The sequence below is a fragment of the Ammodytes marinus genome (assembly GCF_949987685.1).
Source record: "Ammodytes marinus genome assembly, chromosome: 10".
NCBI lineage: Eukaryota > Metazoa > Chordata > Actinopteri > Uranoscopiformes > Ammodytidae > Ammodytes > Ammodytes marinus.
In genome coordinates this window covers 6,912,941-6,985,029 of record NC_137214.1, presented here as the reverse complement: position 1 = coordinate 6,985,029, position 72,089 = coordinate 6,912,941, and the positions used below count along the sequence as shown (strand labels likewise).

The 72,089-nt window shown below is 40.7% G+C and overlaps 1 protein-coding gene across 1 annotated transcript; it reads right to left on the bottom strand.

The window, feature by feature from the left end:
• Positions 1 to 34,656: 34,656 nt before the first annotated feature.
• Positions 34,657 to 65,589, bottom strand: LOC307256882 (uncharacterized protein; the record flags this gene model as incomplete). The annotated part of the gene is made up of 8 exons (XM_080035998.1): positions 34,657 to 34,769; positions 43,275 to 43,451; positions 45,720 to 45,724; positions 51,258 to 51,457; positions 51,899 to 51,985; positions 53,228 to 53,350; positions 53,530 to 53,676; positions 65,485 to 65,589. 8 exons carry the CDS (start codon positions 65,587 to 65,589, stop codon positions 34,657 to 34,659), a joined length of 957 nt encoding a protein of 318 aa, XP_079892124.1.
• Positions 65,590 to 72,089: the final 6,500 nt, after the last annotated feature.

The following is a 72,089-nucleotide window of genomic DNA, read 5'->3' as shown; positions in this document are numbered from 1 at the left end:
CTGAGGCTTTTAAAAACTCCCAGCCTGGTTCATTAATCAAAACCGCAATCATGGGTAAGACTGCCGAATAGGCTGTTCCCAGAGTGCTGTATCAAGGCACCTCAGTAGGAAGTCTGTGGGAAGGAAAAAGTGTGGCAGAAAACGCTGCACAACCAGAAGAGGTGACCGGACCCTGAGGAGGATTGTGGAGAAGGGCCGATTCCAGACCTTGGGGGACCTGCGGAAGCAGTGGACTGAGTCTGGAGTAGAAACATCCAGAGCCACCGTGCACAGGCGTGTGCAGGAAATGGGCTACAGGTGCCGCATTCCCCAGGTCAAGCCACTTTTGAACCAGAAACAGCGGCAGAAGCGCCTGACCTGGGCTACAGAGAAGCAGCACTGGACTGTTGCTCAGTGGTCCAAAGTACTTTTTTCGGATGAAAGCAAATTTTGCATGTCATTCGGAAATCAAGGTGCCAGAGTCTGGAGGAAGACTGGGGAGAAGGAAATGCCAAAATGCCTGAAGTCCAGTGTCAAGTACCCACAGTCAGTGATGGTCTGGGGTGCCATGTCAGCTGCTGGTGTTGGTCCACTGTGTTTTATCAAAGGCAGGGTCAATGCAGCTAGCTATCAGGAGATTTTGGAGCACTTCATGCTTCCATCTGCTGAAAAGCTTTATGGAGATGAAGATTTAATTTTTCAACAAGACCTGGCACCTGCTCACAGTGCCAAAACCACTGGTAAATGGTTTACTGACCATGGTATTACTGTGCTCAATTGGCCTGCCAACTCTCCTGACCTGAACCCCATAGAGAATCTGTTGGATATTGTGAAGAGGAAGTTGAGAGACACCAGACCCAACACTGTGGATGAGCTTAAGGCCGCTATCGAAGCATCCTGGGCCTCCAAAACACCTCAGCAGTGCCACAGGCTGATTGCCTCCATGCCACGCCGCATTGAAGCAGTCATTTCTGCGAAAGGATTCCCGACCAAGTATTGAGTGCATAACTGAACATAATTATTTGAAGGTTGACTTTTTTGTATTAAAAACACTTTTCTTTTATTGGTCGGATGAAATATGCAAATTTTTTGAGATAGGGATTTTTGGTTTTTCTTTACTTTTTTGCCAAAATCATCAATATTAAAACAATAAAAGGCTTGAACTACTTCAGTTGTGTGTAATGAATCTAAAATATATGAAAGTCTAATGTTTATCAGTACATTACAGAAAATATTGAACTTTATCACAATATGCTAATTATATGAGAAGGACCTGTATTTTCATTACTGACTAAACTAACATTCCTCAGAAAAAAAATTGGATCCCTGAAACACTGTTTGAAGTTACAAAGCAACCTTAAAAGTTACTCTCTCACAGCAGGGCCACACAGATTTGTTAAAGCATGTTTGTTTTAAGTATTATAGGTTTGGTTCGAGGTGTCTCAAAATAATTCTGATTTATGATTATATTACATGTAGAGTAAATACATTTTGTGAACTTACTGCAGGCTCTGCAAATGTAAACAAATCCCCCTTCCCTGAAACTGTATAGTGCACCTTTAACTTGTAAATGTTTCCATGTCTCTCTATGTGTTCAGAGCCAACCCTTCCTCCAAACCAGTACAGAGTGACAGTGAAGAGCACAGAGGCATCCAGGAGCTGCCAGCTGTCTGGACAGTATGTGATCTCCCACGAGAAGGAGGCTGTGAAGCTGCTGGCCATCAATACCAGTCACGTCATCTATTGCTGGCCATACAAGCTCTTACGCAAATTTGGTCAGGTTGAGGTAAGTATGCTACAATTAATTCAACCAAGCAACCATAATCATGATAAACCTGACATTCAGCTCGGATCCTCCATACTGTACGTCTTAAAAGGTTGGCTACTGTTGGTGGATTTATGTAACTTTTGGTCAGAGCCAGGCTAGCCACTTGCTCCTGTTTCTAACAGCATTGCATTGTTGAGTTTTTCCAGAAAGTTTTTCAGACATTTTTAAACACTGATTAACATTTGAATAAACATTTTGACTGATCTTGGTTTTGATCATTTGTCTGACAGTTATTGGTATACAGTAGTTGGCACAACTGTTATTGTTAGAAAACTCTTTGTAGGTATAACTCAAAGTGTTTGAAAGATACATTTTTAATGACATAAATTAAGTTTTACTCGTTTGCTCAAATGCAGGTGCAGTGCAGTTATTCTTAAAATTTCTGAATTTTCGATGTTTTGAAAACTAAAGAACTAGTGAAGACAGCTGCCTTGGAAATATGAGTTTCACTAACTTTTTTCATTTTCACAGTGAGTCCTATGCTAAAATAAGCTAAGTAAACAGCCTCTGGTAGTAGCTCATATTCAGCTACCTCCCAGACATAAACGTGATATCTATCTTCTCATGTAACTCTCCTCAAGAAAGTGAATTAGCATATTTCCCAACATGTCCAAACTCTTAAGATGTGTGTTGATGGATGTGATTGCAGGGCGGGTTCAGCATCGAGGCGGGCCGTCGCTGTGAGTCGGGCGAGGGACTCTTCATCTTCCTGTCCCAGCACGGTCCCCAGATCTTCCAGGCCATTCTGAAGCAGTGCTGTGCAGACAGGAGCTCCACCTCCCCCTCCACGCAGTCACTCAGCAGACACAGAAGATCCCTGTCTGACCAGTCTCTCCCCACCACAACCACCTCTCCACCTGTCCACTTACCTGCTGCTGACACGGAGGACCAATCTGCAGACCACTACTCTACTATTAACCACATCCCTAAACTGAACAAAAAGCGACTTTCTCTCATCCAACCGTATCTCTGTAACAGACAGGATGAGCTGGACGAAGATGAACGTTGTCATTCCCTGGACGCTTTAGACCTGGATAGAATCACGGGGGACGAGGACATTTATTACAACGTAAAGAGAGCCACGCCTCCCACCATTAAAAAAGATCAGTTCAAAGTCGATTCGGACGATTCAGAGAGCATCTACTCGGATGTGAACAAAATAATGGATTCCCCCTTGAATCCCTGGCTGCAGCCCTACTCTCCTTCCATCCCCCCGCCTCCTCCCTGCCCTAACCCTCTTCCTCAATATGTCCCCCCCTCTGCATGCCCCACCAAGGCACCACGGTACCACCAGCGTCAGCCCCCTGCGAATAGCCCCATCCAGCCAGGCTACAATGCCCAGGCCCGGGCCCAGGCAGTGGATGACATGAAAGAGACTGAGGAGGCCAGCAGCAGCAGCTCTTCTGCCCGCGTGGCCCCCTCCCAGGCCCTTGGCAGTTTTAAACAGAGGCTGGCAGAAATCATTTCCAAGGACCTGGCAAAGCTCCAGCAGCCGCCCGCCCTTCCCCCCGCAGCGGGCAGCCCCACGTTTTTTTCTCAGTAGGCCTATTATACTTCACATGCAGGGCTAGACTAGAAAGAGAGGCCATTTTTGAACCATGATGGACTGTCATAAAAAACATTAAGTAGCTTCTGTATTTTCTACGCCGACCACCGGGAACAGATTTTTGAGATCTAGGCTTGCAGGTGTGTGTACTGTCTGTATGTATGACTGCAGTGGTGGAATGTTACTAAGAAGTACTATTGTGTGGTTTTGACTCAAAATATGAACAACTAATGAAAAAGGTGTTTCTGTATGCTCTAAGCTATCCATCGCAAGTATACAGCAGTTTAAAATTAGCCCCATCTGTAAGCTGCAACATTAGTGATGATTCCATATTATACTCTGGAATGGGTTATTCTGCATAATAAGCATTTTTACGATACAATATGATATAACTTTATTGTCAGAGCAAGGACCCAAAAAAATACACACACTGACCCGACACAACATTACAACGACAGAAGAAAACATTTAAGGCCCATCCAGGAAATTTCTCTGGAAATGAACATTGATAAAACGAAGGAGCTTTGCTGTCGGAGCAGGGGAACACTGAGCTCACAGGAAAGGTTTCAACCACTCAGAATCAACGGTCAGCCAGTTGAGCACATCTCTGTCCTGCTCACAGCATACTGACTCTGTCTACAAGAAGGCCCAGTAGCGTCTCCACCTGCTGAGGAAGCTCAGAGCTTTTAATGTCAGCAGGGACATTTTAACTAGTGGTTTACTGTTCACTCATTGAATCCATACTCACTTTCAATATCTCAGCCTGGTACAACACCCTCACCATCAAGCACAAAACAGAACTTGAACGTATAGTTAATCAGGCCGGCAAAATAATTGGCTCTCCCCAAACCCCCCTACCACAACTGTACGCCCGGTCAGTACTCAGGAAAGCCAATATAATCACACGGGACCCCACCCACCCCCTCCACCAATCCTTTGACTTACTGCCATCAGGTCGACGCTACAGGGTCCCGTTGGCACGAAAAAACACCTACGAAAAATCTTTCATCCCCACTGCCATCACCACACTGAACAGTCACAAATAGGCAACATATCTAACTCCACTCAGTCACCCCTTTGCACTGCTTGCATTTGTTGGCATTCATTTATTGTCATTGTTTGGGACTGTCTCTGTTTTGTATGTATTTATTTATTTTGTGTAAATTGAACCTGCCCTGTCAAAGATGAATTTCTGTCACTTGTGACAGACAATAACGTTTTTCTTATCTTCTTATCTTATCTTATCAGAATTCATTTGATCTAGTTGATCTAGTTGATCAGTTGTAAGGATTATCTGGTGAACTAAAGAGTGCTGCAGTTTAACCGTATTCAATATTGGGAACCCTATATCTCTGATTTGAGGGTATGAAATTGTACTCACTCTTCAGAACGTGATTGGGGTCAGGAGAAATGGTGTTTGCCATCCTCAGTATGTTTTTATGGTAGGTCGAGTGGTGGACCTATAACGTCAGATTTGTAATTGGTGCACCAGTTTTGACTGCACACAAACTGTTGTAGCATGTATCGTTACAGTGCTGTAAAACACTCATGAGCACAGCAGTAAAATTTAATAAAAGCATTTGTGTACTTGCTCCTAACTAGTGGATACACCTTATCTATGTGGTCATCCCATGATAACTGAAGGTCTATCGTTAGCCCCAAGACTTAAGATGAAAATACCTGCTTGACTTTTTTCATAATAGATAACGAGAGAAACTGTAAGAGTCGGATGGTGAGCCAAAAATAATCTCTCCTGTTTCCGAATATCAAGAGCATTTTTATCAGTCCACTCCACCAGTTCGTTTGGTACTTTAAGTACATTTCAATGCTAATACTTTTCTACTTCTTTAAAATGCAGGACGTTGACTCATAACGCCAGAATTTCCACACTGTGTTTTTGCTACTTTTTCTTACGTAAAATATATACAGTACTCATGCACCACTGTATTTCTCTTGATTGAACATATTGGCAATACATTTTATTCTGTGTGAATTCAATCAAGTTATTTCAAATGCAACTTGTCATCTGTTTGTAAGATGAATGAACAGCTGTCTGTTGGACATATCATTGCTGGTGTTCGCTTCTAGCATATGTTTTAGCATCAATCAGTTTTGCAGCACTTTTAAAAAGACCAATAAGTTATGTATTGGTGTAAATACTGCATTCTCTGCCTCATTAGGTATATTAAAATGTAACTTCACTTCACTCAGTATACCACAATGCATTGCTGACTGAAAAATGAAATACACAGAGCAATTTAGAATGCACAGTCATGACAGTTTTGTAAAAAAGAAAAAAGATAGAATGCACAAAGTCATGTTTTAAGTATATATTTATTGTTGTAGCAAAACAATCCTCATAAAATAGCTATACATAAATATCAAAATAGTTGTTTTTAATTTAGACAAATGTCCCTATAAGGACACTGGGAATGTATTGTATTGTTCAGGCCATAAAGTGCATTAAAAAGAAAAGGCCTCTGGTCTGTTGAGTTCATCGTGGCCTTATAGAAAAAACACATTCAAAACATTCATGATCTCAGATGGTGTTTTCTAGCTTCCACTTTTGTGAGAGCTTTTTTCCATGTGGCAGTGCAACATCTAAGCTATGTTAAAAACGACAGTGGAATATGTAGCACCATCCATATCATGTGATCAACATTTCTACCGGCTGCAATATTTGGTTCTCTGGTTCAGTAAGAAGAAGTAAATGTTTTTTTTTTAAGTTAGGCTAGTGCCTTCCATTGTGTCTTTCCTCTGTGTCACTGAGTTGCAACGATTCCCCATCACTACAACTGCTGTTGGAAGAGCTCGTTGATTGGCTTGACCCCATCAAGTCAGATGAAGACGGTCCGAGTATTATGATGTGGCTGAGCGAGGCGCAGGTGTCCCTTTGATCTCCGGTCAGCTGCATAGTCGGGTCTTGCGCACTTAGAGAGTGAATCAAACTTATCCTGCTGCTGGAAGTCTTATTAGTATTACTGTCAGCTGATCCTGGACGGGGACTGACGCACTCCTCGTGGACCACCCCTGTGAGCAGCCCCGACAGCTCGTTGATGTAGATCTGCGCCATCTGTAACGTGTCATACTTGGATAACTTTCTCTCGTTCTCCATGCATGGGATGACACTCCTGAGCTCGTCGAAGGCTTTGTTCAGGCCGTGCATCCGTCTCCTCTCCCGGGCGTTGGCTGCCGTGCGCCGGGGTTTGTGCGGGCCTCCGACACCGAAGACGTGGCTCAGCATCTTGCCGCCGCCTCCTCCGCTTCCCTCAGATGACGACTTATCAGAGTCAGTGTCTGTGAGGATGCCCACGCAGTCTGGAAGTTGAGGCCTACTACTACTCAGTGGGCCAAGTTTGTCCAGGGAGAGACCTACCGCGTCCCTAGAGTACGCATGAGATGAAATCCACGTCTTGGAGGAGTTGATGTGGTGGTGGGCCAGATTGCGCTCCTGCAAAAGGCTGACATCCTCCGGGTAGTCGTCCGTCCAGCCCCCTGAGAACTCTGCAGCCTTCGCAGTCATCGCTGTTATAGAATAGGCTCTGTGTGGTAGGTAGTGCGTGAGGAAAAAAAGGTCACACGGTAGAAAGATCGTGACTGGTGCCCTATTCGTCCCTGGAGTGGTGTGCGTAATGTGCGCCAGTGTTTTATAGGGCTCCAGTTCAGCCTCCCCAGTCTCAGTCACCTTGGTGTCACTCCCCTCTGCCCCACCACACGCTCTGACAGCCCCGCACTACTGAAGGAGGCAGCAGCAGCCAATCGCACCGTCCCCTCTGACCCCCCTGTCAAAGAACAATTAGACAAAGCTCCACTTTTTTCTCTCCTATTGTGCATTGTAACTCAATCACGACCTTGTTATGATCCTCCTCACACAGAGGGGGAGCCCGGTGTAGCCTATTAATCATTTAAGAGCGTGGCTCCTGTGTTTGAGAAGCGTTAGGAACATTTGATCTAATAAACTTGTTTGTAAAAAAAGCCCCGTGCCGCGCGTCTGTTGGCTATCCAGCAAACAAATGCGCATGCCAAAACCTCTGTCTTGTAGGCTACATGTATTAGGAAACTAAACAGTGTCTATGTGAAGTGTGTGGATTCAAATAGCTTTCTGATGTTGTTTTTTATCCCCCATGAATTCACCTTTTACACACGTTCTGTGAGACTTATGTCATAATAGGCCTTTAAGATTTTAACTCTGGATTTACCCAACATGTTTGGCCTTTAAAGAGATGCAGATACGCATACTTAGTAAGGCCCAGATATTGCCATAGGTGCATATTGATTCCATCGTTTCTGAAAAAATTGTTATACAAAAAAAAGAATTGTTAAGTTTCATGATGAAATCTATAAGTTAAAAGGGTTACACTATTGACCTGCAGTGTCTCACTTTAAAAGGAAGTTGATTTGATATTGTGTTGGTTCGTTGTGCAGTTAACCATTGAAAATTCAGAGGGTGTATCATAATCATAATCATTCTCATAATTCATGGGCCGCCGCTCTCACACATCTCATGGAAAATGAACGTGGACGTGTTTCTCATGAGCGAGAGCAACCGACTCCTTAATTGGCTCTGACCCTAGAAGGATCTGGCAGCACTGAGGTTTGTTCTCAAACAAACAGTAAAACGATGGACAATCTTACGCGGATTATTTGCGGAAGAATAATAAAACGAACAGGTGGAAGGCCCGGGCCTGAGACACACCTGTCTACAGCAGAGCCATGATAACTGATAAGTTGTCTGAAGGCGATTCATGAATCATTTAGCGAGAAGCGAGGGATCAAAACGGGCAAAAATAACAGCAGAAAAAAAGTTACATTATTATTATGACTTTTATTAGGCTATAGTATTAGGCCTGTGATAGTAGCCATAGGATTTAATTTCCTAAGAGAGACCAAATCAAGTCTGATAGGCTTAATGAGGCTTATTTTGATTGGTCACGTGGCCGCTGTGCCTATCAGCTGTTGTCCCCTGGCACCATGCACAAGCCGCGCACCTCTGTCACAACCGGTAGCACTGCACGTCTCCCATATGCCGCGCGCAGTAGCAGCAGCACAACTCGGCTTTCACACTCAACACACTGAACTGCTCCGACACAAGCGCTAATCACTCATTAGGCCATCAATTACAGCAGCTAGGGACGGCTTCACTACCGGCGTAAAACCTGTCTGTCCTACGGGAGACCTGAGATATACATTGGGACAACTTGGACAAATTTGGCATTCAGTGTCCTTCTCTCTGTCAGTCTGTGTGTGTGTGCGCGCGCGCGCGCGTGTGTGTGTGTGTGTGTGTGTGTGTGTGTGTGTGTGTGTGTGTGTGTGTGTGTGTGTGTGTGTGTGTGTGTGTGTGTGTGTGTGTGTGTGTGTGTGTGTGTGTGTGTGTGTGTGTGACAGTGTGTGACAGTGCACTGGTAAAGGAAAATCACCGTGACCTGCCTCGCCGCCAGCAGTGTAATGAGGCCTGGTCTCTTAGTTGAATAAATCGGCACGCTCTCCGTCCCGGGGCGTCCATTCATTTTTTTGGTGGTGGGGGGGTGACATGAATATTTCATTCCTTCAGCCCCACCGCCAGGCCAGCGCAACAGCCTGCAGACCTGCGTGGCATGGCTCTAAAAAACGCCGGCTACACTTCCCATCTGGTGCGGGGCGTGAGCGGGGGAGTGGCAGCGGAGGCCGCGGAGGTGTGAGGAACATTTCTGGAGGTCAACTTTAGTGACCTGATCCTGCAAAGAAAGAGACTGATGCGTCCCACCAGGCGGCCAGACAAGCCGACTGTCAAACCGGCGAGTTATGGCGACTTTCTGCTGGTTCCAAGCAAGGTTGGGGGGCATATAGGCTATGGGCTATGTCTATGCAACACACACACACACACGCACACACACACACACACACACACACACACACACACACACACACACACACACACACACACACACACACACACACACACACACACACACACACACACACACACACACACACACACACACTCCCTCCAACAAGTGAAAGTTAAATGTAAGAGGCAATATAAGTATTGCAGTGATGGGAGAACTAAACAAAATAGATACAAAATAGGTTCAAAACAATACTAATAAAAAAATTCATCAAAAGTAAAAGTCTGCATTTAACAAGTTCATTAAAAAATACTGTATCATCATCAACAACCATCTGAGCATTATAATAGGCCTATATTGGTGCATATAGCTGAGTGCATTTCATTTGTTACAATGTATAACATTTGACATTATCTTATTCACTTTGGTGGCCTATGTTAAAGGTAGAGTCAGCAATTCTGGAGAATTCTTGTGTACAGGTATACAGAAAGGGTATGTAAACCATTGTTGTTGATTTTGACAACAAGCATTCTCCAGAATCCCTGACTCCACCTTTAAAATGAAATCATCAAATGAATGAATGTAGGCTATTGGACCTCAAATAGATCACTCTTGTTAGTACTAGTAAGTCAGTATTTCCCTCAGGAATGTGATGCAGTAGATTATTTAGTGGCATAAAACAGGAAATACTTAAGTTAAATACAAGTATAAAATTGTGCTCAAGTACAGCTCATAGGTACTTGACTAAATGTACCTAGTTACTTTCAATTGCTTTGAAATAAGTGTTATGGGCTGTTAAAACAGTAGTGGCTGAAAACAAGTGATCCAATCAGTAATAACAATTAGTGGCAGAAGGTTAAAAGCCGATGTGTTGCAAGTGGTTTCCATTCCATGGACGTAGGTGCTCTTTTCAAAATGACTTTAACATTGAGATTGATGTTAAGAATAATTGTGGAAAATGTTGTTGATTTTCCAGTGTATTGAAAAAAACAATGTTGAGATAATGGCCGATGAAGTTGGTTGTATAGGAGAAATATTCAGACTCAAACAGTTTAGTCAAATAAACGCCTTTAATGCACATTTGGGACCTTTTGTTTTAAACTAGTGTGAAAGACGACATGTAATTGAAGCAAAATAACCAAACATCTCCAACTGGACCAGTGTTTCTAGCCTTAAGTAATAAACAAGATGCAGCATAGCTTTGGTAGTTGTCACACGCCACATAGTCGGCTATTTATGTGCTTCAGTAATGGACTGAAGTCAGGTATTCAGCATCTTCAAATACAACATCACATAATGCACAAACAATACACTATCTTGATGGTGTATAGCTGGCTTGAAATACCTCAGCTACCTCACATCTGAGTTTATAGCCAATAATTGTTTAAGGATGTGTGGCCAACTTGGCAACCCTGGGTAGGCCTTCTATTGACAACTGCAGCTGGCAGATGACGGTCAGTGATGGGACCTGGCAACCGGCCCAACAGTTTATCCTCACCCCTTAACTACTCAAACCCTAAACCCAACCAGCCAACACCCACTTGTGTCAACACAATGCTCCATGGCTCCTATTTGACTGTTAACAACAATCTAGCACTCCCTAACATGGCATAGGATTGGTGCACGCCTCTCGACCAATCACGTCAACATTGTAAAAATACAAGTCAAGTCAACTTTATTGTCCATTTTTGCAATATCTGCCAGACATACAGAGGAATCCAAAACACATTTTGTCCGACCCATTGGTGCAATAAAGTACAAATACTTAAAAAAATATATAAGTACCTATACAAAATAAATCCATTCTAAATAATGCAAAACCAAATGGTAATATCTGCAATATTAAGAACATGTTTTGCATTGTGTGCAAAAAACTAAAGAAATTTCAAATGTACAATAGAAAGGCTATTTAGTATCTTGCCTACCTTGCATTTTGCAGCAGGGTTTCTCACTGTTTTTCCTTTTCTTAATAGGCTGATAATGGAGACAGGGAGTGGTGAGTTAGTTTCAAATAATTATAATGCATTGCCTCATTGTTCTAATTTCTAGTAAATGAAGCGAGGCCTAATGGTGAAATTAAAGCAGACCTCGTTTCACTTGAAACGCTTTATTAAATCCTCGTCAATTATCCCCAGGGAACCACCGTTGGGGGGAGAAAATATGGTCTCAAGTAATCTATAATTTATCACTTTTATCTTGGTTTGAAGTGTCATGTATCCTTCTATCCACCTGTTCAAGACATTACAGCGCATATTAAGAACTAAAATAACATCCAATCCATCAGAAATAACATTCATTTAATCAATTCCCAGCAAGTTCCCTTGAAAAAAAAAAAAGATAATTTGGTTCTCATTATACAGGAAATAGGATTTTTTTTAAAGATCTGTTCCATTTAAAACCAACTAACCATTCATTTCCCTTTCATTTATTCTTTATATGTTGAGCTGGATCACATTCTTTTTGTCTTTTTGAGTGCACCTGACCTGAACAATCTTTTCATTCATTATTAATGCAATAATTGAAAGTGTGACCATTTTCCTCTTAATTAGGACCCTATTATGAAGGATCCATTTGTATTATGGAGCCATAGAGCATGACCCAAATGACCAAAGGTTTAATAAATAGTCTAAGAAAATTAATACTTTGGTGATATTCAATCAGGCAGTTTGACTTTGGATGTGAATTTCAATATCATATAGCCTACAGTACATGAAATAATTTAAAATATTTTTTTCAATTGTTCATTTAATTGTGTTGACTTCTTGAAACCTATCCATCCCAACCTTAGTATACTTTAAGACTATAGCCTAGTTTTATCATAGGCTATGTAAAAATATAAAAACCATTAGTGTCACTCTTCAATGACACACTGAGTGGGAGTTCCTTGATCCCCATTGGCAGTGACTGGTCTATAGGCTACAGTGAGCCACCGTTCAGCCTTGTGTGTCGCTTGTGTTTTAATTAAAGACTCCATCACTCCGCAACAATAGAACGTTTCCATTTTCTTCAAACAGAAGTCGTTCACAGAGAACAGTGAAGCTCTTGATGTCGGCAGCAACAGCAGCAGTGTGGGCCTACACTCTGTAATTACCCGCGCACACCCGGAGCTACGGAGGTGGTTCTAGTGAAGGCAAAGGGAGAATTCTTAATGCCGGGGTTCCGCACGCAAATTAGGACAATTAGCGGCCTCATTAATCCAGGAAAAGGGTAATATTGTGGCCAAAGAATCGCTTCATTAAGTTAACGCTATCTGTGGTAGAAGAGGGCTAATTGATGAACTCTAAAGGGAAGGGCATGGAATAGGCTACTAAGTGGACTGTGCTGAGTTTGCAGACCTGAAATGACTTTTATATTGCGGCTAAAGTTCTGCATTTCTGCTGGGGATCTCCTATCGCGAGAACACCCGCGCTGTGTGAAAGGGGCTGGGCTGAAGGTGGAAGGAAATGTCGCGATGATTGAGATCGAGTCTCTGCAGGGTGCCGTCTTTTTTTTCTTTTGAACACATGAGACAGGAGATAGACGGTCCCCGCGGGGTCAGCGCTTAACTCAGCATGAAGATGAACAACAACAAAGCGGGTCTTAAAAGTCAGACCTGCACCATTGATCACAGGAGACACCAGATCCCTTTATGTGAGACACGCGTCTGACCAAGACGACCGTTCAAGTTATGTTAAGTCAGCATGCTATTCGTGAATGTAGTGTAGGTCTAGCCTATAACAGCAATCCTTACCTTCCTTACCTTACCTTACGCTTCTTTGAAGTGTACTAAATCGTAAATAATTGTAAATAGGAAGACCTTGTTAACACTTTTATCACTTAAATATAGGCTACTAAAAGTACATTTTTTACATTCATGTGGGTTTGTTTACCATTCAAATTCCACATTTCCATCTCAAGAAAGAAGACTGAAGTACACAGCCTGCAATTCTAAGATAGCTGCAGTTTTATAAGCCCTTATGCTTAAAATGATTTACCTCAATACAATTCAGAGGCAAACATACTTTTTTACAACACTACATTTGTCTGAAAGCTAGTTACAATGAACACAAATAACATAAATCTTAAATGTGACGCAAACCAAACTGCCCAACAATAAGTCAAACAATTGACCAAGCTTTATTTATATAGGCTTTTCATACACAAAAAGTTTGCTTTACATAATCCGAAATAGGAAATGCCCCACCCACCGATCCACACACATAGTACTTATTGACTGAGTTATTAATAAAACACTTAAAACACAATAATAGGATTCAATAAAACAGGAATTAAGGAATATATGAAGCAGTATGAAACACTGCTTACATGTTGATTGATCTGTAAAAAATATCCAATAATGTTATACTATTATATACTATCTACAGTATGTGTAATGTGTAATACACGTATATTAAATGTGGCCAGTCTGCTGCCTGCCTGCCGATTGGCTACTTTTACTTTGGATACTTTTAAGTAAATGATCTTTCTTACATCCCCTGTACTTTTCCCATTTTGAATGCAGTCATTTTGCTTGCAGAGTGATTGTGCACTGTGCTAATGACACTTTTACTTAAGTAACGGATGTGAAGAGGTTTGTTTTCCTTCATGGGTGACTACAAATGGAGTTTCAAGTAAGCTCTTTTTTTTTCTTTGTTTTCTTGCAGCAGCACAGCATATGGCAGATAGGCCGACATGCAGTAGACTACACAGACGCAGTCCATCAAAAGGAGAAGAAAGGCTTCCAGACACTTGAGCATCAGGGACTCTCTGAGAGCCTGTCAGCGGCTGGTAAACACTTACAATGTGTAATAATGGATGCTCAGGCTATTGTTGCTCTTAATAACATCTCTTCATGATGTTTTGATGCACCGATAAGTACATAAGTGAACTGTATAAAAGCAACATACCGATTAATTTTTATCATAACAGGCTATGGTGGTCTACCAACGCTTACTTATATGCTGCTTATGGAAGCTGTATATTTCACACTACATTGCAATAACTAACCAGGGTGAAATAATTTGTACTGTGGAACAATAAAATAGACATCTCTTTATGCATTGTCTTGGAACTCATTGATACAGTCCTGTAATTAACAGAGGTGGATATTTGCATCTGGAGATTGAAACGTGCTCCATCATATTGATTCTAATAGCTTTGCTCTGCCATATATGCAAATCAGGTACACTTTATAAACACGTTGATGTTCAATGCATGCATTAAAAAAAACTTTTTAAAACTGTATTTGTTTTGTTGTAGTGGCTCTCGTATTGCGTTACATCACATCATACCGAGGTTTGTATACTTTTCAGGACAGCCACAGACTTGAATTTTTCATAATTCATACATTGAAACATTTCAATTATATTTAATCCAACTGTGCAGATGAAAGGAGAATAACCATGATCACTGGTGTCTCTGCTGCCTGTTTTTATTGGTTCATATTGGGAATTCAGTGAATTTTTGTTTTTGGATTTACTGAGCACTGGTTGCTAACACGAACAACAGAATGCTATATATGACATCTAAAGAACTGAATTGATTCAATCTATAGTCAACACAAATCAGATCACGTCATTCCACCAGGCGCCACCAGATGGAGACAACGCCACACGCTCTCCACATACGGTCAGGGTGTTTCTACAATAACATAATAGCTTTTTTTTCATTTGAATCAAAACAAGAAGTCATACATAATGATTATAGTTTACATAAATAGCATAACACATTAATTCAATCAATCAATCAATCAATCAATCAATCAATCAATCAATCAATCAATCAATCAATCAATCAATCAATCAATAACCTGTATTTTCACTCGAAAGACACTGAGGTTTCTGTTAAATGATCCTTTGAGAGCTGACGGTGTTATTTACCATCCAACTATACCAGCCATAAATCCTGCTGGAGATAGACAGCTGTCATGATAAAGGCAATATCTCCTGAGGCTATAGCAATGGTCAGCAATCAGAAAACTATTTTCTGTGGGGATAAAGATGAATATCTTATCATAATAAGGTCTAGCGGTTCACCAGGGATTACATCACATCCCTCATGATACGGGACAACGAAAGACATGCGATTGTGTCCCCAGGACAGCAGGTGCTACTCTAAACCATCTCTCTTGTAAATAAATAAAGATTATACTCCTAAAACTTCCCCTAGATCTATCTATCCATCCATCCGTCCGCCCGTCCCTCTATCTATCTATCTATCTATCTATCTATCTATCTATCTATCTATCTATCTATCTATCTATCTATCTATCTATCTATCTATCTATCTATCTATCTATCTATCTATCTATCTATCTATCTATCTATCTATCTATCTATCTATCTATCTATCTATCTATCTATCTATCTATCTATTCAATTCAATGAGGCTTTATTGGCATGGAAAAACAGAAGTTGATATTGCCAAAGCTTTTGAGACAACATATCTGTCTGTCTGTCTGGCCGTCCATCCATCCATCCATCCATCTATCATTGAATGAATCGAACCTTGGTTAGAGAGCCCCATTCATTGTGCCAGCATCAGACAACTGTCAGTAGAGAGCAGTAGTGCTCTGTGTATATGGAGGCTGTAGCTTCACACAGTGCAGCAGCATACGTGTGTGTGTGTGTGTGTGTGTGTGTGTGTGTGTGTGTGTGTTAGTCAGTTAATACAAGCACTTTGTCCACTGACCCCTTTGACCTTGCGGAAGCCAAATTAAACGTGCTGCACAAAGTACGAAGTCATGTGGACAAACCGGCGAATCATGCAAAGGCTGTTTTCAATAGGTGATGTTTTAGAAAACATGGGTGACCTTCACTGTCTGTGCAGTCAGTGAACTGCTCTGGGAAAGTGCTATAGTGAACTGCTCACATCTTCTTGTCACACTAATTTACTTGATCACCCCCCCGCCCCCCCCCACACACACATCCCCTGTCTATTATACGCAGAGATATTTTCAGACTTAGTGAGTTTTATCACATTTAACAGACAGATCTTCACACTGAGAAGAATAGGGGCGTCATGTATAGGGAGAAAAAGCACAATATCTACAAGAAATAAAATATTGATAATTATCCCATGATCACAGTTTGAGGGGGGGGGTTAGCTCAACAAAATAATTTCATTAGACGGCGGAGTGACAGCCACTACCAACCTCAATTAAATTTGCGCAATCCTTGTAATTTGGCAATAAAGATTGCTCATCAACCTTCAGTATGGATTTCCTATGGTAGATTAATGTAATTGGATCGAGAAAATCACTGATGTCTCAGTCTGATGTGACGTCTGAGCGGATGTCAGATTTGGCAGCAATAGGCTGTGCTTCATATGGTTTCATTATGAATTATGATTTGTGCGAAAAGAGGAAAGAAAAAACATTTGGAGAGAGAGAGTGCCGTGTCCGACTCTACTAGGGGGTATATGTATAAATAACCTTTGGTAATATGAAAAAGAACATTTCTTTCGCACCTGCTTTCTAATTGTTCCCATTGCTGACACTTTGAATTGGTGTGATCACTCCTTTTGAAGCACCAATTTCAGATGGAGGGGAGGGGGGGTGCGGGGGGGGGGGGTGAGAAGAGAAAAAAAAATAAAGGGAGGTAGAGTAAGGGTGAGACGGATGTGGTTGATTGGCGTCTTAAACTTGCCGTGAGAATACTTTCGTCTGTAATGTGGGGTGGCAGATGGATTAGTGAAGGTTGTCATGGTTCCTGCATAGCACTGCATGTCCATCCCCGCTGTGACCTACTCAGTCATCCCGCACTGGAAGATAAAATGTTGATTTCATAGATCTTAGCATTTATCCAGGATGTTTATTTGCCAGCAGCCCGGAGGTTAATGGAAATCATTAGCAACTTGTTCCTCATTGCAGTACAGTACCTTTATCTAAGCCAGTGTATATTTTGGCTTGTGTGACATCCCCACTTACACTTATGTCATATAAGGGGCAAAAATCAAAGCTATAGTGCGTAACTTTTTCATACCAGTGAATGTATTTTCTGACTTTTTGTCCATTTTGTTGTTTGTCAATTGTACACTCTGTTGACTGACTTTGTGAGCTACAAACTCTCTATGCCCTCACGAGCCTCCCGACCCCCATTTGGCCCTATGTTTCTTCATATGGAGAGTGTGTGGACGCCACTGCTTCATTGTGAGCCTCAGTCTGCAAAGTGCAAGTGAATGAGCTCTATATACATACATATGGGAAGCAGTGAACAGAGATGGATGAGAGCATCGAAACAAGGGTGATGGCTAAGAAAGAAAAAAAGAAAGAAATAGAGCTTGACTGGTCAGAGCTGGAGTGTGTGTGTGTATTAGTCAAAGGGACGTGGAAGCCGTTGTATAGAATGAGTGATGCAAAGAATGTGTTTTTGGTGACAGCTCAATCCACTGTGAACACTTACACCTCTTCCCTCATCGTTTTCAGTTGTGAATCAGATCATATTACTGCACAATAGTACGTTTGGATTTTATTCTGCTGTAAACCACAAAATAGAGACCATCCTGCTGGGTTCAAATTGGCTAACAAGCCAAATTAGGTTTGATTCACACAGTTGGAGATAGAAGCTAAACAAACAAGGCTCAACAAGAGTGTTAAGTGCTGACCAGCAACGTGCTTGTGTGTGGACTTTTGCTCTGTCTACCGCATGCTATTTACTGTCTATATCAGTGGTTCTCAATTATTTTATTTCTAGGGGACAGATTTTTTTTCGCGCCCTCCCCCCTCCTAAATTGAAATACTATTGAGAGCCTGTTAATATTTATTTATTTATCCGTACAAAACCACTGTATGAGTTTCTGGCACCAGCATTCTGCATACAATCACCTTATTATCAAATTAGATAACAAAAATTAGCTGAGATAACTTCTGCAGCAAAAACATTCAAAGTTCAGTTTATTAGCTCAATTTGTAACATTTAAACAAGACTGCTCAGTCTGTGTGAATCTCAAGACAGAGAAACAAGAGCAAATGATTCACTGAGGTTTGCATTTCATTCAAAACATTTTTAAACTGTAAACATAGTTAAGGTGGTGTTTTCTTATTATTATAGGCCCATTTATTTTTTTGGTCAGTTGGAAATCAAGGCAGCCCGCGCCCCCCCTGACAACTCACGGCGCTCCCCCAGGGGGGCGCGCCCCACCATTTGAGAAGCACTGGTCTATATGGTGGTGGCAGTAGGGTCACCTTAGCAATAATACTGCAAATACTGTAGGTGGAAACAGCTATCCTGACGCCTTCTGAAGGTAAATATTTATGCTAAGCTAAACTGGCTGTAGCTTCTTATTTAGCAAACATATGTAATAATATAATGGATAAGGAGGAATAAGATTTGTCAATCTTCTCATTCTCTTGTCAACGATGTGAATATATGCCCCAAATTTAAGTCATAAAAATCAGTTTAACTGTAGCATTGTAAAAGCCTACATGAATGCTTTTATAGTCTCTATTACCAGGTTGTTAGGTTTGACTGAGATCCCACACTGACGACTGTTGGGGCTTTTATTACTTTACAGCCTAAAGCTATCATATTATGGCTTTTTATTCTACCCACAGCGGGGAGAAAATGTGTTTTGCATCCTTTTCTTAGTGTTTGGGAAGCCACTTTGAAAGCATATTGCAAACTATCAATGTCTTGACAGTGGAAGAAGTTGAAATATACAGCATAGCTACCCTAGGGAGACATCTAGTTTGGTTAAGCTGAAGCTGAAGTTGTTCAAACTACTTTGTAAAAAATGGCATTAAATGATAATAAAATATAATACAAAATGTCACATGCAGCAGAAACAATGCCACTGAATTTATTGCAGAAACTAGAAAGTGTCAATATGTTCTTCACAGTTAATACATCAACCAAATAATTAAATTTAAATAACATTTATTAATAATTAACAAATTAAAACATTAAAAACAATAACCAAACAGTTTCACAATATTTTCACTGTTCATTTAGAGACACAATAGTCACATTCAAATAAAAATTAATTCATTTTCTTTAATGGCCCAAAAATGTTTCTAGCTTCTTGTTTGTTAACTAGACAGAAACATATAACACAGGTAATTCAAGTACTATGCTAACATGAATGAAGTTGAACTCCCAGTAAGCTACTGCAAAAGGTAAATACATTACTAGTTTAATTACATGTAGTTCACTACTTCCCAACACTATTGTGAAATGTACTGTACACTACAAAGACAATTACAGAGCCAAGCCTTACCCCCCCACCCCACCCCCCCCCCCCCTGTGAAAGATCACACACAGTAGATAGATGGCAACCCAAACAAAGTGGAGAACATGATGGAAAAAAAACCCTCACACAAGAAACAACACTGTAGATCTAAAAAGAAGCCGGGGACGTCTGCAGGGCATCGGTAAACCAGGACGGCTGCAAACACAGAGTGGAATCCTGGGCCCTTTTTGTTTTCTTGCTTTGGGCAAGACTTCTTCTCCGTCAAGCTCGCTCGCTCACTCACTCACTCACTCACTCACTCACTCACTCACTCACTCACTCACTCACTCACTCACTCACTCACTCACTCACTCACTCACTCACTCACTCACTCACTCACTCACTCACTCACTCACTCACTCACTCACTCGTTCTCACACATGCTCCAACACCTTTGCAACAAAGCATCCACCATCAAAGACACAAGGGAATTCTGCTCAATAGGGATATATATATTTTTTACTTTACTTTTGACAACCATTACTATAAGCTCATCCAGGGGTGAGCCGCCTCCCCCTTGCAAAGAATAAAGGGATGGTTACTAGAGGAAAACGACCAGGGAGGTGATGCTGAAAAGAGGTGGGGTGCCTAACATACCTGGCAACCCAAGGTCAGGAGCAATGCCCTCCAGCAGGAAGTGTGCTGTGAGGAATGGGCAATGTCAGTCAGAATAAACCTCCCTTGTTCCTTTGGAACCTGTCAATTTGTCAGTGATAATTAATTTCTCTCTGGTTAAATATAAAGATTGTAAATCACAGCGTGATCCGCGCACCATTAGGGCCTTCATCTGTCAGCTCCAGACCTTGGCTAATGGCCCTTTGTAAGCAGAGCAGCACAGCAAGCCACACACTGGTCCTCCTCCCCATTTGTTGTATCATGGAGATATACTGTATACTGCCTCAGACCAGCAGATTATGGGGTAAAATCAACCAACACTGCAGTTTTTAGACCAAGAAAGTTGGCATCCTCATTACCCTTACATATCCTTAAACCTATTCCTACTTACCATGTGTTACATGTATTATACAATGTTTAAATGTCAGCTAATAAATAATTTCACAAAGGGGTTAGCTCCAAGGGTGTAGCTCAGTATTACAGTTTTTCACAATTGTTTAAACACATTTTTTGGAACATCAGACACAATGTGCACAATCTGAAACTAATTTACCAACTGCTTAACCAATTCTGCTGAACTCCAAACACATTTCCTGCCTTAGACTCATATTATCATTCCAAAACACACATTTTTCACAACACTACACACAATTCTCTATATCTTGCACACTCTTCCTGAATTCTCTCTGTTTTTTACTGTACAGTACAGTAGTTTATACTGACACACTGAAATGCTTGAACTTCAGTCCTACCTATTCATTGTGTTTGTTTGAAATGCCAAAATAAACTATTCTGCATAATGTGTGTTAGCATTTGGTAAAAACCGTAAAGTATTTGTTGTTACTGTAGGTGAAAGTGTATGAACATGCAAAGGCATAATTCTACTGATAAAGCATTCATATAGTGGTTTGCATTTATACTATAGTGTTTTCTATTCCGCACACCAGTGTTCAATGAGTGCTAGAAATGTCTAGTCATATGATGTATGTGTTTGTCATTTGAAAAGAAAACACCATTTAGTGAAGACTTAACATTGTTTTGAGGGTGAAGTGTGCTTTTGCAAGAGAAGTGAAGGATTTTGCATTTTGTGTTTGAGTTTTGAAATTTGTGTTTAGGGTTTTGAAAAAGTGAGGTAGTCTATCAGGAAATGTGTTTAAGCAATTGTGAAAAACTGTAAGACACTCATATAGGAATAACTCTTAGGTTGCCAGGTCGGTCTAACCTGCCTTGTTTTTTTTATCCAGCCCATGAAATTCTTATTTAAACAGCACCAACTATATCAGGACAGCTTATTACAAAAATCAATTCCAATAACAGATTACCATTCATATTTGCAGACCTGCATGGCTTATTGTAAAATGAGAAAAACAAAATATCGACTTTCTTTCAGATATGAATATTACATGTGCACTTATGTGACTGCAGAGATACGCAGCAGGAGGATAAGCAGCCTTGTAAATGGCTAATTAAATTGATAAAATATGAATCAACCTTTAATCAAGTAATAAGTACCCATGCACATAACCCTGCATTTGCAACACTCCCATATTCAGTTTCTCATCAGACTCTGAACTTGGTGTAAGTGTTACACCACATTCAGAATACTATTACTGTATGTGCCGTGCATATGTAAATGACTCACTTATGTTATGTTCATCTGCTGAAGTGTAATGTATTTGGATGACACCGTCTATAGTGCCACCCAGTTTGTTGACTATCACACACTGAGGTCAGCAGACAGTACTGAATGGCTGATATGACAGTATAACCTGTGATTGGTTTTGGTATTAACATAGAATATTTAAATCTGTTCACACAGGCTGTTCATGGTCAGCACTGATGGATAATCATTATAAAACATATTCAATGAGCGGAGTAATGTGTGTGTATTGTCTTTCCCTCCCATGTACACACTTTCTATTCTGCACAGTCCTACCACAGTCACATCCAGCATACATTTGAGCGCTTAATTACTTTGCACACGGCCCTGTGTGACCCACTTCGCCTTGATCGTTATATCACTTCCCTGTTGCTTTTCTGCTGAGCACCTTTTATTGAAGAGAAAAAGGAAAAAATACTTTTTGGACTCAGTATGAAATCAACCATAATAAAGTTGTTTGTTTGCGAGCCTGTCGGGGGTAAACTCTGCCATATAGTCTTTGAGCGAGCTGTTAGCAGCACTGTGCACTGTTGTGCTTATTAAATGCTTTGTTGGAAGTTTGACACTCGGGCTGCACTCAACGGTATCCTTAAGTCATGAGGCTGTGTCATGCTAAGGCCCCTGTGGTTGAGGGAGGGATGACAGGATAGCAGGGGATTGCAAACAAACAAATGTGGGCGTACACACACACACACACAGACACACACACACACACACACACACACACACACACACACACACACACACACACACACACACACATACACACACACACACATACACATGCTTCTAGCATGCACGCCACACAACAAGCAAGCATGCATGCACGCACACACACACACACACACAAACGTACACACGCATGCACACACACACACACACACACACACACACACACACACACACACACACACACACACACACACACACACACACACACACCCCGTCACCTTTAAAGTGTATGAGAGCATCCCGATGCCAGTGCTGCCACATACAGCATGACTAATGTGGACCGCAAGTCAGTTTTCCCCTCGCCAAAAAGTCCCTGAGAGTTGAATTAATTGGCTGTCATCATGGTAGCTCTCACTCTCACAGACACACAGACACCAACACACACAGACACATGGAATTATTATCAAGATATAAATAAGCTGAGTCAACATCGCATTTAAGTGACAGGCACTTTTTGCAACGTTCCTGGGCGGCCGCTGTTATTTTGGGGTTCCCATCCAACACATGGAACATAACCATACTATAACGTGTTTAAATAGAGCTAAATGGGTCCTGTGTCAAGGAATAGTTTTTAGGAAAAAAACCTGCATTGGTTTTCCTATGCAATTAGGTTAGGAGAACATCTTGGTTTTGTTGTGCATAAAGTAAATGTCCCCTCTTGTACTTTTTTAATACCGAAGCAAGACTTACCCGTTATTATAATAGTTTTTTAGTACTTTTTCGAGTGTACTCAAAATAATTATGTCATTGTTTTATTTTATTTACAGAGTGTGTGCTCTCAAGTATTGCACTAGAAATCCCTATAACTGTTCTGCATGTGCACACTTTAATATGAGACTTCACAATCACAAGGCTTTGTTATTTGATTAATTTTATTCCCAGACGGCTTGCAGTCTAGATGGATATACAGTAGGTAATGGGATAAACATTTTCGGTGTCGTCTCTCTGTACGCAGCGCGGTGAATGGATAACTTTTGAAAAGAACCTTTCGTTTGAACGGCTTCGCACTCAAATTGCAATTGCACTCCAAAGACAAAGAGCTCCATCTCCCTTTTCTATTTGCCGGTGCTTTCAACCATAAACAACATTGGTGTTTCTCAACAGTCTGCTCCGACTCTTAGAAAACGATTGGATATTATTCCAACCTTCTGCCTTTGCATAATGCTGTCTCTGCCTTTGCGTTTTCATGCAGTACAATACCCACTCTGCCTGAAAGACCTTTTTTAAAAGGGTTTCACATTTGTCCTCAACACCATCATCACCTAAATATAGGAGCAATTTAGTATAATCTCATCAGACAGTGACAGTGATGTGTTGTGATATCTACATTATTTCAGAGGGCTTTACCTCTTAATGACCTCAGACATGTTCTACTCACGTATGTGGGTGCACGTGTGTGTGTGTGTGTGTGTGTGTGTGTGTGTGTGTGTGTGTGTGTGTTACAAGGAGGAGGAGGTTCTGTTCTGCTCTACTCTCTGTCCTTAGAGCTTTTCCTTTCAGTAAAACTCCAGATGTTGCCATGTGAGCCAGGTGTGAGTTAGAAGGTGAATAATGCTATGCCATGTGTTGTTTCATGCCTATACCTTCACAGCTTTTCAGGGGGAGGCGACAATCGTAAGCAATGTTGTGACTTTGTAGGCTACAATCAAAGATGCACTTAGGCTGCATAAGCACAAGTGAGACTTAAATTTCAGTACATGTTGAAAGGAGTTTTGAATTATGATTACTGGCTCCCATAAAAGAACATTTGAAACACTTAAACACACACTGGTCATGTCATTACCAGCAGCTGTGACTGAGTTTAAAAGTTTTTGATTTAGGTTAATGTCCTATCAAGAAAAATCCATAAATACTGCAATGGAACAGCTGCTGGCTTTATGACCTAAAGGAATCATCACATCTAAATCAATAATTTACTTGGAGGATTACCTTTTCATTTACAGCTGTAAATCAACGGTTAGCCACTGTGAATAGAAGAATATACGTTCATTAGATTAAGTATCAGGTGTGTGTAGTGACAAAGACAAACAATACGAGCCCTGCTTTCCAATACCCATACTTCCCTGCTTTTTAGTATGGTTAAAAAAGATTTAGGATGTCCATATGCATGAAGTATGATGCGGCATGCTTAAAAAATACACGGTTGCCTTTCTACATCCAGTGGGGATTGTTAAGATAAGACAAGATAGCCTTTATTGTCATTGTGAAGTGTCATTGTTAGTGTGGAAATCAGCATGCTTTTTTGGCGTTTCTGACCAACAATCAACTGTGCAGCAACAGAGCTTCATAGTGAAATTAACCAGCGCTATGGCGGATATATAAGCAAAAGGCAAGTTCATGGAGTGATGTTATGATGAAATAAATAATCAATGGTATGTCCCTATTGTATGCCACCGAATGGTTAACCTACATATTGACATACTTGAGCTACATGGTTAACATAGTTGAACACGTAAAGATTTGTGACTGACGGATGTCTTAAAAAAAATGAAAGTCAGTGTGCAGGTTTTTTTCCCCCAGTGTTCTGGAATCAAAACCCAGTATTAACTCTCTTTGGAAACACATGTACAAATTACATGTTCAAACTTTACTTTATCCATGTCATCTTGGTAGCTAAGCAACAGGCGGGTAGGGAACAAACTTTGCCACTTATCACAATTCATTTAAATTCATTTCAGATTACCTCACTCAGATGAATGTATAGTTACCAGGCAACGTAGCCTGTATTCTGCTTCAGAGCGCACCATGGCGTGTGGTGCCTTGCTCAAGGACCTGTCATCTATCATCACAGGCTAAGTGTACTGTAGCAACAATCTAATCATAAAAGATAATCTTGTAAGCCTGGTATGTGACAAATGTAAATCCTTCTAATGTGCCAAATAAACAAAAACAATATCAAAGAATCATCCCTCTCTTCACTATTTCTCTGACCTAGCAGAAGATTTGAGGTGCTGTTGCGGATGATGTACTGCCATGGCTTTTAGTCGTGAGAGGCAGAGAAATGTTATCACATTAACACAACATCTTTATTTGAATAATGTATTTTTCTGTTCCATTTCCAGCGACATATTTCATCCTTCAGCTCAACTGAATAAAACTATATAATACCACTGATGTTGCTTAAACTACTGTTGAAATGAAACATGTATAAATATGTGCCCTCTGGCAATGTTCTTAGCATCACACGGCTATAATCACCAAGCCTGACAAGCCTCTATTCATTTTTTATTCTCATATACAAATGGTCCAAACTGTCTGCTTGAATTTCCTTTAAACTTGTCTCTTTATTTTGGGTGCCATATGTGTTGCGACCACCCTGGAAATGTGAAAATTATTGTATTGTTATTCACAGAAGGGTGTTATGATTTGAGACGACAGGTTTCCAAGAAATTAATTCCAGATAAGGAGGCTGTGGGTGGGTGAAAATCACACCTTTCTATTGACAGGCTTTTCACACAGATCAACACATAATTGTCTCAGTAATTAATAACGATGATTCTTCTGCTCCTTTGCTTAGCCTTGTGTTGGCGCCAAAACAAAATGGAAGGTTGACATTTCTCTGATTACTTCCGATTGATCTAGCACCATCCTACTGCTCACAGCATATGGCAAAGGCTAACTAGCTTTGAGTAATACAAATCACACACACATACATAAACACGGTGGAATTGTGGTTGGATAGTAAAACAGTAAAATCTTCAGTAGGAAAATCATGCATCTACATATAGTCACTATAACCCAAACCTAGCTGGTAAGAAAAAGCCAATTAATTTTTTTTTGTCTCAGTTAACTGGAAACCAAGATAAACATTGAATATGGGAAATTGAAATAGCGGTGGTTAAACTAAGAAGGTGGGGAAGGTATTTCATGCAAAAGCAGTGTGGAACTATAATGTGCTTTTGATGAGGGAAAGAGGTTGGCAGGAATTGAAAAAAAGAGACAACAGGAAAAATGAGAAAAAGCAGCGTCAACGAAACGAATGTGTGTCTGAAATAATGTTTTTGCGTGACGTAGTAGACGGCAGCTGAAAGTCTGTAATTGATCATGTTGGAGCCTTGCTGGCTTCTTGCTTTGAATGTTCAAAAGGATTAGTCTTCAGGTTGATGGATTAAAGCAAGGTGGGAGGTAAGGTCTGTGTGTGTGTGTGTGTGTGTGTGTGTGTGTGTGTATGTGTGTGTGTGTGTGTGTACAGAAAGTGTGTGTGTGCGCCAATCCTTTCGTGGTTTGGCTGTGTTTGCGATATATAATAGCAAATAACTAATGTAAGAGTGATTGTGTGTGCATGTTCCCCTGCTAGCTGGCTTTCGCCCCCAAGCGTTCTGCTTTCTCCCCAGCTCCTTACTGTTTACTTTTGACTATTGAATTAGTGGGTTAAAAATCTCATTAAGTAGCCTCCCTCTACCCTGCACACACTAGGTTTCACACCACCTTTTAATCAGATGGTTTTGCTGGTTCGTTATAAAGAGTCTCCACAGTGACTTCAGGAGCCTTAACTCCTCTGAAATGCAATTACACACACATGCAGGTTAATACAATAAGGGATGTAAAACAAGCTAGGTGTTTGGCTAGGATTCCCAACACACACACACACACACACACACACACACACACACACACACACACACACACACACACACACACACACACACACACACACACACACACACACACACACACACACACACACACACACACACACACTAAACACTTATTTGCCAACGTGATCACAAACCCAAAATATCACCATGCGTTTATTACACATAACATATTATATTCAACCACCTGCGCAATACTTTACAGCCTGTGTGCACTCAAGGATTTGGTGACTACGGGAGGTGCGCGTGTAACTCACACGCCCTGGTCAGGCAAGGCGTGTGAGTTAGACGCCGGTCCATGCGTGTGTATCTCACGCCTCGGCGTGATACCAGGTTGGTGTGGGGGGGGGCTCAGGTGCACTCATGTATGCACACACATGTGCAGTGCATGCACCAACAGCAAAGCGATACATTCAACAAGCAAGGCATTATGGGAGCATTTAATTAAGGCCCGGTGCGATTAAGGTCAATATTCGAAGGACAAACATATTCTAATAAGTGTGTGTGTGTGTGTGTGTGTTGCTTGCGGATCCCACCGTGGCACACTCATACATCAGGCCATGCCACCAAGACCACAGCTCAATTTCGTAACCGTGGCTATTTCTATGCAGATTAAAAGATCATTCATCAATTCCTTCTGCACTCTCCTTTTCATTACGTGTGTCTTCTCTTCTCTTCTCTTCTCTTCTCTTCTCTTCTCTTCTCTTCTCTTCTCTTCTCTTCTCTTCTCTTCTCTTCTCTTCTCTTCTCTTCTCTTCTCTTCTCTTCTCTTCTCTTCTCTTCTCTTCTCTTCTCTTCTCTTCTCTTCTCTTCTCTTCTCTTCTCTTCTCTTCTCTTCTGTCGTTCCCTTTTGGGCTTTAGAATACCAGCGGGACAAATGTGCACCCATATCCCTTAATTAAATCAATCTGCAATGGGCCGAGCAGGTGCGTCCACTCACCTTTATCTGCGGCGTCTCACTCAGGTCAATGCACTGAGAGCGACCTTGATCATGCTAATGTTGTGGCGTGCTACCTGCTGGACCGACAGGCAGACACGGAGCGCAGTGGAGTCAGGTGTCAGCTGATGACAAAGAGGGTCAGAGAGGAGAGGACCCAGCCCCCTCTCTGTGCCACGCCAACACACTGTAAGAAGAGCTGACGAAGGAGAGAGATACTCCTGAAAATACAGTATACTCACCTCTAACAATGTTGTGAGCACCACAGCCATGACACTACAGTCAAAGCAGCTTTTCTATAGCTATATTGCATGACTTTAATATAACTGAAATGTCGCCTACATTCAAGCCATTGCCAAATGAGTTGACAAAAAGTTGATAAAGCCTATCCTCTTAACTACAACGTTGTGTGTGTACCACCGCCATTACACTAAGGTCAAATGTGTTACCGTGATGAGGTAATGTACTTTTATTAAAAACATACTTTAAAACTCTTTCAAAAAACGACTGAAAGAGTGATCAGTAACTCTTTGTCAAGATGTCACACCATACCATATATTGTAGCTGGACATATGATACATTTTGTGGTGACGAAAACTGCATCGATTTAATGTTCTCATTAATGTAATCTCATATTTAACAGTTGACAAAAGAATCAAAGAGTCTGAATATTCAGAAACCTCTCAAACAACTCTCAACAAAGCATGAATGTCTTCTCTGCTCTTCATCCGATTTGTATTGCAGTATTACAACCCAGCATATACAGTACGTATGATGTAGCCCACCCATCACCTTATGATTTTAGTTTATAGTTTATAGCCATGAGGTTATTTAAGTACCGAAGTTGTCAGAAACCAGACTTTCAGTTCCCAAGGAGATTATGATGGAGATGATAAAAACACTATGGCTGTATGGATTTTATCTTCTCGGGATGTAATGGACATATTTGTCCTTGACCAACATGTAAGAGGAACATCATACTGTACGGCTTTGCAAAGGCTTTGCAGATTGAGTAAATCATGTTGGTGAAATTGAAAGGTGAAGTGTCTGTGACGTGGACACTTTACTTGAGAGTGTCTGATTCTGTTTCATGATCAAGTTAGTGAGCAAGTTGAAAAAAAGGAACAAATGAAGCCCATAAGTTTCCCGTTCCCACTCTCCCTCTGTCGGTCGCACTTTCTCTCTGTCGTACTTCAAACAGACAGATGGTTGGATGTGTGTGTGTGTGTGTGGGCTGTGTGAAGATGGAGATTATGATCAGGCCTGAACCAAAACATTTTTATTCAAACATGTGTACTGAACCTGAAAAACAAAGTGTATATGATGTGCTTCTGCCTGTGTGACATTGCTGAAAGATGAGTTTATTCATGGGCATATTCTCCTGCCGCGAAATATACAATTAAAGAGGTCTTTTTTCGCAGTTACCTGCCCTTTAGTCTTGGCTTATAGCATGAGACGTGAGAGTGAAATCGGCACTGGAGCTGCCCTGTAAAGGCTAATTTAAATAGATAGTTGACTTCTTTGGTATTCCCTCTCCATACTGCCCATTGCCTGAACCTGAGTTCATCATTGAAAACCAACAAGCTGTGTGTTAAGAGATGACATGTGTGAATAGTGTGTACATCTTGTAGCACACACTGGGTGTTGCACAAATAGATCCATTTCAAATGATTTCTGTGTGTAGTCTTAGAGAGGACTGCCTACACAGAGAATATCAAAGAAGGGAGAAAAAATCCATCTTAGTCAACTCCTATGTCACTATACTATTGTATATATACATATTTTTTTAGACAGATACTCTTTGGAGGCTTTATGAAACTAGTGTTGAAAAATAGTATTCTAATGCAACAGTTTTACACACAGGTTCTTAAGTAAGGCCCAACACTACTAAATCTAAAACCCCTATCTCACTGGGCTGCGACTGTTTGCGCCAAGTTGCGAACTGCATTCGTGAGGGAGTCTCTAAACTGTCTCGAATTCTTTGCGGGGGTCTCAATTTCCTCGCATGAGTCGCAGAGCCGCGCAGTCCTGTCGCTTGAATTTTGAACTTGTTAAAAAAATTTGGGCGACAAATCTACTGTAAGAGCCATTTTTGGGTATCTATATGTTGTCATGTCATGTGTTGTCCACCTGGTGTCACTGCCCTATTGCCTGGGGCACAGGTATAAAGGTGTGTCACTTGATTGTTTGTTTGTTGTTTGACCCCGGAAGGGCTCACGGTTTTTGACCGCTAGAAGCTCAATTGTGACAGTTGTTATCACTGAGGAACTAAACAAACGTATTCCGTAATCACATGTACCGTAATTGGTGTCTTGGTAAGCAAAATAAACGGTCTGCACCGGAGATGATCGCTTGGTTCAGTCATTGCTTTAGCAACCACAACTACAAACATTGAGACACACAGCGTGTCAACAAGTCACCCGGGAGTCAAACCGCACCAGGAGCAGCACACATATTGGATGTGGCTCCTATATTTGTCAAAAACCGTGAGCCCTTCCGGGGTCAAACAACAAACAAACAATCAAGTGACACACCTTTATACCTGTGCCCCAGGCAATAGGGCAGTGACACCAGGTGGACAACACATGACATGACAACATATAGATACCCAAAAATGGCTCTTACATCTACTCTCAGAATAGTATCAGAGTCGTCGCGCTGTCTCCAACTCGTCTCCAACTCGTCTCCAGCCTGTCGCAATTTGGTTTCCATGTCTCAGGAAGTGCGAGGAATGTGAGACAACTTAGGCGATCGTCTGGCGTTGCTCGCCCGAGCAGCAGGCGACATGTTTGCGAGCTCCCGGCGAATTATGATACAAATTTCGGCGTAGGCTGGTGCAACATTCACAAACGTGTCATAATTACCAATTCAGTGTGACTGCAAGTGACAATTGTTGCCAATTTGCACATTCTTTAGCTATTTTATGTCTCAAACCTGTCTCCAGCTAGTCTCAGCCCAGTGAGATAGGGCCTTTAAGGTCACCAATACTGCAACCTCTACACAGCTTTCAGTTAACTGATTTGGAAGGTATAGTTTAGCTAGCTTCCAAACAGCACCTTCACAATAAAAGCACAACCACATTTCATATGGGGCCCAGTGTATCCCTGCTCAGTGCAACATATCAAAAGAGCCAAAATGACAGCGTGAGTCTTTATCTCTCTGTAAAGGGAGCAAAGCATAATCCTCACAATAGAGAAATCAAATTAACCTCTGACACAAGAAGAAAGAGGAGAAGAATTTTGATGCCGTCTGAAAAGGAAGCTCTGTCTGATAAGTCCCTTGTGTTGTGTTAATATTGTTTTGGGTTGACACAAAAGTCCCTCCAATGCGTGGCCTGCCTGTCACTATCTTTTAGTCTCTTTTTTTTCAAGTTTTAAACAGATCCAGACTTTAACTCAATGAGTAAAATTGAAAAATATATTTTTCTGGTGGTAGAAATGTGTCCTTGTTATATGCACATGATGGAAAATACAGACATTTCAGCATTCTACACCAGTTAAAGGTGGGGTACGTAATTCTGGAGAATAGTGAATATCTCATCACAATCTGCTTGTTGTCCATACTGTACGTGTGGACAAGCGCAGTACAGACAAGAAGCAGATTGGGAGGAGATATTCACTGATTTTGACAAAAAGTGATTTTGTTAACAAACATTCTCCAGAATTTCTTACCCCACCTTTAATGTATTTGTGGATTGTGTGACATGTACTCTGCTCTTGATCCATGTATTGATGGGTCAACCCATACCAATAAACCAGCCACCTCAGCACAAAGAGAGAGAGAGAGAGAGAGAGAGAGAGAGAGAGAGAGAGAGAGAGAGAGAGAGAGAGAGAGAGAGAGAGAGAAAAATCAATCATTCCGTGATTGATGTCTGGAGACTTTATACCACCCTAGTTGGACTTCCTACTCACTGAGACATAAATCATATTCAAGAATAGATTGATAATATATTTATGTGATGCAGAGGAAAGCTTCTTCCTGCCATAATACAATACCCCTTTGCGTCTGCAAACTCAAGTAAGTATTATTAATTTAGCTCCAGTATTAAAGGTGAAGTAAGCGGTTTATTTATGTTAATATAAGGGTTAAATCGCTCTTTATTCATACAGTGATCACTTACATAATGTGCACGTTTCATAAAGCTGATCTCTCAGTCAGCTGCTCTGCATGTAATCGGCAAATAAACGTATTGGAGGATCCCGAAATTTTCATCCAATCTCAAGAGAGAACGTTACAAACCGACACCCGTCTCACTCATGGTCTCACTGCCGGTGCACACCAGAGCGACAGATGGGTGAATGTTTATGCGCCTACAATGGCGGAGCAGGTAAAAATCCTTCACAATGTCTGTTTTGATGGTTTTTATCATGTTTTATCACACTTATGGATCTGAGATGATGCTAGATAACTCGCTGCTTGAAGACCGCAGTGCATTAATGTGGTGACGTAGGGACGAGCGAGGGGACTGCTAACTGCAGTAACTGAAAGGAAGTTAGCTAAAAGAACCATTCCGCTTACAGCACCTTTAACAGAGCAACATCAGACTAAAGCTGAACTGAGTGTTTGGTTTACAGAGCAACACAGTATCTACAATTCCAAATATTAATCCTAGTAATTGGCTCTCTAAACAAAAATATAGTCAAATCAAAAATGGAATGTTTGTTTGCTATCCACTATCATTTAATTAATATTCTTTACAGCTTTATTAACGTGAAATAAGAATGACAAATTATTATTTTATCAACCGGAAGGCAAATTAATTTACTTGACTTTACTGTAACCGACCTGAACTATATCTTGCACTTTAAAAAATGAAATGTGGCAAATCACCAAGTCCGGTTGGCATCACTTCTCAGCTTTACATTATATTCTGGGAAGAATCAGTGACACATTGTCCATTCAAAACAAGGATTTGCAAATTGAATGGGTCCCTCCAATTAGTTATGGAGACATTTCAAATCGACAAAAGCCGACCTCATGGTGGCACCAGAGGAAAGGTCATGTCAAAACCATCTCATATTTCTTGAGATATTTCAGTTCTTGTGTAACTTTGACATAAGGAGAGGTTGGTGCAGGAGCATAGGGAGCACAGCATGGCAAAGAACATCCAAATATGACATTTAATGTTTTTAACTATTGCGTCGTAAAAATACATCATTCCTCACTTTGGTTCAGAGGTTGAAACACTGCATCTTTAGAAGACTCCCTCGACTGGTGGCACCCTTTCTTTTCTTACCCTGAGTTTAGATTTGAGTTGAAGTTAGAAAGTTTGACATTTTAATGAAGTGATTACGTAATGTGTATGCCATACCCTTTATATCACAGTAAAAAGTAACTCTTAAAAGAAGTGAGACATTTAAAACTGGATCCTTAATGATATGTATTTTTGGGTTCTGTAAAAATACTCCCTAATACAACCATGCTGCCTTCAGATGACAAGGACTTTATTTGTGAAAAAAAACAACCCCCCCTAGTCTCAACCTCCCTAAGGAAATTCCTATAAACAATGGAAATAACCTGATATGTAGAGAGAACACATAACACATTTAAAACAAGAACATATTATTGTTTTAGTAACAACATTCTTTTTAGCTTTGTATAATACTGTGGTTGTTATTATGCTCTCAAATCAACACAAAGTCTGACATTATGTATAAAACCTGTTCAATAACTGGATATGGTCTTGAATCATTACATGTTCTGCACAATACAACAATCATTTTCTAGCAGTTTTGCACAAACTGCACTTCCATGTAATGTTTCACCTATTTCAGAGATGGGTTTATTCCTCCCATAATGTCTACAGGGAGGCTCAAAGTGCCATTTGTTCCCATTATACAATGAAATAACAAAACATGGCAGACTGTGCACGTACAGTATGTATTGTTTGTTTGCAGTCTGTTTGTGTTATGTGTGGTATTGTAGTGTCAGACATTTCCCCAAACAATGATTAATCATACTTCTCTTATTAATCATAAACATCTTTGAATACACAAGCAGCGTACTCACACAGACACTCATGCAGACTCAAACACACACATCTTATGTTAGGGATTTCATTAACATTTCAACCGGGTATGTGGCTGGGGCTTATCTATCTGGTGCAAGGCTTTAATGTGCCTCACGTTCCTATAGTACTGCATCTACAGATGGAGCTCTCAGCGAGCTGGATTTCAAGGTTATCATTGTATAACAGCTTTCAGATGAGCTACTTAATGTAGGCTATGGGGACCTTAACGTCTGGACAGTTTATCCAACGGAAGGGTTTGCACTTCACACATGGGATCACACATGACACCAGTCGAGGGAGTCTTGCAACCTTTCTCTTCAATAAATCAGGAAATCTGCCTGATCTGTGGCTCTATACATATTCAAGATCCACGCTCTCGCTGCTTTAATTGGTTATTCTTTAAGGCCAGACAATGCAGGTGAATTGGATTGGATTTACTTTATTGATCCCCAATGGGGAAACTGGTTTGCCACCATGGTCTGTAGAACGTAGAACATACAATACAACACAGGAACACAGTAACAACATAAAACAAGCATGGTCACAGGGGGAGTATGGTCAATATTTGCAATATCTAACAAATTATGTGTACATTAGCATGTTGTTAAAACCCCCAAATTTAGATGTGGGATTTTTCAAAATGCTTGAAAAAAAAAAGATTTGGCTCATGCATCTCACACATGACAGCACACTCCCTGGAAAGTAAAAAAGATCAGGAAAGGTCTATTTGTTGTGCTGGTGAGACTTGAGGGCGTGTGTTGTGGGTGTGAGGTGGCGTGGTGGCAGAATTGGCCTGCAGAGAGTGTGTGCAGGGTGTGAATGGCCTAGCAGGAGCCCTGGACAAAGACACACCATTACAGTTAATATGCACACTACACTATACCCGGCGCCGCTTGAAAAGAGACATTGGTGGAGAACTGCAGACCGCTGTGATGAGGGTTGGATATGACAGGTTCCTTCTTCTTTTGCCTCAATCCCTACAGCTCACTCCCTCTCTGTTAGTGTGTCTCTTTCTACAAACATCCTCCCTCTATCCTCCTCTGCCTCCTCTCATGGTGACGGCTGTCCCCAACACCTCTGTTCACTCTGCCAAAATGTCACGTAACACAAAGTGAAATATCATCTTGCCAGTCGATATGGAAGGAGAAATGATGGAGGGAGGAGAGGGAGGTGTGGCTGTCTTGTTGTCCTCAGAGGCGCTGTCAGCCACACCAAGTATAGTGGACTCTCCAGGACCTTACTGCAGTGGAAAGGGCAACATAGAGTCTCTAAACTAACTAGTTCAGTGCTTTTCTAGTGGTCAGGGAGTGTCTTGTTTTGGCCAGTGATTTCTATGAAATGTGTCTTCTTTCATACAATTATAAATAAATGCACATTCAGGTGTTTATTTGACCAAACCTTGTCTGTTTGCATCTGTATATTTCTCCTATACAACCATCTAATGGCCATTATCTCAACATTAGTTTTTTTCAGTACTCCAGAAATACCAACTTCTTAAGTACATACATCAGCGAAAAGTTTCCATAATCATTCAAAACACTATTCTGAAGACTATTACAGAAGGATCTGTTCGTTATGTTGATTTATGATTAATTTTCTTCATAGAACAGGCCAGCAGTACAATCTTAAGACCTGTACATAGTATATCTTAGATTTATAAAATGAACTCATTTAGTAAATAGCAAGTAGTAGTCTTCTACTTTTTTGCTTTTACTTACTTATGCCTCTTCTTCCCCCGTGGGAAATACGGCAGATTCTACTTCTTTTTTTTCTACTTTTTTAACTCACCCCAAATTTAAAATTCAGCCTCAGCCTGCGAGATTAATAAAACATAAGGGAATAGTCACAAATGAACAATGCTGTCATTTCTTTATTAAGGGATAAATTCAATTGAGCTTTGAAATAGTTTAAATTCATTACAATATACCTCTTTTGGGGAAACAAGTTGCACCAACTCTGAAGGTCCAATTTTTCCAATTATTCCTGATGTAACGGTGGGTCTTAAGAGAAATCTATCCCCCCCCCATTCCCAAGTATGCATTAAGTACGGTCCCTAATCAGCAGCCTCCATTTACATCTCCACTAGTAATGTATTTTCTTTATGCTGAAGACTTCATACTTCATATCATTAATAATAATCCACATCTAGATGGCATCGTATGGTCTTGGTGTGTGCATATTGTTAATATTAACGAGTGGGAAATAAAGTATTTACTGTCCTCCAGGAACTGAGGAACATTCTACTGTCATTCAAAGTGTGTGTGCTTCTTTTATAGCTCACGCTCCACATGTCTTTCTTATGGAACAGTGTTAGGGCCACGGGAGAGAGAAACATTTTTTGAAGGGAAAGTTTTTTTTTATATTATGTTCTTTGAGAATAAAGACAAAATGTCAATAACAGAAAATAAGTAGTTACACAATTCCGTGAATAAGGACACAATACTATGTCGAGAATGGAGACGTCAGGTAAATACTGCGGGAAAGTTGGAAATGTTGACAGATTCAAACTTCATGTATCAATGACTCATAGGTTATACGTTATTAAAACACACACGATGCATCTTTGCTATCGTCATAAGGCAGACAATGGGCTGCAAACTCATTTGAACATAAACCGGGCGTCTTCTTAGCTCCACTTATAACATTTAAAAATATTCAATACGTTTATGCTTATACAGTGCAGTTTTTAGTGGAGCTAAGAGGAAGTCTGGTTTAAATACAAATGAGGTGGTAGCAAAGATGCATTGTCCGTGTTTTATTAATGTCTTACTTATTATTGATCCTGGAAGTTCAAATCTGTCAATATCTTTCCAGCTTTACCGCAGTATGGAACTGTCGGGTTTAATACTGACATTGTGTTTCATCTTTATCCTCAACATTGTATTTAGACTTTATAAACAAAATTGTATTTCCACTTTATATTGAAGTGCATAATAGAAAATAAACCTCCCTCCTCGCATTCCTTTGCTCTCCTGTGGCCCTAATACTCTTCTGTACTTTCTAGATATGTGCTGGTTTTGAACTATGGTTGCGTTCCGAATCGCATACTTTCTACTATATAGTATGTAGAAAAAAGATTTTGGATGTCCCGATTCTTGTGGCCAGATTTAGGATGGTTAGAAGTACCCGGATGTCCTACTTCATGCGGCCAAGATTGTTAGTGTTGAAAACTGCATCCTATTTGGGCAATTCTGACCCACAATCCAGTGCGCACGTGAAGTGACGTCACATCGACGAAGCCTCCATATGAAAACAAACGTGGATGCGACGGATATAAAATCAAGAGGCAAGATCAAGGCGCAATGTTATGATGAAATAAGAGAGTAAAGTATGTCCCAATAGTATGCCTACTGCATCCTAACTAGATTATTTTTATCGTCGGATGTAGTATGTAGAATCGAAAAAAGAAAGAGTATGCGATTCGGAACGCAACCTATAACTTTGCATGTTACTCAACCTACTTTTTTCATACTTCCCTAGAAATGCAATGCCGGCGTTTACTGCTGTAATAATTAGTTACAATCAGAGCAATTATTGGCATCTTTAGGCGAGCTATTAAGAAATTCTGACTTTTTTTTCTCCACACCATCTTCATTTGTGGATCCAATTTACTCTGACCTTTAATGACATAGCATGTAACTGCTGGCTCTGGAGAGAGAGAGAGAGAGAGAGAGAGAGAGAGAGAGAGAGAGAGAGAGAGAGAGAGAGAGAGAGAGAGAGAGAGAGAGACATTAATAGACATGGAACAACTATTAACCATCCCCTCTCTACCTAACTGTTAATAGCGGAGAATAGAAGTAGAAAAAAAGAAAAAAGAAATCCCTGGCAGCATGTCAGAAAGCTCTACACTTTCTTCTACACACTCACTGCCTTGCTGGTAATCTACATATTCCAGTTCTTTTTCTTTATCTGAAGTGCTTTTACTGTCATTTCTGAGGGAGCTTATATGCCGACGACACTTTGGACATCTTAAGATCTTTCATGCAGGAAATTGGAAGCAGTGTTCTCATGGTTGGTCATTTAGGGGCAGGATAGTATTACAGCAATAAGTACTGCAAGCATACACATAGTCCACTTCAAGACATGATGAATAGTCTTGTAAATATCAAGTGTCCAGCGAGTCAGTTGATGTCTTTATGAAACTGCATTAGTTATGGAGCCGTGGTTGTAATCTGATGAGAAGAACTTTCAATTGTGAGAGTTCAACACAGGGAAGGTTTTTGTCCTAACCTCTATCTATCGCAAGAGGCTTTTGTCCACCGAAACAAGATCCTCTACATGCTAATTATGGCCGGGTTGTTTGTCGTGTAGCAGCCCTTTCTCTTGTTTACTAATGAACACAGCGCGCGTGATGCCGCCCGCAGCCTTGATTAGAATGGATTATGTGACCTCTCGTCTCTTCTGCTACTGCATCACCACCAGCAGCAGCGGCCAAGAAAAATGCTCATTGGTTTAAGCTATCAGACAGTCACCACCATTAAAGTCAATCTCTGTCACATCCAATAGGGGAGCCGGCCCCTTTATCGGGCGCACGTGATGGCTCTTTTTTGCGTGCTGCGATGCATCTGTGCTTAGGCATGGATTTCAGGGGGGGTGGGAGGGGGGAGATGGAAGAGGTAAATTTGTCCCCCTGAACAAATATATGAAAGACACACACTTTCTCCCCCACCATTGCAGTGACCTCTGTTCAGCTCAGGTGACTGTTGGTAGTGCAGACTGTAGTAAGAGTTCTGCACATTGAGCTCCAGTTGTGCCCTCTGTGGTTAAGCGATCGAAAAAAAACTGTAAAAGTGGCGGTGGTATACCTGAGAGGGGGTGAGAGTGACGTCTAGGGGTCCTCCAATCCATGCACATATACAGTATTTATGTTTAGCTAATGAAGAAGCAGTGTTCAGGTTGATTGGTTTCCAGTCTGTAATTACTAAAGCGTCTGCTCCAGAGAGAGTGCTTTTCCATCTGAGTGCCAGCAGCCTCTCTCTCTCTCTCTCCCCCCTTCAGACCACGAGGAAACGATGTGAGAGCTTGGCCAAGCAGAAAAAGCCAGGGTCACGGACCTCATTTACCCAAAACAGAGTCAAGGAGTTCCAAACACAAAAAGGTTGAAGGACAAGCACAGACAGTCGGCTATAGAGGCAGGGGACGAGACAGTGCAACCAGACAGTTGTGCAAGTGTCCTTACATCTCCTGTTGCCGGTTGCTTCAAACAGCCCCATTTTTCACAAAGGAGAAATATGACAGCCACAGTGCTCCCTCTAAAGGAAAGCTTTGACTACTGAACCCAGCACAGTACAGTAGGTTCACAACCGGTGGCATATACTGTAGTTTTATATCTGCTGGTATCTGGAGGTTGAAACTCAGAAGAAAAAAAACGAAGACAGAGTGACTCAGGAATAAGGCCCAGAATATCAATATTAGCGGATGTAAAAAAAACAAGCATAGCCTCACTCTTATACTGTATCGGAGCACATTCACAGACAGGATTAAATAAAGACGTTTGCGTTCATATCAAAAGGTTAATGGGAACGTACCTATAACATAAATGTATGAGTACAGTTAATAATTCCTGGCAGATTTTTATTTCAATAAACATTTACCCCCGACCTTCACTGCATGGTAAAACATTGATACAATTGTATAAGTGTCAACCACACTCTTATTCACCATGTTCATTTTGTCTGATCTTTACAATGGCGCTCAATATTCATGAACCAGCTAAGCGGTTGCAGAAGTATTTTTTTTTCAGAGGATGATTGCCATAATTCCTGCTTAAAGAGGGGCAAGGCAGCCAAATGAACAGCCAACAAAGGAAATGCTTGATTTTCCAGCTCTGGGGGTTCAAATCCCTCCGTCAGATGAGACTGTGAAAAAGGGAGGAAACGCACTCATCAGGTCCTCTGGAATAATGAGAATTATACATGACGAAGGCCACAATGAAGAGAAACCTATAAGAAAAACCATTATGTCACAATTGAAAATGAACAATTCAACGCAGATAAATTGGTGTTTTATAATCTTCAATAGGCCTTATGCTCTAACGTACCGTTGTACAATCATGGAATAGAGCAGTTTCTGAAGCAGCTCTTACATCATTAGCAAATAGAAATGACGGAGAAAATGTTTGTTATCAAAAAAACTAATTAATTTCAGTCTGAAGTGTTAAAGAGGTTATAGTTGGACTGTTTTAATAGACAGAGAGTCCTTGGAGAGGGCTTTGCAAAACAGAATATACAACTAATTGCTAAGTGTTGTTTACATCCTTTGGGTGAAAAGTTGTCATTGGATTCACAATAGGCTGCCACGATGAGATGTAAAAAACAGAGGCAAGGCTGCGATGTCTCTCTCACAGCTGGTGGCTTCGGAATGTGTACACCTCCGAGATTGAAAATGTGTACCCGTTCAAATTTAAAACGACACTGTGGAGCATAATGGTTATCTTTCAGCACACTGCTAGATTATTGCCCCTGGGAGGGAAAAAAAAATATACAGGTCTGCATGGAAAAATAAATGCTTACAAATCAGGAAAATGGCATCAACTGAATAACACTCTCAATTCAGAATTGCTTTCCATGAATAAAACTTGACTCCAGCACATTGAGTAAGTAGAGTCGAGACGGCGTGCTCACTACATTTGGACCTCCCTGTACATGCTAGAGTGATGATGTCATCACCGCTCATCATCAGTCTTGGTGTAATGGATCTTGATATCAGCCAGCATGCCATGGAGATAAGCGGTAGTTGTGGCAGTTTTGAAAGAAACTAGAACAAAAACTGTAGAAACAACAAACTCCAAAACTGTGAACGCTACAGTAGCTTGGCTGTTTGTTGAGCAGGATAGGGCGCCGCTCATTGATTACGCTATGGCAGTGATAATCTCTGACCAACGCTATAGAAACTTGTACCTGCTTTTTTGGAATCTCGACAGAGTAGGGACCAGGTAATTTTACATAGTGGAAAACCAAAAAAAAAATCGAGCAGAGTAGGGTAGGGTAAGTTACGGGTAGAGTAGAGTAGAGTAGAGTAGAGTAGAGTAGAGTAGAGTAGAGTAGAGTAGAGTAGGGTAGGGTAGGGTAGGGTAGAGTAGAGTAGAGTAGAGTAGAGTAGAGTAGAGTAGAGTAGAGTAGAGTAGAGTAGGGTAGGGTAGGGTAGGGTAGAGTAGAGTAGAGTAGAGTAGGGTAGAGTAGAGTAGGGTAGGGTAGGGTAGGGTAGGGTAGGGTAGGGTAGAGTAGAGTAGAGTAGAGTAGGGTAGGGTAGAGTAGAGTAGAGTAGAGTAGAGTAGAGTAGAGTAGGGTAGGGTAGGGTAGGGTAGGGTAGAGAAGACAAGGGTAGGGTAGGGTAGGGTAGGTCAGGGTAGGGTAGAGTAAAGTAGAGTAGAGCCGGTACCATGTCATGGAAAAGCACCCAAACACAGCCCGAACCACATATAAGATGCAAGTTAAACTTAACATAAATGTCTCTCAACTGACCGCCTGTGCAAAAATTACATCCAAAGATACATTTTCATATTTTTTGGAAAGCTTCAAAGTCTGTCTCAAGCCCCTGACCAAAGCAACTTTTCAAAAGGCTTTTCTCTACAGTTATGAAATCAACCACAGCTATATCTCAGCAGATGGCCCTCACCGTGTACTGTCTCATGCTGGTGTATGGTTAACGGTGATAATTGACCGAAGGAAAAGGTCTTTATGACAGGTTCACCTAATGATGAATGCCAGTTGAAGACCGCAGGTGGATAGCATAGTTTGATATCTGGTTTCTCGCCCTTTTATCGCAGCTTGAGTCCCCAGCACAACATCCTCCCAGTGCTCAAGGGAACAAAAAAAATACAGAAATCTTTTCTGTCTTTCGCCCACAGTCTCTCCTTTTTGATTCTTCCTTTGTGTGTGTGTGTGTGTGTGTGTGTGTGTGTGTGTGTGTGTGTGTGTGTGTCTGTGTGTGTGTGTGTGTGTGCACTCAACACAAACTGTTCCATTTCATCAGGTTTTAGTCCCTGCTGCAACCCATTAAAAGAAAGAGGCTCAAAAACAGGATTTCAGCATTCACCATTGTCCAGGAGACACAGTGGGGATGACAGCAGACATTTTTCAGTGACGCTCTCAATAGGCTCGGGACACAATCTGCACTGCAACAGGAGACAGGTGTTTGTTATGAAAACAACAAGCGTAAGAGCATTAAAAAAAAAGAAAGAAGAAGAAGAAATAGGCAGCTCCAATGTCAGGATGTGTTGCAGCACTAATGCGCGCAGCATTGTGTGTCATCTACATTTCACCAATTACTCTCATGACAGCAATGCAGCAATGCTCCCAAAGCCATCTGTAATTAAAATAAAAAATGTTCAACGTGTAAAGAAAATCTCTCTATTTACTCCCCAAATTCCCAAGCTAGTGTCATGCGTTATTCAAGGGCTAACATGTCAGCTAAGATCAATGCTTGAGGAAATCCTCTCTGGCATATACATCAAAAAGCGATGTCATGCAAATGTGGAGAGGGGTTACATCGCTGGTCGGAAATGATTGTATCTAATGGTCTGTAATTGCCATTCATTGCAAGGAAGTGACTGTGGAATACAAATTATTCCCCGGCTTCAAATCCCAGTGCCCCAGAACTGAGGTCTTATTGAGCGGGATCCATATTGGTCTGCGTCAACACGACTAACACTGACAGCAGAACAATTTAACGGCGATGAGTGCAGGAGGTCTTAGCAGAGACAGGAAAGATTCTAATTTGATTTAGGCTGAAAGACAATATAGAATGGGGAAGTCCCTCTGCACCAGCCAAACATCAAAGTCAAAAGATAAATATGTTATGTTTCACTAATTAATAAAGAAACCATTTAAACACATGTGTACTGTGGTTTGTCAATCCACAATTTTAGTTCACCCTTTCATTTTAAGGTAACGCAACCCATGGCCTCCATTACAATGGTGAACAACAGGTGGTTCTTGGACATGGATTAATTTCACCTGACTGTTCTCCCGGACTATAGAGCATTCCCGTTTCTGCCCCATTTCACCTTTGTCTCTCTGCTCTATCAATAAAGCATAGAAAAGGCAAACAAATCTTTAAAAGAAAAAAAAAATATGTTTATATTGTAATGTTCATGCCCATATTTTTGAATCGACCAATATAAAGCATACACAGGCACCATGTACAGAAGGATTGTAAAATACTATAATAACAGAATGACAATGACAGTCAGGAAAGGAGGATAGGGGCGAAATAGAGAACGAGAGAAAAGGGCAAAGAGAGAAGACACCAGTGTTTGTCGCTGACTTTTACCTCTGGACGCTGTGGCCGCATGCAGCAGCTGTCATTTCTTCCATCAGGAGGGGTACAGACAGAGTCACCTTGGCCCTGTGTGTGGGGACAGGTGACAGGAGGAGTGGGGAGGCTGGTGCTGGCGTTGGCCCCTGCTTGCTGACGAGAGCCAGTGTTAGTAGAGGTGACAGGAGAGCGCCCGAGCTGCTCACCGGGGGCCCGTGACACCACACAGCACCTGCCCTCCGGGATATGCAGCCTCAGCACTGGAAGTTAGAATAGAAAAGCAGGCAGGCAAATAAGTTATCAGCTTCCTTCAGATCCTCTCTCACTGTTCTGCTATACTTTATTATGTCTGTTCTTCCCTAAGCTCCCATGTGAAATATGGACAGACACACCGCATACAATATTGATAAGACCTGCGTGTGTCTCATATTGCATGTAGATGTTAATGCTGTGTGTGCCAGGGAGTATCCATCGACACAGCCTTTGGAGAGGGACAGAAGCTCTGGACTTCTGGACTCCAAGAGTGCTTTTGATCTCTTGTAGAACAGTTAAATATCCCCTGATTGTATTACTCCTGTCTTATTACTGTGTGTGCTCTCTCTGTACAGGGCCAGGTATCGAAGTTCGATACTTTTTTTTGGCACCGACCGAAAAGCCTCCATAGTATCCATACTATCGGGTATTGGAAAATGTCTCATCGTTCAATACCAGATGTCAATACCTAAGAGGTTAAGCTCATCAACGTCAGCGAGCCAATAAGCATCCGGCAGGCTTGTTGTGCCAAGATCTAAAAGGGCTGGTGAATGGATGTGTGCAGACATCCAGCAAAAATACATTACAACATCGGTTAGGCTGCATGCATCAGTGAGCCTAACATACTGACTTGCACCTTTTTATTTTGCACAAAAAAATATTTGCACTGATTCTTCGTATTGTTTCAATTTAGTTCCTTTTCACTCTATATATTTTGTTGGAGCTGCTGTGGAGATTGTCCATTTGTGGTAAGGCAGTGAGAACCATTTCAGAATTTATAAAGATATATGGATATTATGTAAAAATGACAAGGAGCTTAAAAAATGTATAATGTGCATTTTTCCCCCTAATGTATAATGTCATCTTGTTTAAAAGGATTTTGTGAAATCCTTATCGAAAACAGTATTGTTAAGGTATCAGTATCTGTAGCCCCAGCTCTGTATTATTCAAATACTACAACCGATACATCTGATAGCTGCCTTTGGTCTTTGCTCATTTCCTGGATCCTCTCTTCCTCTCTTTTTTTCTCTTCTCTTTCTCGTCTTCCTCCCAGGTCTGCATCCATCACTGTGCAGGAGGCCTCCTCTCCTCTGACAGCTCTGTCAATGTAAATGACTGCAGTGTGTCTGGAGTGGTCCTCAGCCCGGGGAGAGCAGTACCTGCAGGGGCTGCCCCACCGTCACCTTCCCACAAGAACCAAGAATAACCCTCCTGTCTCTCCTCTGTCTATTATTGAACCACCCCAACCTTCACATTCTCATGAGTCTGCCTGAAAGCTTCTCCCAAACATGCAAGCTTAAAGGAATAGGTCAAAAATGTTAAGTTCTAGATTTTACCTCACCCTGCGGCTCAAGAAAAGGCTACAGAAATGAACAAAAAAGATGGACAACATTTCCATAATTGACCAGTTCTTGAGAAAACAATGTTTTTGCCTGCTGTGTCTGACCTGATGTCTACTTAGCAATATGCTGTTACTCTATTGATATTAATCACTCCCTTTTACTTTAGCAAACAACTGCTGGTGTTTTGAATGGGAGTTTTGTTGCCTGGATATCTCCCTGACTGATCCAAAATTGCCATTTACTGTACCAACCAGCGTCTGAGTAAACAAGCCTGTGTGGTGCTTTGATTCCCTCCATTACATGACTGGTGATTTGGTTACATATTTCCCCCATGGAACTACTGTACGTTCATGGTTCCTCCACTTAGAGATATGGCCTATTTCACTGCTTCAAATGAGCTCCCCGGGGATTTATTTACCAAATGGCACAGGACGAAAAGATAATTCATATCTCAGTAATTAGGCATGCAAGGAATACATCACAGAACCCCAATACACCTTGTTATTAAAAAAGGAAAAGCTACGGTTTGATATTATGTAGATTCAAAACGCCCTCCCCGAGGGTTTTTATTCATTAATTATTTCAGACCTTTTTTTTATCTATTGAGTCCGTGGGTAGAGCACAAGAGTAAGCTGGTTTGCAGACACAGTGCTGAGCAAATTAAGAACAAAGATGACAGGAGGAAAGAGGTGAAGCCATTGTTCTCCTTCTCCATGTTCCTTTGAAGAAAACACAATGCTCAAGGACTCATTTGTACAATATTAGCAGCACACGAGAGAGAGAGAGAGAGAGAGAGAGAGAGAGAGAGAGAGAGAGAGAGAGAGAGAGAGAGAGAGAGAGAGAGAGAGAGAGAGAGAGAGAGAGAGAGAGAGAGAGAGAGAGAGAGAGAGAGAGAGAGAGAGAGAATGGTTGTGTGCATGTTAACAGCCTCACATGACCTAGTAGGATGACGGTGACAAAAACATTTAGGCACAAATTGGTGCAGATAAATCCACCAGAATGCAGGAAATGAAGTGTTTGAGGTTCATCATTTTCAATTTTCAAACTATGAGCTGGAAAAAAGTAAATTCTGAATTTGAATGTGTGTGTGTGTTTATGTGTACAGTATGTGTGTGGCTGCAGGTGTGTAGTTGTCTCAGGGCGTTTGCCTTAACACACACATCCCATCCCCCCTGTGTGCATGCGTCTACTACAAGAGTGTCTCTGATGTTTCCGTAGAGATTAATTCCAAATGATAGAAAACCTGGGAACTGGCCACATTTTCTGCTTTGAAAGTTATAGCACTGTCAATATGAAACTCACTTGGATGGGAAACTTCAGGCAAACGTTGTGTGAGTACACAAAGTCAGTCTGCCGTTTCACAGTCAATGAAGCATCTCCAAGCAGTATATCAGCATGTCATCACAGATTACACTCTCAGTTCTTTGGGCTTTTTCTAGCTTTGGAGGAGAATTGCTTAAACACTGTGGAAGACTTATTTAATGTTCATGTACAAGTGTGTCGCATAAAGGGATGCCACGCACCACAGCGGTTATGGCCTATGCTAATTTGCAATGCCGGTCCCTATCTGAGCCTTAAAAAAAGACCCAGTAACAATTCACAAGAGATGGTACAACTGAGGCAATTATTGTGACTACAAGACATTGAAATTTGCCCTTGGCTCTATGGCATAAAAGAAACATAACTATATCGTTGTAACCTAATCAGCGCACACCCAGTACAGACAGGTAGCAGATCTTGAGGATTAATTCAGTGATAAAAAAAAGGATTTTGACAACAAGCATTTCTCTGAATCGCAGACTCAACCTATTATAAGAACAAATGAAACAGCTCCACAAGAACAGACATGGCATGCCATTACCAAAGAAAAGAGATGAACACATCAATAAACATAATGCCCGGCAGTGCAGCATCAGCGTCACTTATATATTTAAGTAAATACATGTCTTGAGCTCACATGGCACATAGGATTTAGAATTAGAGCAGTGGAATGCACATATTGAAACAGTGTCCAGTGAGATTGAAATACTGTATATATCACTCTTCATAACTGGTCCATACATAAGTGATGATGTTGTGAGATGTTTCCTGATCACAGCAGAGGCAGGGATGGGAGTGGACTGACTCTCCTTCAGGCCTGGGAGCACAGCCACCTGTCACTCCTCTTCAGCCCCGGCAAGAAATCATCCAATTTCATCCACGCGCTATGGGAAGGTCACCGGCGGGATGGTGGTCCATACTTTGGAGTGAGCGGAGAGAATCGCTCTTACTTATGAGCAACCGTCTCCAGGGAACCTTGTTTCTCTCAATCACTTCCATGACTCCGGACAAGCCGAGCCACTTGAGTGAGACGGACTCTGGTCATCTATAGCAAAGAGCAATCCGCTCTGAACCCTGGTGTGACTTTACCCTTTAACTTTTCCTCTAGTTGTTTTTTAAGGGAAGAAAGACAGCTTTGAGGTTTGCATTGTTGAGAAGAGCCTGGGACTTTCCTTTGCCAATGACTGCTGCTGTAATTGCATATGATAAATATACCATCTTGAATCTTGAGTTCGGTTATCATGTTCTATCGGGTAAAACTGTTTATTACAAAGCTAAAATGCGATTGCATGCAATGAGAAAACGTCTAAATCCAAGACACCATGGGGCTGGTTTCACAGACAGGGCCTAGATTAAGCCAGGAGTAGGCCTTAATGTGGACTAGTTAAACTGGGACGTTTAAGTCACTGTCATGGATATGGCTTAAGTTTGGCTTAGTTTGTCTGAGACAATGGCTGTATCCCGTTACAGAGACCACCTCCTTGGTAGGACGCGGTCTCGCGGTCTATGAAGGCTATAGCATGAAGGCCGATTCGAAGGCCGAACCAGGGCCGAACAAGCGTTGTTAAACGGGACGGTCTCCGCAGGTCTCCGTTTACTAGCATTTCCGGTTTGCGTAACAAGCCATTACCTTGCGTGACGACTCGCCGCTCCTGTGCTGCCTAGCAACCCTGATAGCTGCCAACGGAAACAGCCTTGTCAACAGAGGAAAAAAGAAAAAGAAGTTGCCTACCAGACGAAAAGAAAAAAAAGTACAAGAAAAAAAGAAAGGAAGATAAAAGTTAAGAAGATGGAGCAACACGTTGCTGTTTTGTTATTTTTAATTTTATTGTATGCCATCTCTGAAAAAAACGCAATGAATCATGGGATATGTTGGGCTACGAAGGATACATCTGATGCAGCCTTCAAAACCGTGAAACGAAGGCTGCATTTCTCGGCCGCATATCAGGAGCCTTGCAAGGAGCCTTGCAAATGGAACAACCTTTGCGCGCTGCTATGACGCAATCGGTCTTCAAATGCAGCCTTCGTAGACCGCAACCTCTGAATCGAGATACAGCCTATGGCTGTATCCCATTACAGAGACCGCCTCCTTGGTAGGACGCGGTCTCGCGGTCTATGAAGGCTATAGCATGAAGGCCGATTCGAAGGCCGAACCAGGGCCGAACGAGCGTTGTTAAACGAGACGGTCTCCGCAGGTCTCCGTTTACGAGCATTTCCGGTTTGCGTAACAAGCCATTACCTTGCGTGACGACTCGCCGCTCCTGTGCTGCCTAGCAACCCTGATAGCTGCCAACGGAAACAGCCTTGTCAACAGAGGAAAAAAGAAAAAGAAGTTGCCTACCAGACGAAAAGAAAAAAAAGTACAAGAAAAAAAGAAAGGAAGATAAAAGTTAAGAAGATGGAGCAACACGTTGCTGTTTTGTTATTTTTAATTTTATTGTATGCCATCTCTGAAAAAAACGCAATGAATCATGGGATATGTTGGGCTACGAAGGATACATCTGATGCAGCCTTCAAAACCGTGAAACGAAGGCTGCATTTCTCGGCCGCATATGAGGAGCCTTGCAAGGAGCCTTGCAAATGGAACAACCTTTGCGCGCCGCTATGACGCAATCGGTCTTCAAATGCAGCCTTCGTAGACCGCAACCCCTGAATCGAGATACAGCCTATGAAGTCCTGGAGTAAGGTAAGTAAGCCTGATTGTGTGCCCATGAGCACATGCTGCTGTTCCAACGGTGATCATAAAAACCCGGAGTGGAGCAGAAACATCAGTGCTTGTGAGAAAAAACAATGGCAGAGGCTAAAAAAATCCCGTCAATAAACTTTAATGAATTTGAAAAAAATCTCTTAAATAAATAGTTTGAAACCATCCGGCTATTGAATCTAAAAGCCATACTGCTGGGACTGAGCAAATAAATAGTTGGGCCGCAATTTGCAACAAATTCAATTAATGAAAATGTTACTAAGAGAACAATACACCAACTTCAGGTTATCTTCATTATTATCGGTATTTCACATCTTTCTCATTTATAATTTTTACATTATATTTAATGATATCTGCACTGATAGACTCTGTGGAAAAACCCGAATCTCGCCTTAAAGAAGAGCTTGCCACAACCTTTCAACAAAGGACAAAAAATATGACGTTGCATGAAAGTTAGCCCGAGAATTCCATGAACAGAAAATGCAATATCTGAAGGAAGTATGACATGAAAATTAAAATTCTACAGGTGGAATTGGACATTATTTAACCTTTATTTTACCAGGCAAAATTGACCACTTTTCCGAGCAAGGCCTGGCAGAAAATGGCAGCAGTTAGAATGAATTAAATATAAGACAAACATAAGAAGAAAGCACAGACATGAGAAAACAGAGACAAATACATTCCAGAAGGCGAAGAAGAAGAACAATTTTGAGGCAATGAGAAAAGTTTTAAAAATCATTCTAAGTGATGAATTCCTGCAATTTGAGAGTTTTTTTTAATAGTGTTCCAGGCTCAGTACGGGTTCTGGGGACAGAGGTGGAAAGAAAGTCCAGAGAGCGTAAACTGTATGACATGAAGTTGGAAGTGAGCGCTACACTGTAAACCCGAACTTGTTGTTTCAACTTAAAAATTCAAGTGTCCATGCTGCCTTGAAATTTTATGTCAAGACAACTAAGACAATAAGTTATCTTAAATAGATATTGCTAGTTGACTCAACTCCATCTTCAGTCCATATTACTTGAAACCTTTAGTTGACATAACTTTACCTTGAGTCAAAACTACTTAAATGTATTAGTTGATTAAACTTAAATAGCAGTATAAGTAACATACATTTTCTTGTTGATGTAACTACAAAACTAGTGAGATTAACTTACATTTATGAACTGATTGAAAACAAACCCCAATCAAGATGACATAAATTTATAAGTTGATTTAACTGCAATACTAGTGAGATGTACTTACATTTATGAACTGATTGAATGTAAACCTCAATCAAGTTAACATAAATGTATACGTTAATTTAACTGATATACTAGTTATTTGCACTTACCAATATCTTAAATACTCTATTAAGATCTACTTACATTTCTAAGTGGATATGATTTCTCTTTTTAACCTGTAAAAACATTGCTCACTACATATTATCTGAGTACATCACATTTCATTACGTCTAAGGATTTTTTTTTCAAAAGAGTAAATGAGGAGCCTTTACACCAGAGATTTTGGCAGTCACTGACCAACAGTTTTATTGTAGGCCTACCTTTTTACTGAAGATGAAATATTCACATAAAAAAAAACAGTAACAAGTTACAACTGTACCGACACGTCATCAAAATATCAAATCTGTACTGTTGAGGATTTTTACAGCCCTTTTCTGCATATATTATTTTGTTACCAATTATATTGTGCACACATTTGCCAAATACTTGTTATTTGTAGTGCATTTCATTTAGATATCAATCCTAAAATAATTTCCTCCCCCAAATTTCTTCTACAGATTGTGATAACATTAGTTGGCATTCAACAATTTGCCTTTAAAAATAGTGCAACAAAACATTAAAAAAAAAGGAATGCAGGGGGAAAACTAGTCTGAAAATATGCATTTCCAGTTGTAAATGACTACCAAAAATACACATCATATATAGGTGGTGTCAACTTGAAAAAAATATATAATTTGTTGCCATGCAACAATGTGGATTTACAGAAAGTGCATAAAAAAGTATCAGTAAAGGCCTTTGCACACCGGGCGCGTTTTATTCGTGCGATTAATCCGTTAATTAACGAACATACAGAGTCAATACAAGCTTCCACACCAGCGCCGTCATTTCGCATCGCGAATTTGCGTTTTTTATTTTTTCGAACTGAGTTCGATTTTTCTGGGACGTCGCTTCTAAAGTGAGACGCGACAAAATTCACATTTCAAAACATTCGCTTTTACGTTGCGTTTATTCGCGTCGCGCCCGGTGTGCAAAGGCCTTAACACCATTCAAAGCCATTCACTTATCACTCAACAATGTTCACTTTTGGTCAGATAAATGTGCGTAAACTGTGCTTTTTAAGCTTACATTTTCTTCCTCAAGAGTCGTTTTTTTAAGCCATGAACCAAGGCAGAGCATTGCCCTCCAACAATGTCCATAAGCACCTTCTGAATAACTTCAAAAGTGTACCTAAGGCCCCTGGGGTAGTCGATGTTAAGGGCAAAGAGCAGACCCATCAGCAGTGCCACAGCAGTTGGAAAATCACTTAGACTTGGAAAGATGATCTCTTCCTCGAGGACCACTGCAAAACGGACCAGCTCATCAATCTGTGCCACCATAAGGATGCCGACTGCCATTCCCTTTGTCCAGTCCTCCTCTGCATCTGTGACCTAGACAAAGTGGACAAATATGTTAAAAAAAGATAAAGCTTTACTGATACCCATGGGGAATTTCAGGTTTCATAACAACAGCAGTAACAGATACCAATATTAGGGAGTGCACATTTCTGTTAGCCATATTGGCCAACTCAATTTAAATAAATTTCCCAAAAATTTAGATAACTTGTTTTGTGATCCATCAAGTATGGTTCAAACACATGTGACAAGATATATTGGAACTTTTCTTTCATTGTAATGTGAATTGGGTGAATTATTACAAATAAAATCATGTGGGACATTTTTAAACAGATTAAAGGCAGAGTATGCAACATTTACGATAAAACAAAGCAGAGTCACACTAATAATCCCTCTCAATGATCACTTCTGCCTCTCTAGAATGTGTGGTGCTGGTTTATCTGGTGTGGTCTGTTAAATTATTATTGAAAAACATACCTGTACTTTCTTATACAGTGTGGACCCATCTTTTAAATAGTGGGGGAGCCCCATCAAAACAACTGCCCTTTGCCTTTGGTTGGAACCCTGTAAAAATAATAAACAACAAACAAATGGGATGTATTAGACCAGAAATCAGAATATAATTCTAAGTGATGTTATATCTTCTACTTAAGTCTTCATACTCGTTCCAGTTCAGAAATAATCAATATGTTCGGAAAAGATGGATATTGGACTAAAATTAATTAACCCATTGATGACGGCTGCTGCGCGATGCCACATTGTATCTCCTGCCTGATGCTGCGTAGCATTGTTACTTTATCTAATTTTCATGGCATGCGCAACATAAAATGCACCGTCATTGGTTCAAATACACATGAGGTGGGTTTTGTTGATTTTTTAAGACCACGTGACCACCCAAAAGTTGTTTGGTTTGCCGAAAATCACGACAATCAAAAAATAAATAAAGAAAGAAATACAAAATAATAATAATAAAAAAATACTCCAGCTGTGTCGGCGATAGTGTATTACAGAACAGTTAGTGGCGTTCGGAGCACAGAATCTAGGCCTACTATAGGCTACTGACGAAAATCACACAACACATTGCATCTATTTATTAACAATATTTATGAATTTAGGTTATATTTTGCTGCTCCAACTCAAATTCAGCCCAGCCAGGCGATAGTTAAGTTTCAGTTTCGTTTTCATCTCCGTGGTGATGGGCTCCCGACAGCAGGAGTCAGTCTGCGTTCCAGTTGTACTGGGAAGTCGGATTTATGGTGCCAGTGATAATTTAACTAAATAATAAAATAAAGCTATCTCTTCCTTCCTCTATCTGTCTATCTTTATCCCTCCACTATACACTCAGTCACTACTATCCATGCTAAAAGGAAGCAGGATTATAACCTCATTTAGCACATTATTTTTAAATATTTTATATATATATTTTTTTTCTCCCCCATCTAATTGACGATTTTTAGAAAAAGGTGTTGGTCTGTAAGCGCTAAGGGAGCATGTTTAAATACAACCTGTGAACCTTAACTTTTAAATGTATTTTATTTCATGTTTCTATGTGCTACGCAGGCTTAGATATTAAGGTTTTGGTAGACTTGACAATTCGTACAATTTTTTCAGAAAACCCTCAGGCATTAAGGACATGCATCCTAGATTGCCATAGTCATCAATGGGTTAAATAACTTTTCATTATAGAAGTATGCCAAAAGTTCTAGCTCAAAATGTGAGTCTACAAGAGGTTTTGAAACTATTGCTCTATGATCTGTAACGCATGGGAAGGTTATGGACTAGATAGATAGACAAGAACACACGTACGTCAATATCCAGAGTCCTCAAAAGGCTGTTCAGCTCCACCAGACCCATCCTGGCTCTGTACACCTCAAGGAACCCCAGCAGATACTTGTCAAGGCCAGCGAAGAGGGAGTCTTTCAGGTCAATCTGGTAGGCAGAAAAAAGCAAAGGAACACAAGCGGTTGGCTGTAAATTCAATTACTTTACTGTTGTTGCAGAAAAACATTTTTACACCAAATTATTCATGACATATTAACCATTCTTAAATAAATTATTTAGCAAATCTGATCGTCCTAACCGCATCTGAAATAGAAAAATACTTTTACCTGACGTTCAGAGAACAGTGCCGGCCATCTTTCTCTGACGTCCGCCACAGGTGGCTCATCCTCCACAATCTCTGTCATGCTGTCAATTGTTATCCTCCGGATGTCCTCTTGGCTAAGGATGACGCGCAGCAACATGGTGAATCCCAACTAATAAAAAATAGAAATTGTGTTACAAAAATGGTTGTGTCATGATCAAATATCATAAATCGGCCTATGGATATCATACGAGTAACTTCAAGGTGAAATAAAATGTTCAATTGAACCGTTACAGTAGGAGAGTGCACTGTAAGGTGTTGAATTTTTGTTCTGCCAGACTATAAATTGAATGCCTTAATTAAACCCTATGAAATACCTGAAAATTGATTTTAAAATGTTGTATATTTTGGCAGTAAAGCTTAGGGTAGAGTCAGCGATTCGGGGAAGAATGCTCATCATAATCCGTGAATTTCTCCTCACGATCTGCTACCTGTCCGTACTCTGTGTGCTGCAAACAAATGCAGTGGGAATACAAAGCCTAGGCTCTGTAAAGTGGCATGTTGCTAGCTATGGTGGCCCCTTTGTTTACATTCCAGTTTACAGAACCTAGGCTGTGTATTACCATTGGATTTTATTATTGCTCACAAAGTACGGACATGTAGCAGATGAGTAGACATTCACTGACAAAACAACAAGGGTTCTCCAGAAACACTGACACCTTTAAGAGGAAAGTGTCGCACACCGCCTAATTTTTTGGCATATTTACTCAATTAAAGGCAGCGTTTCAGCAATCAGACAATTCAGCAAAACGTTACCTTTCATGGAAAGAATACACTAGAAAACGAGACAATGTATGTTACTTTCCTCTTATGTTTAAGTACCCTTCTCCGACTCACCTGTCACATGCAGAGATAATTTTGAATGTTTATTTTGGCGGTGAAAGGATGAGCTATAGAAAAGTATAAAACATAAGTATTATAATAAAAACAGGCGTCAGGGTTAGTGCACAGTTATAGGTATTCACATGACAATCAGCAAAATTATCACCTCAGTGCAGTAGGGAGGCCTTCGGAGATATCAGGTGTCTTTCTTGCACGGTGTAGGCTGACAGAGGGGCGTAGTGGTTCAGCTCAGCAGCTTCGACCGCAACCAGTTGGAGATCATAAGTGCTGCAAACTTCAAAACATCTGAAGTGGTCCAGGTACCAGGCACTGCAGGCAGAGAAAGGTTGAAGAATAAAGAATGCCTTGTTGTCCACTACCACAATGTACAGAAATGGTTTTATAGTCACTGGATCATTGAAATTGTATAACTGACAGTTAATTTTAAAGTTTAAATGTCCAATAGGTCCATGCTGTGAAACTCCATGTTGTCTCAAGTGGTTTTTCAGAGATTGTTGTGATCGGAAAACTAAATGACAGTCACTGTAGATACAGGGCAATGGACAGTTTCTTCCAAAATATCCATGGACAGCTCTATAATGTTCAATTATTCTTCAATCATTTTCTGAGAAGTAGGTACAATACTTACAAATCCACCGCATTTACGTTTGTATTCAAAACATGTAGACCTGGAAAAAGAAAGAAAAGATAATTAAGAAAGATATTTGACTTTAATAAGCACTTTACTGTATATATTCCTCAAAGCAATTTACAAAATAAAAATAAAAACCTACATTTGCATGCAAAACTGGAAACAGAAGGGGGAAAAAATACAAGAGAATTGGGACAGATATGTGACTTGGTAGTTAAATAACTATTTCCTATTTACATACAACAGTACACATATCTCCATAATAAGGCTAAAAGTTAAGTGTAAGAGGCAGTTAAGCTGATATCTACTTTTTTTTTAAAAGTTTATTCATAACAAATAATATAGCACCTTCTCATTTCTATTCAAAGTGGCAGCTTAAAGCAAGACAAGTGCACCAGTCTTGTAAACGGCAAAGTTCCATTTATTATGCTTTAAATCTATTGGGAGCTATTGAAGACCACTGAATAACGTTATGGTCAAAGTCCACCTAGCCATGCGTGTGCGCGCGCACAGGTCCGCGGCCAGCCAGGAATAAATACAACACGGAGACAGAAAAATAAATACAACACCGGTCGGATGTATTGTGCTCTAATGCCCCCACCTCCTGTCTGCGTTCTTCCCTCGTCTTAATTGTAGAGTAACTAAAACAGTTAAAGAAAGCAGCTAAGAAGAGGTGGCATTAGAGCACTCCACTCTCTCCCCTCTCCTCACACAAACACAGCAAGTAGGCAGACACTAAAATGAGAAATAACTCCCGATGCTATTAACAATTGTAGAGCCGACTGTGTGTGTTATTATAAAATAATCGCGAGGTCCTCGGTAGGCCTACCCCAGGGCCCCAGGACACTGCCTTTTCCGAGCTGCGAGCATGGACTAGTGGCCAACCCATTAGTACTGCATGCTGTGAATGGGAGCTTATTTTCCCATGAGCCTATAGGCAGATTTCCGCCGTCCACACCAATACAAGCGGCGAACAAGATTGTGTCTCCGCAAATTTTTTCTGGATATCAATCATAGGCTCAAACTTATCTTTAGACCATTTACTAATAAAACTGAAGTTTTTTCATTTCAAAACGCCACCTCAAGCGTTTTATTAGCCCAACGGCTTTTAACGGCTTTCAGTTGGTTTTCGAGGGAGGAGGAGGGAGTGGGCAGCCGTGGGCAGCTGAACAGAGTCGTAGTGAAACAAATGTTTCGGTTTTCGGCCCGGTCTCCGAAAACCACTATATTACTTTCCAAAAACGGAGTGTAATATAAATATCACATATAGCGAATCATCGGGGGGGCGGGGGGAGGTTAGTGACTTATAGAAACTGCCCGCTAAAGGCTAAATCCTTTAGCTTACAATGCTACAGAACGAGAATGATTCTACATCCGCTACATCCGCTACCAGTCCGCCCGGTTGCCGCCCCCTCTTCCATGATAGGTCCATGGTGCCGCTACGTCATACGAAAAGGCGTGCCTGGCTCACATGAGAGCAGTATGGCCGCTTCCTTGTTGCTTCTTTGCGCCAATGAGCAGCTTTCATACGCTTTCACAGGAATGAATGGGCGCCATGTTTCAATACGGTGTCCATTTCTTTATATGTCCATGGCCTACCCTCCGCCGCCGTGGTCCAAATAACATAACAATTCACGTTAGCACACAGAAGCCTGAACAGCAGCCATTATGCAGCCTTGTTTGTAGATGTGCCCGTGACGTTCACAGCAGACTATGGCCGTCCAGCAGTGGTTTAAATAAAATAATTAAAAAAACACCAGACGCCCGCCGAGTCTTCCGTACTTTTACTGTGAACCGCAATATTAAAACCCCATGAAAATTGGATTAGTAAAAACACGTGATTAAGGTTATTGCATAGCCTATTCATTCAAACAGGTAGCAAGGAAAAGCTCTCGTTTAGTTCACAAATGGCACTATGAAATGGACTATTTTAAAAATTAGAAATTGATGCGGTTGTTACTAACCCATGAATAAAATCAGCTCTGGCATAGCAGACTGCAGCGACGAGAACCACGGCGCTGTGTGTAGGCTACATTCCGGCAGCCATTTTAACGGTGCCGCCTCATGTAAAACGCTACTTGTTGAATTTTTAGAATTCGTTTCTTTGCCACCAGTGACAATGAAAAGTACAACTTTCGATGTAAATTAATGTCATTACACTCGATATTTACTGTGCTGTCGAACATATATGTTTAAGTAAGCTAGTACGTGGTTAAGAAAAACTCTGCTCGGTGTAAACCTTGCATTTTGTTTAGTTAAGTTTACAATTAACGAGTATCACGGAAGGCCAAACACATTAAATGTTTCAGAAGTATTACATGTATGTTTATAAGAATTTGCACTCACCTTCTGTCGAGTAAAAGAGTCCGCTAAGTCTCTCCTTTTCACTGCGAGGAAAAAGATGGCGGCAGTGCCTTCCCGTTCCCGGTGGATTCAAAGTCACGCAGGCACGCAAGTCGTACCACGTGACTCTCAGCGTACAACGTGATGACGCATAAACTACCAATTTTAGCCCGGTTTTTTAACTCAACTAGGACTTTCTAGCTAACATAACATTTATTTTCAATTTGGTTAACTTCCATGTAGTTGAGGCGCTGTCAATTAATTATTTTAAGTTGAATCAACTTTCTACACACACCCATGTCATATTGACAAGAAAACATTTGTTAAGATAACAAAAAAGCGAAATCCGGGTTTACAGTGTATGATTCAAACAAGATACAGTACTGAGACAATTGTGATTACTAATCACAGTGAAGATATAAGTAGAAAATAAAAAGGTGTTCATGTTGTGTTTTGTCATTTTGTTATTCATGTGTTTCAGTATTTAAATCACAACAACCACATTTGAAAACAGAATTGTTTTAGACACTCATTTTATTATGCTGAATACATCTTCAATTTAAATGCATCCATCTCATAAGCTCAAGCAAAGTTGTTATTTCCAGTGCATTTTCCATATTGAAAGCGGTCTCGAAATGTAAGTTCATCAAATAAATGTTAATAAGACCTATCCACAAGTACTCTTCTGGCTGGCCTCTGCAGTGGGAGTTGGTCTTCATTTAGATATTCCAAATAGTCCATGCTCTCTCACAAACACCACTAAACTGAAGTTAAACCTGCCTCCTTGGAGGATTAATTTAAACTCAAATTTAGACCTAGAGTAGCTCTAGTCGACAGTCTTGCAATTGGCTTTGTTTAATCCAGAATAGCTTTAATCTAGGACTATTTTAAACTCAGTCTGTGCAAGTGGCTTTGAATTAATCCAGCTCAACAGGCATTTTAGTCTCGGACTAGCCTTAAACCTTGTCTGTGAAACTGGCCCCATGTTTCTCTGGTTGAACTATTCATATTAAATCCTTCATTTCATTTAACAGGATGCCTGAGACATGGGGAGACACTGGTGCACAACAATAAACATATCCACGAGCAGTGTTTTCAAACACAACTTAATCAATTCATTTAGAAGGAGCGTTGCATTTTAAAGGTCCCCTATTATGTCAAATGCACTTTTTTATGGTTTCTCAACATTCATATGGGACCAATGCTATGACTAAAGAATATCAAAGTATAGGGGGCGCCCTTAGCTCAGTTGGTAGGGCGTCCCCCCCATGGGCCTCGGCCAGCAGCGGATCCGGGTTCGATTCCAGCCCGCGGTCGTTCTCTGCATGTCACTCCCCTCTCTGCCCCATTTCAACTCTGTCTCTACACTATCAATAAAGCATAAAAATGCCAAAACATATCTAAAAAAAACACCCAATGTATTTTGCTCCACTTGCTCCATTCTGAAAACCTGTGTGAAAACCCAAGTCAGATTTCCTTCTCCTTATGACATCATAAGGGGAGAAGCCACAATCCCTCATTACAGACGTTACATAGCACTACCTCAAACCCCAGATACCCCTAAATCAAACTGGCAGTTAGATTCTAGCCAGCAGTTAGATTCAGGGCCAATCAGAGAAGGTGGGGCTTAAAGACACAGGCTCCAAAGAGGAGCGTTTCAGACAGAGGCTGAGAAGAGGAGATGCAGCAATGGCACTGTGACAAATATAAAGGTTTTTTGGACACTACACAATGAAAACGGTTTCTTGTAGAAAACACAAACTATGAGTTTGCCCCTGACTGGTGAGAAACATAGTTTAGGAGCTGCCCCTCGTTCAACATATTACATCATTTCTAATTTGAGAACCATGAAAGGTTTGGATTTAACCAATCAATATCATCGACTAACTGACAGTCCGACTTTGCTTTCCCCAAAGCTATGCCACTAGTCTGGCAAAAAAGGAAATAATTGAAAGTTGAATTGATGGAATTCAGTATTTAGTAGTATAACAAAAATTAACTGGCAGCTTGTAAAATATATCCCCATATGCACATACATATCCATACATTTCCATGGCTATGCTCACACATACATGCACTGTCAATACAGCGCACCAACTTGCATGCGCTGTTGGAATTCAGAAGGATTTCTCCCATTTACATAAACATATTTGCTCACCACTACTCTCTTACTTATGGTATTGAGCTATACTCACACCACTGAGTGACAGACAGCATGAGGCAGGCTAATACATAAATTAATGAAGTCCATGCAGCACCCTGCATTTTAAGTGAGTCACCATTGTTGCAGATAGGCAGAACAAGGCGATTGTCAAACTAAGGGGCTGAAACACATTTTGCAGTGTGCTTTGATCCAAGCTGACAGGGGGCTTCAGAATATACAGGCATAGACCAACAGTGATCAAAGTCAACACCAACATACCTTGTCTTTCAATATTTCATAGAGCAAGCCGCGCTGGGATTACTAATACATGTCATCATAAAAATTTCTGACATTTTTTGATTGATATTTGCCGAATAGATTTCATCTCCAAAGCTCTCATGTGCTTTCAAATCCTTGAAACCACAATCTATTCAAAATGGATTTTTTTTCTTCTTCTTCTTCCCAGCATTCATTGCACAGACACAACTGAAGGAGTGAAGGGTTGATGAGAAATCATGTTTGCTTTCACTCCAAAGTGATGCAATGAACTCTGGGATCTGTACTTTACACCAGGGCCAACACTCCACCTCACTATTTTATTTATCGCTGCCGTTTCACCTGCCTAGACAAAGAAAACTGACAGACGCACGGAACAAAACGACAAATGCCTGAAATCGAGAGGAAAATCCAACACAATGACAGCCGGTGAAGACAGACTAGATTTATTCGCCTCCTTTTTGCAGGATTTTGTAATGCGTTGTATCAGGGCTCAACACAAACCCAACACGTGCAACACCTCAACAATGATATGACAGAAATCTGCATTAAATAAAGAGTTTGAGGACAAGAAAAATAATCACAATTCATGCTCCCCGGATGACGAATGAAGGACACTTCCTGGCACCACAAAGAGGTTGACGTGAGTTTTTTTTTGTACTGCCAATAAATTGGAAACAAACATTTGTGTCAAACCTTTTAATCTTTTTAAATTCCTTGCAAATACAGCACATACTGTACATCTAAGCATGCTTACATTAGCATTTATCTCAAATCATCGCTATAACTTTGTGCAGCCTCACAGAGCTCCTAGTATGTCTATATGACTAATACCAGTCTATCTTAAAGGTGGAGTCAGCGATTCTGAAGAATGCTTGTTGTCAAAATCAGTGAATATCTCACTCAAGATCCACTACTTGTGTGTGCACTGATACAAAAGTTGGTGTTAATACACAGTCTTGGCTCTGATATTCAAACCAGATATATTTTTTCAGTGTATGTAGAGGAAGCGGATTATGAGGAGAAATTGATTTTGACAAAAAGCATTCTCCAGAATTGCCGACCCCACTGTTAATAGCCATTCAAATCCACAAATGTTACTAAGGATGTGGCCTCAGTGTCGTCAATGGTAGCTGGTTTTGTAGTCCTTCAAGACAACTACCCTTTTTCTTGTTGTGTTGATTTTTCATTTTGTCCCTTTAATTTGTTTTACTAACGATATGTATCAGTCTCTACAGCAATTGTCACTGCCACATGTTGACGTTGCTATCTTACACAAATGTACTTTAAGATTCTTATATTTTGAACAACAGTGTTCTAGAACTCTAATTTCATGGCTGGGTGTTACTGTTGCACAGGTCTTTTATCAAATAGAAAAAAGAAAAAAAGAAACACGTCTATTGCCAAAGTAATTTCCCTGCCCTCCTGCTTGTCTTTTCACCTGTTATGCTCGCTGTACAAAAAGCTGCAGTGCAATAAATGACTAATTATTGCATTGTTTGGATTTTACCTGGCCTAGCAGACTTGAGGTTGGATTAATTTTCCCTCTGTAATGTCTTTCTTCATCTAAATCTTAATTATTTTATTCAAACCCACAATACAACTATTATGATATTTTCTTATTTAATTGAAGCACAGAAGAAACGCATGTCTTTTTTCTTTTTTTACTGTGATTCATATGCTACCAAATGTAGAGCTTCATTTTGACCTGTTTGGGTAAACACAGTCAGATTTTAAACACCACTGCGTGTAATTCATTTGAGTTCCTCCGAGCATGACTTTAACTTCTACAAAAGAATTAGATGCCTTTTCTAGCGGAGATTCAATACACTTTTTGAACCAAAGCAGTTTTTTAGAACAGAAGAAAATATGTGTATGTAGGCCTACATTTTTTTATAATCTTATATGCGAACTGAATGCATAATGAGGCCCTATACCAAATGAGAAGTAGATTATAAAAAAACAGCAAGTAAGCAAAACACGTTTGCAGTTAATTCTCAAAGTTTCTCTAATTAACACCAAAACAAAAAGGTCATACTTTTTCTTTCCAATTACAACAGCTGTACTTATTCACTAACAGATCATTTAAATTCAAACCACAGTTTCCCTAAATTAACATTATCCTCTTAAACCATCGGAGATTTGACTTTGACTTTGTGGAAGACAATCAGTGCGGACGCGCAAACCTAATTTTACACTGGCATTCACCACCTGTAATAGATTGAAACTATAATATTCCATTTGAATGTTTTAGAGGGGAAACATAATAATTTTTAAAGGGGGTTTAAAATGCCAAATCTAATACTTGATTCATATGACATTTATTAAACATAGAAACACCGACAACATTTGCGGGTGGATATTGGCGTTGTAAATTATCCTTCCACATCTGTGAGAGAACAGCAATAAGCCATAATAAGCCGTGACAATAAAATAAAATGGTGCCGTTGTCATAATAACTACTCATCACATTCCTTTATATATTTTTTAAAACCTTCCATGCTGATTTAGAGAGTCATGATGATGCCTGCCAAAGGTCAGCCCAGGAACATGGCAGTGCACTGCGTGTGTGCAGTTTATAACATGTACATCCGTCAGTCTGCCCCAGGGCAGCTGTGGCTACTCTCGTAGTTTACCACTGTGTGTTAGTTTATGACTGTGTGTGAACAAATTTAACCTGGAACCCTGTAAGCGCTTTGAGTCACAGAGAAATAAAGCGCTATATAAATCCAATCAATTATTACTGGTTCTAATCTGCCCATTTGCCTTAATGATGCTGACATAGTCGTGAAGAGCTGGAAGAGTTTAACTCGTGTATATATATTTTTTTTTGTGTTTTATTTTTTATTTAATTTTTAATTTTTCATATGAAGTACTGATGAATATATTTTGGCCTAGGCATGTGTGGATGTACGTGTACATATGTGTATATGTGTATATGTGTATATATGTATGTACAGGTCCTTCTCATATAATTAGCATATTGTGATAAAGTTCAATATTTTCTGTAATGTACTGATAAACATTAGACTTTCATATATTTTAGATTCATTACACACAACTGAAGTAGTTCAAGCCTTTTATTGTTTTAATATTGATGATTTTGGCAAAAAAGTAAAGAAAAAACTAAAATCCCTATCTCAAAAAATGTGCATATTTCATCCGACCAATAAAAGAAAAGTGTTTTTAATACAAAAAAGTCAACCTTCAAATAATTATGTTCAGTTATGCACTCAATACTTGGTCGGGAATCCTTTCGCAGAAATGACTGCTTCAATGCGGCGTGGCATGGAGGCAATCAGCCTGTGGCACTGCTGAGGTGTTATGGAGGCCCAGGATGCTTCGATAGCGGCCTTAAGCTCATTCACAGTGTTGGGTCTGGTGTCTCTCAACTTCCTCTTCACAATATCCCACAGATTCTCTATGGGGTTCAGGTCAGGAGAGTGGGCAGGCCAATTGAGCACAGTAATACCATGGTCAGTAAACCATTTACCAGTGGTTTTGGAACTGTGAGCAGGTGCCAGGTCTTGTTGAAAAATTAAATCTTCCTCTCCATAAAGCTTTTCAGCAGATGGAAGCATGAAGTGCTCCAAAATCTCCTGATAGCTAGCTGCATTGACCCTGCCTTTGATAAAACACAGTGGACCAACACCAGCAGCTGACATGGCACCCCAGACCATCACTGATTGTGGGTACTTGACACTGGACTTCAGGCATTTTGGCATTTCCTTCTCCCCAGTCTTCCTCCAGACTCTGGCTCTTTGATTTCCGAATGACATGCAAAATTTGCTTTCATCCGAAAAAAGTACTTCGGACCACTGAGCAACAGTTCAGTGCTGCTTCTCTGTAGCCCAGGTCAGGCGCTTCTGCCGCTGTTTCTGGTTCAAAAGTGGCTTGACCTGGGGAATGCGGCACCTGTAGCCCATTTCCTGCACACGCCTGTGCACGGTGGCTCTGGATGTTTCTACTCCAGACTCAGTCCACTGCTTCCGCAGGTCCCCCAAGGTCTGGAATCGGCCCTTCTCCACAATCCTCCTCAGGGTCCGGTCACCTCTTCTGGTTGTGCAGCGTTTTCTGCCACACTTTTTCCTTCCCACAGACTTCCCACTGAGGTGCCTTGATACAGCACTCTGGGAACAGCCTATTCGCTCAGAAATTTCTTTCTGTGTCTTACCCTCTTGCTTGAGGGTGTCAATGATGGCCTTCTGGACAGCAGTCAGGTCGGCAGTCTTACCCATGATTGCGGTTTTGAGTAATGAACCAGGCTGGGAGTTTTTAAAAGCCTCAGGAATCTTTTGCAGGTGTTTAGAGTTAATTAGTTGATTCAGATGATTAGGTTAAGAGCTCGTTTAGAGTACCTTTTCATGATATGCTAATTTTTTGAGATAGGAATTTGGGGTTTTCATGAGCTGTATGCCAAAATCATCAGTATTAAAACAACAAAAGACCTGAAATATTTCAGTTGGTGTGCAATGAATCTAAAATATATGAAAGTTCAATTATTATCATTACATTATGGAAAATAATCAACTTTATCACAGTATGCTAATTATATGAGAAGGACCTGTATGTGTATATGTATGTATGTGTATATGTATGTATGTGTATATGTGCATGTGTGTGTGTGTGTGTGTATATATATATATATATATATATATATATATATATATATATATATATATATATATATTATTTATCATTACTATATTTTGTTGTTTTTGTTTATTTATTTACTTATTCATTTATTTATATTGTTTACATTTATATAAAAAGAAAAAAAATGTTTGTAGGATGATGTAAATGTAAAAATAACTCATCAGAAATACTATATGATCCTACAATAAAGCATAAAAAAAAAAAAATTATGCTGACAGTGGCCCCCACCTAATGACCCGGCACAGACGTCGCCCTGCTGCACCGGCCGCACGCTGGGAAGGTTATTGTTTATTGTGTCTGTCAGAGTCTGATAAAGCCCTATACATCATCCATCCTTATTTGGGAGGGAGGAGGAGGGAGACGCACAAGCATCTTACACTGGGAAAAAAATGCCTCTTCAAAAATATGGGGAGAAAAGGCAATTGAATGTGTATTTCACAACTAAGTAAAATCCTGCCTGGTGAAAATTCAGGTTTCATGAAATCTTTTTAAGCCTTTCATGATAGAAGAGATCCAGAAATGAGTTCTTTTGATAATTCTTTTGAAGTATATTTTACTAGCATTAGGAAATGTTATGTATAATAGGTAATGATATGTAAGCCTTTAATGCTCAAAAGCAATGTATTCTCCCCCCTGACTTGTCCATGTCATTATCTTCATCTCAAGTGTAATTTTAACTTATTTCAAATAATACATTGGTGTCACCATTCTAGATTCAAAGTAATCACCTGCTACTTGAAATACGATTGTTAAAGGCCCTGGCAACCCACAGACATAAATATATGACATTAATGTTGGGTTTCTCTATAAGTTGTTTACAATTATCCAATTAAAAATACGTTTTCATAAATATTATAAAATGTAGTCTAAAAAACTGCTTTTTTGCTGTCTAGAACATTTTGCAGGGTGGTGAAAGGGAACGTTCTCTCAGTCATGGCGCTGAGCAGGTTTAGCCCAGTTCAGACCAAAGATACACCACGCAACGAGACGCAAACTTGAAAATGCTGCAAATGCTCAACGAGCCTGACTGGCAGTTCACACTGCTGCACCGGGCTGCGATGGTACCTGGTTTCCCTAGCAAAGGTGAATGCTCTCTGGCACAACTGAGAGCCACAGCTCAGAATCACTTGCATCCTGCTAGAAAGTAACCTATAGGTTTGCAATTAGTTGTAGGCTATTTTTCCCACCACAACCGCAAGCTATTTAATTGAATCAGGTGTCAGTGTCACAATGAAAATATATAAAATTATCTCTGGCTCATATTTATTGTTATCTCTTGTTTCCCGTTTAACTTGCAAAAAATCCCCTATCCATTTTAGGCAGATGCATCTTTAAAATCAGATTTTTAACCGGAAGACGCAATGCTTCGCTCAGACGGGGCTTAGAGTATAGGCTCAGGCGCAAAGAGACAGTCGGTATCTCTTGCGCGGCACCAGAGAGATGGTATAGAATTGTTTTTATAGTCTTTTAGAATCGCGTGACGTGTGAAAACAAAACTCAAAGCCAAAATTCGAATTTGAAATTTTCTAATGGTCCTCCAAATGTATTTAAGAATGGAGAAATGTCTGAAAACGGCTTGTAATGCAACATTCGAATCAGGATTTTTCAAATGGTCGACCAACTGAATTCACAGTAGCATATAGAGGGGGGTTGGCAGCTATTCCTAAAACCTTTCATATACACTCAACAAAAATATAAACGCAACACTTTTGTTTTTGCTCCCATTTTTCATGAGATGGACTTAAAGATCTAAAATTCATTCCAGATACACAATATTACCATTTCTCTCAAACATTGTTCACAAATCTGTCTAAATGTGTGATAGTGAGCACTTCTACTTTGCTGAGATAATCCATCCCACCTCACAGGTGTGCCACATCAAGATGCTGATCTGACATCATGATTAGTGCACAGGTGTGCCTTAGACTGTCCACAATAAAAGGCCACCCTGAAATGTGCAGTTTTGTCTCACAGCAAAATGCCACAGATGCCACAAGCATTGAGGGAGCGTGCAATTGGCATGCTGACAGCAGGAATGTCAACCAGATCTGTTGCTCGTGCATTGAATGTTCATTTCTCCACCATAAGCCGTCTCTAAAGGCGTTTCAGAGAATATGGCAGTACATCCAACCGGCCTCACAACCGCAGACCACGTGTAACCACACCAGCCCAGGACCTCCACATCCAGCAGGTTCACCTCCAAGACCGTCTGAGACCAGCCACTGAGACAGCTGCTGAAACAATTGGTTTGCATAACCAAACAATTTCTGCACAAACTGTCAGAAACCGTCTCAGGGAAGCTCAACTGCATGCTCGTCGTCCTCATCGGGGTCTTGACCTGACTCCAGCTTGTCGCCATAACAGACTTGAGTGGGCAAATGCTCACATTCGATGGCGTCTGGCACGTTGGAGAGGTGTTCTCTTCACGGATGAATCTCGGTTTACATTGTTCAGGGCAGGTGGCGTCGTGTGAGTGAGCGCTTTGCTGATGTCAATGTTGTGGATCGAGTGGCCCATGGTGGTGGTGGGGTTATGGTATGGGCAGGCATCTGTTATGGACGAAGAACACAGGTGCATTTTATTGATGGCATTTTGAATGCACAGAGATACCGTGATGAGATCCTGAGGCCCATTGCTGTGCCATACATCCATGAACATCACCTCACGTTTCAGCAAGATAATGCACGGCCCCATGTTGCAAGGATCTGTACCCAATTCTTGGAAGCTGAAAATGTCCCAGTTCTTGCATGGCCAGCATACTCACCGGCCATGTCACCCATTGAGCATGTTTGGGATGTGCTTGACCGGCGTATACGACAGCGTGCACCACTTCCCACTAATATCCAGCAACTTCGCACAGCCATTGAAGAGGAGTGGACCAACATTCCACAGGCCACAATTGACAATCTGATAAACTCTATGCGAAGAAGATGTGTTGCACTGCATGAGGCAAATGGTGGTCACACCAGATACTGACTGGTTCTGAGTCCCCAGACCCCCAATAAAGCAAAAAAATGCACATTTCAGAGTGGCCTTTTATTGTGGACAGTCTAAGGCACACCTGTGCACTAATCATGATGTCAGATCAGCATCTTGATGTGGCACACCTGTGAGGTGGGATGGATTATCTCAGCAAAGCAGAAGTGCTCACCATCACACATTTAGACAGATTTGTGAACAATGTTTGAGAGAAATGGTAATATTGTGTATCTGGAATGAATTTTAGATCTTTAAGTCCATCTCATGAAAAATGGGAGCAAAAACAAAAGTGTTGCGTTTATATTTTTGTTGAGTGTACATATTAACATTAATTTTACCCCCCAAATAACATAGTTACAAGGATTTAGTGGATTTGGGTTGCCAGGGCCTTTAAGTGATATTTTAGAATTTTAAGATGAGATATATCTTGGAGTTGGCTGACATCACCATATTGAGCATGTCTTAATAGGAAGAGCGTTTGTGTCATAGTAAGCCTTGTTATCCTCATTTTCAATTCAAGCAAATTCAACTTACAAGTCCCTATATCTCACTGAAATGTGTGCCTGTGATTGTGTCTTATATTAAGTGGCATGAGATATTTTGTCTAGAAATAACACCACTATACTTGGTAAGATTTAGATTTGTTTTGCAGTGTTCAATTCTCCCTCTGCCCACTCACTGTTTTCTGTCTAGCTGCCCTGTAATTATTCTCTTTGTCTTAATTCCTTATTTCTCTCCCTGCCTGCCATCAGCTCACTTCTCCGTTTCACCCTCCTCACACACAAACACCCATAGCATTTTACTTTTTTTCATGCTCCACATGGAGGCCCCCCCCCCCCCCCCCTAATATTTTCCCTTGGGGGCGCCCAAGGTGATGAATGGCTCTGGCTAGTGTATCGATTTCCAAACCGAAACAATTTAGGGCCAAAACAACTAGCAGTTTATCATATTGATTTCCCTTTAAAGGTGACAACGCGCATCTGAATGAATACATGATGGGGCGGACGCATGGACAAATGGTTAACGCTTCCTCGCTGAGCATTGACTGAGATTTAAGGCCACTTTCACTCACACACACACACACACACTCACGCACGCATGCACACACACACACACTCACTCACTCACACACACACACACACAGAAGCTCGGCCCCACATGACATGTCTTCTCACAGTGCTGTTTAAGCGAGAAGTCGATGTGGCAGCGGGAGTGTGTTGGCAAATCTGAAGTTCCCCTTGACGATATACAGTACATGCATTTATACTGCTCAATGCCTGAGTTAATGTTTGTTGTGTTGTGTTGTGCATTACAGTATATAAATTCAACCAACAGTGAAATTCAAGCACTAACATTTCAGACACCTGCCCTGCGGTGCCAAATCAAAGGCTCATCATTGACCCCCAATGAAAGAAGGTGGAATTTAGTGCACTGGTCATATTAAGTTTTATACAGTGACCAGAGGCAGAAAATATCATGGAGGTCTACAGTCACATTATACAAACTGAATTTCGCTTTTCTTTCTTTTTTGATGGAGTCAAGTGTCAAGATCAGCCTTTTTTTAATACCAGATTGGATTTGATTACAATCTGCTGACGCCGCAGCCCCGTGACACACCTGAAAAAGCATGTAGCTCTCTGCCCTGAATGCATTAGTGCTGACAGCGGAGTCACAGGCGGGGCGGACGTGCCCTTGGCCACGGTGATCTTAGCTTCACCACCCCAAACAGTGACCGTGCAGCAGGGACAGCTAGGACAGTTGTGGGAATGAAAAGACACACAAGAGAAACTAGAAAACAAGTAGTAAAACTTAACAATAAGGGTACATTAACAAACTGTTAATGCTACAAGTTAATATTTACTGTTCGTAAAATGCGTAGTTAAGGCTTATGAAGAATGTATTAACTGTTGATGCTTAGTTATTAGTGGTAAGTTAACTAATACTTAGTTTAGCAAATACCTTATTAAAGGTAAGTTAATGTTTGATTAATACTTATTAAGCATTAACTAACAGTTACATAATGTACCCTTATTGTAAAGTGTTAAAAAACAAACAAAGGAACAACAATGGGGAAGTAATGAATGACAGCTTGGTATTGCAGGCACATTATCTGCTTAACCTTATAGGTCCGTTCCTCATGCTGGTTCTCCCACTCCAGCTGGTTAAATTAGCTCGACACCTAGGATGCCCCAAAATAGAAATGACTTTTATGTGAAAATGTCTGCAGGATGGAGACAGCAGCAGGGGACACACACATGCAATTAGATGGACATGTGGCTCTGCAAAATCTATATTTTGCAAATAAAAAATATAATGCTAGTGGGAAAACACATTATCGCCCCCTTATGACAAGTCACTGTGAAATCAATATCAGGGAAATGAGAAGAGAATATTGTTAAAATAGGACCCCTAACTGTGGTTTATAAATCCTTTAAAATCAAATATGCTTTTTATCAGCTATGATTACTATACTCCACAAAAGTGCACCAACATTTATCTAATTTTTAAATACATAATGTGATATATAAAAGGCAGAAAGAAATCAAACCAAAAGAACATATAATGTAGTTTTATGTATTTTACGTACCACAAATGAAACGGGCAATAAAGGATGTTTTGTTTGACCTTTAACACGCAAATGAATCTCACGCAGGTGTAATGGCAGTAATTAAAAAATTTGCTGCGAAAGGAAGCTCAACTAATGATTAAAAATAATACACACACTGCTGTTATCAATGGGAGCTTCATTTTCTCAGTGAGTAATGAAGCAAGAATGGAACCCCTGCACTTAACTTCTGCTCTGCAACGTAATATAACACTCACACATTACGAAGTGAAGAATTTTCACTACTGAACTTACTAATATTTTTAAACAGGGCTGCTGAGTTTTGATCATGTTCACCCTATTCAGGCATTTTTCTTCCCAGCTTTTGGTACATAGTATTTCATGAGGGATTGGCCAGAAATCTATTCTGGATATTCATGATCCCCTAACCATTTCTGATATTATGGAGACCATTAACATTACATCTACTGCCACGTTAGAGTCAAAATTTACAAATAATGAGTTTGGTCTATGATAAGGTAACCTTGAAATCAAATGACATGTAATTAGTGGTGGGCCGATAACGGCGTTAACGTGCTGCGTTAACGCCAGACTCTTATCGGCGATAAAAAAAATATCGCCGTTAATCTCTTGTTCCTCTTATTTTAGCGCGGATGTATACCTGGCCGAATTGCACTGTAGTGCACGAGTCAGAACGAGTCCGACTTCGCACCTGTGTAGCCTACCACATCAAACGTAACGTGCTGACATGGATGCAGCTAGGAAGCCGCCGGGTTTGCTTCAGGGAAAATGTATTTTTAAGAAGCTTCCCAATGGAAACCTCGACAAGACCAAGGTTGTTTGCACCTTGTGCAATGCGGAATTGGTTTACTGTAGGAGTTCTAACAGTCTGTGCTCTCGGAAGCGGCCGGGGCATGCGTGTGTGCAATGGGAGAGCTTTGTGTGGAGAGAAAAAAAAGAGGCAAGGGAAATCGCCAAAGCCAATGCATAGCCTCGACTCATTAAAGGTTGAAAATCACTGAATTACACAACATGTAGGCTAGCCTATGGCTTAAGGCTATGGAAATCATTATGGAAACAATATTTTTTTTTATCAGTGATAGCTCAGCTGATCTCGTTGCTATAGAGACCACGTCCGTCCGCTTTGTTTGACAACTGACAGAGCTGCCAAGTCTCACCCTTTTGGCCGTGAGACACACTCATATCAACCAGCTCACACTCTCACACGCTAGCCTACAACTCAAATTTCTCACGCGGAGAAGTTAATCCCCAAAATAACGATTGTTTTGCGGGACTTTTATTTTGACAGTCTTATATTGAAAAGCTAACGGACATGAGTTCCGTGACATCCTCTTTCTGCACGCAAGTTAACTTGATGCATTAGGTGTGCACCTGCACAGGAGATGAGCCCCTGGTCTGATGCGCCACCTGGCTTGAGAAACACGTTCTCAAAGACTTACTTTGAGTCATTATTTAGGGAGCACACACATATTATGAATGAATTCAAATGAGCCATTTTAATCTAGATTAATCTAGATTAATTCCAAAATTAATCTAGATTAATCTAGATTAAAAAAATTAATCTATGCCCACCTCTACATGTAATACATGCAGTATGTATGCATGATCTCCATATGATGAACTCTAATGTTATAACCACCTCTGACCCGACTAACAATAAGTAGAATCAAAATGTATGCAAGAATTTAACAAAAAATCTAAAGGAAAAATTGCCATAAAATATACATATATGTGTGTTGTTTCCATTTTGGCCTCTCATTAAAGTTCCAATGGTACCAACTTGCACATGTGGCTATTCAGGTTGGACTGCAGTGTTGTAGTCAAGATCACCTTAACCCAGGAGTTGAAACACAAGACCAAGGCAGGATGAAATCAAGTCAAGACCAGGACCAGACCACTTCAAGTCCCACATGGCACTCTAAATGTGGAACATGCACAGCAGACACTCCTCAAATTGGTGTGAAGGATCCACATTGCCATAAAGACACACTCAGAAAAACAAATTAAGATTATTTTATTCACCTCTTGTATTGACATATACTGTAGATATGTATATGTATGAAGTTA